Source organism: Pseudophryne corroboree, chromosome 12, assembly GCF_028390025.1.
Source record: "Pseudophryne corroboree isolate aPseCor3 chromosome 12, aPseCor3.hap2, whole genome shotgun sequence".
NCBI classification, from domain to species: Eukaryota; Metazoa; Chordata; class Amphibia; order Anura; family Myobatrachidae; genus Pseudophryne; species Pseudophryne corroboree.
Window position 1 is genome coordinate 109,182,381 of NC_086455.1, and position 72,089 is coordinate 109,254,469.

Consider the following 72,089-nt stretch of genomic DNA (forward strand, 5'->3'; position numbering starts at 1 on the left):
CTCCACTTTTTGCAGGCTGGGGTGGATGCAGGCCTGAAGTTGGGCTCCATCAAGGTGCAGATTTCGGCATTGTCTATTTTCTTTCAAGGAGAACTGGCTGCCCTCCCAGAGGTTCAGACGTTCGTGAAAGGAGTTTTGCATATCAATCCTCCGTTTGTGCCTCCTGTGGCCCCATGGGATCTGGACGTGGTCTTACAGTTTCTCATGTCTTCCTGGTTTGAGCCTTTGCGTAAGGTTGAGTTGAAGTTTCTCACCTGGAAGGTAGTCATGTTGTTGGCACTGGCTTCTGCCAGGTGGGTGTCTGAGTTGGCGGCCTTATCTCATAAAAGCCCGTACTTGGTCTTTCATTCGGGTAGGGCAGAATTGAGGACTCGTCAACAATTTTTACCAAAGGTGGTCTCCTCGTTTCACATTAATCAACTTATTGTGGTACCGGTGGCCAGGGATGCTGGGACAGTTCCAAGGTCTCTGGATGTAGTGAGGGCGTTGAAGATCTACGTCGCCCGTACGGCGGTTGCCAGGAAAACTGAGGCACTGTTTGTCCTGTACGCTTCCAACAAGATTGGTCATCCTACTTCAAAACAAACTATTGCACGCTGGATTTGTAGTACGATTCAGCAGGCTCATTCTTCGGCCGGATTACCGGTGCCGAAGTCGGTGAAAGCCCATTCTACCAGGAAGGTGGGCTCGTCTTGGGCGGCTGCCCGGGGCGTCTCGGCTTTACAGCTCTGCCGAGCAGCTACTTGGTCGGGTGCAAACACTTTTGCCAAGTTCTATAAGTTTGATACCCTGGCTGATGAGGACCTTGCGTTTGCTCAGTCGGTGCTGCAGAGTCGTCCGCACTCTCCCGCCCGGTCTGGAGCTTTGGTATAAACCCCATGGTCCTTTTGGAGTCCCCAGCATCCTCTAGGACGTAAGAGAAAATAGGATTTTGGTACTTACCGGTAAATCCTTTTCTCCTAGTCCGTAGAGGATGCTGGGCGCCCATCCCAGTGCGGACTGTTTCTTGCAGTGTTCTCTTGTCGGTTCACTTAGTTTATACATGGGTTGTGTATTTCTGGTTTCAGCTTGTTGCTGTTGTTTTTTCATACTGTTATCTGGTTAACTGTTACTCCGGTTGTACGGTATGGTTGTGGTGTGGGCTGGTATGTTTGTAGTCCTTAGTTTACACAAAAACCCTTTCCTCGAAATGTCCGTCTCTCCTGGGCACAGTTCCTATAACTGAGGTCTGGAGGAGGGGCATAGAGGGAGGAGCCAGTTCACACCCAGTCTTAAGTCTTTTCAGTGTGCCCAAGCTCCTGCGGATCCCGTCTATACCCTATGGTCCTTTTGGAGTCCCCAGCATCCTCTACGGACTAGGAGAAAAGGATTTACCGGTAAGTACCAAAATCTTATTTTTTTGTGGTAGAACTACAAGTCCCAGCAAGCCTCATAATTTACACAATGAAGCCCTGCACCGATCTCACTGATCCGGACAGACTTCATTGTGTTTTGTCTGGCAGTGTTTTACTAATCACTCCCGTAAAACACTGCCCGACAATACGAACCACATCGACATTGGAAAATACGAAAATAGAAAACTCGGCAGTTTAGTAAATTACCAAAAATTGATTAATAAAGTTGCAGTACAATATGGCCGATGAAAATCGAGATTACACTCCCATCAAATCGGCCCAAACACAAATTTTTGTAAATATACCCCAAGATCTAGATAAGAAAACAATTTCAACTTTTTATTTATTTATTCAAGCAGATGTTAGGATTAGGTTAAATAACTTTAAAGAGGTTAAATAATAACTTTAACTTTTTAAAATAATGTTGCTTTTTTTAATCTTACTAGGGCACTTGGGACTAAGATATGCCTATTGTAGAACCATATAGCATTACTATGAAATCTCTCTTTGAGAATCTATTTCTTTTTGGTCCATTTGCCAAATGGACCCCTATGTCTTTTGCAGAGAAGAGCAGGTAGAGAGCTAATCCAGCACAGAATAACTCAAACTCTGCAACACAGAAAATAAATATTGAAATGGAAATAGAGTGGCAGTATAATCAAAATGAATATATGACCAGGCTCTAATTAATGAACAGGCCAAAATGGCCTGGAACTAGAATGAGTTGTTGGGGAAAATCACCTTATCATATTATTTCATATGTACTGTTGTACACTACCAGTGGCGAAACTAGTGACTGGTGGGCCCAGGGGTGACAGTATGGTTTGGGCCCCCAGCTGTAAAACAGGGCCTCTTTGCACTCCTAAGGCATACTGTACACCTCACCTTCATAAACTAGGCAGCATCAATTAACCGCATATACAGTACTACAGACAGCTCCAGTGACATCTGTATACTACAGAGAGCATCAGTGACGCCCATATAATACTGTACAGACAGCATGAGTGACACCAGTTTACTGCAGACAGAATCAGTAATGCTGTACACTGCATAGAGCATTACTGACCCCCGTACAATGCAGGGAGCATCACTGACTCGCATATGCTACAGAGAGCATCTGTGACCGCTGTATACCGCAGACAGCAAATATTTGATACCAATTTCCCATTATTAGTTAATACCAGGTCTAAGATTGCATTGTACCTAGTTGGTTCCTTTATTAACTGAACTAAGTAATTATCATTTAGCGTGTTTAAAAACAAATTGCACCTAGCAGTATCACATTTATTTATTTTCTAGTTTATCTCAGGATAGTTAAAGTCTCCCATCACTACTATGTCTCCTACTCCTGTTGCTCTTTCAATTTGATTCAGTAACAATTTCTCATCAAACACATTAATACCAGGCTGTCTGTAGCATAACCCCAATAATAACTTCTTTATTCCTTTACCCCCGCATGCAACTTCTACCCATAACGTCTCAATAGTATTTACAGTCCCTTCTTGAATATCTTCCTGTATAACAGGTTTTAGAAATGGCTTTACGTAAAGACATACCCCTCCTGGTATGCAGTTTTATATTCCCATCGGTGGATTGCTCTGGCTCTTGAACTCTGATCCCCAAGTCCCCCGTACCTCCTGAAAGTTGTCCCCAGTACCTCCTGACAGGTGTCACCAGTACCTCCTGACAGGTGTCCGAGTATCTCCTAAAAGGTGTCCCCTGTACCTCCTGAAAGGTGGGACTCTGTAGTGTTTTATCCCATTGTAAGCTAAGAAATCTATTTCCAGGAACTGGAGATATCTGCAGTCAAGCAAGCTACCCTCCCACTGGAAATGATGAATATTAAGCCAACTCCATAAATAGTATTTAAAGTCCCTTCTTGAATATCTTCCCGTATAACAGGTTTTAGAAATGGCTTTACGTAAAGACATACCCCTCCACCCCGCTTATTTAGTCTGTCTCTCCTGTACAGCATGTAACCCTCTAGATTGACTGTCCAATCGTGAGATTCGTCCCACCACGTTTCAGTAATGCCTATAATATCATATTCCTTGCTTGCTGCGAGGATTTCTAGTTCCCCCTTTTTTACCTGTAAGGCTTCTAGCATTTACATATATACAATTGAGATATGTATTTCCCCTTATGGTAGGGACATCATAATTCTTATGCAGCAAAGATGACCCGTAATCGTCATTGTTACTGTTGTTCTAAAACCCTTTTTAGTTCCCATGTTACTACCCTTGCCGTCTGCTCTATTCCTCCCCCCTCCTCCTCCCCTGTTTTGTTCACTAATGCCACCCCTGCTATTCTTACTGAACGACCCGTGATTTCTTGCTAAACCCTTCCCCCAGGCTCGCTAGCTACTTTTAGCAGCCGTGCAAACACATAGGCCCTCATTCCGAGTTGTTCGCTCGGTATTTTTCATCGCATCGCAGTGAAAATCCGCTTAGTACGCATGCGCAATGTTCGCACTGCGACTGCGCCAAGTAACTTTACTATGATGAAAGTATTTTTACTCACGGCTTTTTCTTCGCTCCGGCGATCGTAATGTGATTGACAGGAAATGGGTGTTACTGGGCGGAAACACGGCGTTTCAGGGGCGTGTGGATGAAAACGCTACCGTTTCCGGAAAAAACGCAGGAGTGGCCGGGGAAACGGTGGGAGTGCCTGGGCGAACGCTGGGTGTGTTTGTGACGTCAACCAGGAACGACAAGCACTGAAATGATCGCACAGGCAGAGTAAGTCTGGAGCTACTCTGAAACTGCTAAGTAGTTAGTAATCGCAATATTGCGAATACATCGGTCGCAATTTTAAGAAGCTAAGATTCACTCCCAGTAGGCGGCGGCTTAGCGTGTGTAACTCTGCTAAATTCGCCTTGCGACCGATCAACTCGGAATGAGGGCCATAGTCACCGCCCATGGGGGAGTGTATTTTCACTTTGTAAATGTGTGAACGCCTTTGCAGCCGAGCGCAACAAAAACATTTTGTGCAGTTTCAGAGTAGCTCAGCCCTTTTCGATCAATTCAGTCTTTTTGGTGCCTGAAATGACGTCAGACACCTAGGGCAGGTGGACGCCTGGACACTCCTGCGTTTTCCCAAACACTCCCAGAAAACAGTCATTTGACGCCCTCTTTATGTCAATCACCTTGCGTTCGGTGGTGCGAATGGATTCTTCACTAAGTCCATTGCCCAGCACCGATCCTCTTTGTACCCATACGACGCGCCTGCGCATTGCGGTGCATATGCATGTGCAGTTTTGCAGTTTCTTTACCTGATCGCTGCGCTGCGAAAATCGGCACGAGCGATCAACTCAGAATGACTCCCACAGGCCAGAAACTAAAGCAAAGGACATCTAAGGTAATATTCTCTGAAATATTACCAGTGCCACGCACTAGCCCAGGGAGGCAGAGGGAGATCAGGGAGGTAAATGTGTGGCTTAGAGACTGGTGTAGGAAGGAGGGGTTTGTGTTCCTGGAACACTGGGCGGAATTGGTCAGGCGCCATCTTTTTTGTTGTGATGGATTGCACCTGAATGAGGAGGTGGCTGCGGTGCTGGGGGGAAGGATGGTTAGAAGCTTGGAGGAGCATTTAAACTAGGAGCCTGGGGGGAGGGTTCAGCTAGAAACTATGGGTCATGCAGTGAGAATAGTAAGGATTGTGGTAGTGAGCTAAATGAGGGGAAGGAAAGAGCAACCGGCAAGGGCAAAAGCAAGGGTATTTACTTGGGTTCTAAAAAGGGTATTACCAAAGGTATTGCCAAAACATTAACTAACAACAATTATGTGTCATCATTAATAATAATAATAATAATAATAATAATAATTTTATTTATATAGCGCTCTTTCTCCAATAGGACCCAAGGCGCTTAACAGATACATAGCATAATATAGTACAGAAAATAATGAAGTACGTTTTCATAAAATACAGAAGCATGAAGATACTAAAAGGGACATTATGGAAATGCTTGAGTAAACAGAAAAGTCTTGAGTCTACTTTTGAAGGATTCTATAGTTGGGGCCTCTCGCACTGTGCGGGGAAGTGAGTTCCATAGAGTCGGAGCCGCATGACTAAAAGCATTACAGCATATAGAAACTGATGTACGCAGCATACGGGAAAATACTTATGTCGGGGCGGAGAATTTAGAAGGAAACAATGGGTTGATCAAAGAGAAGAGTAAGGTGGGCAGTATTAAATATGATGGAGGTGGAGAGGGAGGGAGAAGGACAGTCAGTAGGAGTAACTCTAGGGAGGCACTAGTAAACCATGATAGGATACCTTTAAAAAAATAAACAGACAAGAGAAACACTAAACTAAAATGTATGCTTGCAAACGCAAGAAGCCTAGCAGGTAAAATGAGGGAATTGGAATTGTTACCATCAAAGGCTGAGTATGATATTATAGGTATTATGGAAACATGGTGGGACAACTTTCACGACTGGGTTGCAAACTTGGAGGGGTATTCTTTTTTTCAGGAGGGACAGGGCAAACAAAAGAGGAGGAGGTGTATGTCTTTATGTTCAACCATTATTATAAAAGAAGGGGCGCTGTGTTAAATTTAATGTTTGCAAACACCTGTAAAAAGAAATAATTAATGAAATGTTTACCGCACTTCGTGTGCTAGTGCAGAAGTCCATTAGTGGGTTCCGTTAATTAGCCGGTGTTGTGTCCTGCACTGCAGCGGTGGTCAGAGGCTGACTCACTATCTTTTGCTGACACTGCCTACCTTGAAGCGGCGTCTTCAGTCTTTAGGTCTTTCTCTGTCCGTCTGGTTCCTGCACGCTGTTTCTCGGTTCTCACACCCATTTGCGCAGGCTGAGTGACGTGTTCGGATACCGGACTCTCCTACAGCAGGAAAGTCCGGTATCCGAACACGGCACTCAGTCCGCGCCGACGGGTATTAGCATACATGAGGAAGAACAACTCTTGCAGCAAATTGAAAAGGCTGCGGCACTGGGGGACATCCTAGTGATTGGGGATTTTAATTATCCTGATATAAATTGGAGTAACAATTCATGTGTTAAAGCTAGGGGCAACAGGTTCTTAAATACTTTAAAGGATCATTACTTGTCCCCATTTGTCGAGGACCCCACTAGAAGTAAAACTACACTGGATCTAGTAATTACTAATAATGTGGACATTATAGTATATAAAACACTAAAGTTGAAGACAGTACACAAAAATAACCTCCAAGCGCTAAAGTCTCAAATAATAGTTATGCACTCTTGATTTTGAATTAGGATTTTATTATTATTTTAAAAGTTTTTATCGTATATGTACAGAAATTCATTTATTGTATAAATATGAAAATATATATAGATTAAAAAAACGTGAGTCCTAATACCGGTATACTACACATAAAAAAACAATACAACATTAAACATATAATATTGGTGATGTGCCTTGGCAAATTATTCACCTTAAAAGGCAACACCTTATTTTATACCAATTGGATATGTCCCTTATGAGGTATAGGGTATTTAACGTTTGATCTTAAAAGTCTTTATGGGAATCTGGAAAGTTCAGAAAAAAAGGTCCATAGTTCTTCCAAATCTTTTTTAGCCACAAAGTTAGAGTTTGACTTTAGCAAGTTGATTCCTCCTCTCAAAATAAAACTTACTTGTAAGTCCGTTTGTTCAAGGGAGCCAGAGCAATCTGAGTCTGCCGGCAGACGTGTGGAGGTGCTCTCAGATCGACTAGTTTCGCCTGACTGCGCAGGCTTCATCAGGATAACTGAATGCACCATATCCTTTTGCTTTTAAAGGCTCCCTCCGGCAATTTGTTGCCACGGAGACGGATTGATACTTCCGCCCTCCGTCTGGATCTTACTTCCGCCCTTCTCGCCGTCTATGCACTTCCGCCCTTTCTCCTTAGTATTTCCGTCTTAGGCTCTTAACAGTCACGGTTCTGACGTATGGGCATTTCCGCCCTCCATCTATGTTATAGCACTTCCGCCCTTTCTGTTATGGTAATCTCCCACTGATCGCGTCACTTCCGTCTTCCGGCTAACGGTGCCGTGTTTATCACGTCGCTATGGTAATCACATCTATTAGCTGTCACCAGCTAATTGTATCCAGAGGACGGGCGCTTTATTTGTATCTTCACTTAGTGGTTTACATAACCTTCCCATGTACATCCTCATTGTTTGGCCTGCCCATTATAGTGATTTTCAAAAAAACTCTCTATATACATGGGGGTCTGCTTTGTGATAATTCATTCATTTCGCAGACTCGTAGAGAGAGTAGTATATATTATAAAATAATAAAATTATATTAAAAATTAAAAATTACATATAACACAGACAGTCACAAACATACATAGAGACAGTGATTTGATAAAGTAAAATAAAATTTAATTTAAACTGTTAATAACTAAATACTCATAAATAATAATAGTAATAAGAGACAGTAAAAATAGAAGAATGATAATATTATTTGATATTTTGCTACAATTGTTTTCTAATATTTATCTTTTTTTTTTTTTTTAATGGTGGTACTACTATATTAGTAGAAAAGAATGGTATAGTTCAACTTCCTTTCAAAAATGGACAGAGATCCCATTCCACATTAAGTCCTTCGGGTATTAATGTTCCCAGATGAAAAATTGTTCTTGCTTCTTCTTTTAATAGTAAATTATTCCAATTTCCCCCTCTCCATGGCCTTTCCACTCTTTTTATGCCTATGAATTTCAATACAGAAGGATCACTGTTATGTCTTTTTGTAAAGTGTTCTGGAACACTGTGGTTTTCCTTATTGTTTTTTATGTTATTTAAATGTTCATTAATTCTTATTTGTAGATTCCGATACGTCTTTCCTACGTATTGTAACCCACATGGGCATATAAGTAAATAAATTACCCCTTTTGAATTACAGGTAATTTTTTCATTTATTTTATATTCTTTGCCTGTTGTATTCGATGTATATTGATGAACCGGTTTCGTTGATGCATTCTTAGTTTTTTTTACATGCCATACAGTTATTGCAATTTTAGAAGCCAGGATCTGATTCTCCTAACCATGTTCCTTTTCCCTTTATTTCTTTCTTAGAAATTCCCTTCACAATTTTGTTTTTAATTGTCGGAGCTCTTCTAAAGATGATCCTTGGTTTTTTGGGCAAAATATCTTCAAGCTCTTTATCAGCTTTTAAAATGTGCCAGTGTTTATAGATACTTCTTTCCAAGAAATTTCGTTGACTTGAATAATTAGTTAGGAACAGGGGTTCTTCTTTAAAGTCCTTATTTTTTTCTTTATAGCAGAGAAGATCCTTTCTATTTATTTTGTCCACTTCTTTCTTATTCTTCTCCAAATCGAATCTTTCATAATTCTTTTCTTCGAATTGTTTTATCAGTGTCTTGGTTTGTACTTCATAATCTTCCTTCCTCGAGCAATTTCTTCTTATACGCTTCATCTGTCCTTTTGGAATACTTGACAGCCATTGTGGATGGTGGTTACTCTCAAAGTTCAGATAACTATTGCACTCCACGTCTTTGGTAAAGGTTCTGGTCTCTATTTTGTTGTCCTTTATGAAAATGGTTAAATCTAGGAAATTAACACTAGAGTTGCTCATTTATTTTGTAAATTCCAAATTGAACCTATTGTTATTAATCTGTTCAAAGAAGTTCTCTAGATCAGTGGTGGTTCCATTCCAGATGAGAATAACATCGTCAATATATCTGGCCCACAGGACGATTTTATTTAGATATATATTATTCTTCCATATATGTTCATTTTCCCACTGAGCGAGAAAAAGATTTGCATAGGAAGGTGCAAAGTTCGTACCCATGGCAGTTCCCTGGGTTTGGCTATAGTACTCATCTATATATTGGAAAAAATTGTGATTTAAAATGAAGTGTATTCCTTCCAAGATAAAATCGATTTGTTCTTTTTTCAAACTGGATTCCTTTGTCATTATCTTTCGTACATTTTCCATCCCCTGATCGTGTTGTATTGAAGTGTACAGTGATTTAATATCACATGTAGCTAATAGATAGGTTTCTTCCCATTTAATTCTATCTAGTATATTTAGAATCTGTGTGGTGTCTTTAATGTAACTTTTTTGATTTGTTACAAGTGGTTTAAGAAAGACGTCTATATAGCAGGACAAATGTGATGTTAGTGATTGAATTCCTGCTATTATTGGCCTTCCAGGGGGGTTATTTCGATCCTTATGGATTTTTGGAAGATGGTAAAAGTAGGCCATCATTGGATAATCTGGGTAGATAAATTTAAATTCTTCTTTTGTCAGGATTCCTTTCTCTAGTGCTCTCTTAAGAATTTTTTCTAGTTCTTTTTTAAAAACGTCTGTGGGATCTTTTTGTAAAACATGATAAGTAGTTGCATCACTTAGAAGTCTTCTTGATTCTCCATCATATTGGTCTTTGTCCATGAGGACTATACCACCTCCCTTATCCGCTTGTTTAATCACGATGTTTTCATTTTTTTGGAGTGTTTTAAGTGCCTCATTTTCCTTTTTAGTTAGATTCCATTTTCCTTTTTGTTTAATACTGTCAGGAATCCTTCTGATATCATCTTCTACCATTCTTTGGAATGTAGTGAGGTAATGACCTTTTAGGTATGTAGGATAGAACGTGGACTTTTCCTTTAGACTTGAATGTTTGAACTCATCCATTTTTATTTCTTTTTCATTTTCATTATCTTTTTCTTTCCGCTTAAAGAACTTTTTTAGTACAATTTTTCTGATGAATTTTTCAAGATCGACAAAAGTATTAAATTTGTCCAATGTATTCGTTGGTGAGAATTTTAGGCCTTTTTCTAGTAGTGATTTTTCGAAGGTACTTAGTTTATATTTGCTTAGATTGAAGATTACTTGCGTTGAGGCTTCTTCATGGTTTTTTTCAATTTTTTCTTTTGGCCTGTTCTTTGTTCCACCTCGCTTTCCCCTTCTGTTGTATTTGAGGTTCTTTTTCGTCTTCTTCTTTTCCTCATCTCTAGGTCTGGTGATCTCTTTGGTATTGCTCCTAGGTTTGAGGAGGAGTTGTTTCTCTGTGCTAGTTCTAAAAAAGCATCCAGAAAGGCTTCTGTATCTTCTATTTCCCCTTCATTCTCTTCAATTGAGTGTTTCTCTTCTCTTGCAGGGTTGTTTTTACCCCAATTGTTTAATCTTGCCATTAGGGTTCGTGCCGAGACATCAAGTGCTTCTTGGTAGTCTTCTTTTCCCCAATTGTAGCTTCTTTTCAAGGTCTCTGCCGAGGGATACTTTGCCTTCTTAAATCTATCGGGGACCTCATATGTGGATTCTTATCGTCTAAGTTTCCGATGGGGCTCTTCTCCTTTCCAATAGCTTGTATAATTATCTGGCCTTTGTCCTCTGATCGGTGAGGGTCTCATTCTTTTTTCTTGATATTCATGATGTCTGTTATTCTCAAACGTAGAATTTCTACTTCTATATCCATAGTACTCATTCTCTCTTCGATGGGGATCGGGATAAGTCCTATTTCTATCATTATCCTTACGTTGATTTTTGATATCTTTACCTTGTATGGTATAATTCCTTTCTTGATTTATATTTCGTTGATGGATCAGATGGTAATCATTTTTTGGCCAATTTTCTATTCTGGTCGTTTGTTTTTCTATTTTCTATTTTCCAGTTTCTAAAATCCCCCTTATAATCTTCCAAATCTCTAGCAAGTTTTTTTCATTTTTGTTCAATTACTTCATGCTCTATTTTTAAAAGTTTATTCTTAGTGAGGGTTTCTAGGTTCTGGAAATCCGTTAATTTTTCTAGGGGTTTGAATCTAAGGCAAAGTATCCCTCGGCAGAGACCTTGAAAAGAAGCTACAATTGGGGGAAAAAAGACTACCAAGAAGCACTTGATGTCTCGGCACGAACCCTAATGGCAAGATTAAACAATTGGGGTAAAAACAACCCTGCAAGAGAAGAGAAACACTCAATTGAAGAGAATGAAGGGGAAATAGAAGATACAGAAGCCTTTCTGGATGCTTTTTTAGAACTAGCACAGAGAAACAACTCCTCCTCAAACCTAGGAGCAATACCAAAGAGATCACCAGACCTAGAGATGAGGAAAAGAAGAAGACGAAAAAGAACCTCAAATACAACAGAAGGGGAAAGCGAGGTGGAACAAAGAACAGGCCAAAAGAAAAAATTGAAAAAAACCATGAAGAAGCCTCAACGCAAGTAATCTTCAATCTAAGCAAATATAAACTAAGTACCTTCGAAAAATCACTACTAGAAAAAGGCCTAAAATTCTCACCAACGAATACATTGGACAAATTTAATACTTTTGTCGATCTTGAAAAATTCATCAGAAAAATTGTACTAAAAAAGTTCTTTAAGCGGAAAGAAAAAGAGAATGAAAATGAAAAAGAAATAAAAATGGATGAGTTCAAACATTCAAGTCTAAAGGAAAAGTCCACGTTCTATCCTACATACCTAAAAGGTCATTACCTCACTACATTCCAAAGAATGGTAGAAGATGATATCAGAAGGATTCCTGACAGTATTAAACAAAAAGGAAAATGGAATCTAACTAAAAAGGAAAATGAGGCACTTAAAACACTCCAAAAAAATGAAAACATCGTGATTAAACAAGCGGATAAGGGAGGTGGTATAGTCCTCATGGACAAAGACCAATATGATGGAGAATCAAGAAGACTTCTAAGTGATGCAACTACTTATCATGTTTTACAAAAAGATCCCACAGACGTTTTTTAAAAAGAACTAGAAAAAATTCTTAAGAGAGCACTAGAGAAAGGAATCCTGACAAAAGAAGAATTTAAATTTATCTACCCAGATTATCCAATGATGGCCTACTTTTACCATCTTCCAAAAATCCATAAGGATCGAAATAACCCCCCTGGAAGGCCAATAATAGCAGGAATTCAATCACTAACATCACATTTGTCCTGCTATATAGACGTCTTTCTTAAACCACTTGTAACAAATCAAAAAAGTTACATTAAAGACACCACACAGATTCTAAATATACTAGATAGAATTAAATGGGAAGAAACCTATCTATTAGCTACATGTGATATTAAATCACTGTACACTTCAATACAACATGATCAGGGGATGGAAAATGTACGAAAGATAATGACAAAGGAATCCAGTTTGAAAAAAGAACAAATCGATTTTATCTTGGAAGGAATACACTTCATTTTAAATCACAATTTTTTCCAATATATAGATGAGTACTATATCCAAACCCAGGGAACTGCCATGGGTACGAACTTTGCACCTTCCTATGCAAATCTTTTTCTCGCTCAGTGGGAAAATGAACATATATGGAAGAATAATATATATCTAAATAAAATCGTCCTGTGGGCCAGATATATTGACGATGTTATTCTCATCTGGAATGGAACCACCACTGATCTAGAGAACTTCTTTGAACAGATTAATAACAATAGGTTCAATTTGGAATTTACAAAATAAATGAGCAACTCTAGTGTTAATTTCCTAGATTTAACCATTTTCATAAAGGACAACAAAATAGAGACCAGAACCTTTACCAAAGACGTGGAGTGCAATAGTTATCTGAACTTTGAGAGTAACCACCATCCACAATGGCTGTCAAGTATTCCAAAAGGACAGATGAAGCGTATAAGAAGAAATTGCTCGAGGAAGGAAGATTATGAAGTACAAACCAAGACACTGATAAAACAATTCGAAGAAAAGAATTACGAAAGATTTGATTTGGAGAAGAATAAGAAAGAAGTGGACAAAATAAATAGAAAGGATCTTCACTGCTATAAAGAAAAAAATTAGGACTTTAAAGAAGAACCCCTGTTCCTAACTAATTATTCAAGTCAACCAAATTTCTTGGAAAGAAGTATCTATAAACACTGGCACATTTTAAAAGCTGATAAAGAGCTTGAAGATATTTTGCCCAAAAAACCAAGGATCATCTTTAGAAGAGCTCCGACAATTAAAAACAAAATTGTGAAGGGAATTTCTAAGAAAGAAATAAAGGGAAAAGGAACATGGTTAGGAGAATCAGATCCTGGCTTCTATAATTGCAATAACTGTATGGCATGTAAAAAAACTAAGAATGCATCAACAAAACCGGTTCGTCAATATACATCGAATACAACAGGCAAAGAATATAAAATAAATGAAAAAATTACCTGTAATTCAAAAGGGGTAATTTATTTACTTATATGCCCATGTGGGTTACAACAATACGTAGGAAAGACGTATCGGAATCTACAAATAAGAATTAATGAACATTTAAATAACATAAAAAACAATAAGGAAAACCACAGTGTTCCAGAACACTTTACAAAAATACATAACAGTGATCCTTCTGTATTGAAATTCATAGGCATAAAAAGAGTGGAAAGGCCATGGAGAGGGGGAAATTGGAATAATTTACTATTAAAAGAAGAAGCGAGAACAATTTTTAATCTGGGAACATTAATACCCGAAGGACTTAATGTGGAATGGGATCTCTGTCCATTTTTGAAAGGAAGTTGAACTATACCATTCTTTTCTACTAATATAGTAGTACCACCATTAAAAATAATAAATAAATAAATAAATAAATAAAATGATAAATATTAGAAAACAATTGTAGCAAAATATCAAATAATATTATCATTCTTCTATTTTTACTGTCTCTTATTACTATTATTATTTATGAGTATTTAGTTATTAACAGTTTAAATTAAATTTTATTTTACTTTATCAAATCACTGTCTCTATGTATGTTTGTGACTGTCTGTGTTATATGTAATTTTTAATATAATTTTATTATTTTATAATATATACTACTCTCTCTACGAGTCTGCGAAATGAATGAATTATCACAAAGCAGACCCCCATGTATATAGAGAGTTTTTTTGAAAATCACTATAATGGGCAGGCCAAACAATGAGGATGTACATGGGAAGGTTATGTAAACCACTAAGTGAAGATACAAATAAAGCGCCCGTCCTCTGGATACAATTAGCTGGTGACAGCTAATAGATGTGATTACCATGGCGACGTGATAAACACGGCACCGTTAGCCGGAAGATGGAAGTGACGCGATCAGTGGGAGATTACCATAACAGAAAGGGCGGAAGTGCTATAACATAGATGGAGGGCGGAAATGCCCATACGTCAGAACCCTGACTGTTAAGAGCCTAAGACGGAAATACTAAGGAGAAAGGGCGGAAGTGCATAGACGGCAAGAAGGGCGGAAGTAAGATCCAGACAGAGGGCGGAAGTATCAATCCGTCTCCGTGGCAACAAATTGCCGGAGGGAGCCTTTAAAAGCAAAAGGATATGGTGCATTCAGTTATCCTGATGAAGCCTGCGCAGTCAGGCGAAACTAGTCGATCTGAGAGCACCTCCACACGTCTGCCGGCAGACTCAGATTGCTCTGGCTCCCTTGAACAAACGGACTTACAAGTAAGTTTTATTTTGAGAGGAGGAATCAACTTGCTAAAGTCAAACTCTAACTTTGTGGCTAAAAAAGATTTGGAAGAACTATGGACCTTTTTTTCTGAACTTTCCAGATTCCCATAAAGACTTTTAAGATCAAACGTTAAATACCCTATACCTCATAAGGGACATATCCAATTGGTATAAAATAAGGTGTTGCCTTTTAAGGTGAATAATTTGCCAAGGCACATCACCAATATTTTATGTTTAATGTTGTATTGTTTTTTTATGTGTAGTATACCGGTATTAGGACTCACGTTTTTTTAATCTATATATATTTTCATATTTATACAATAAATGAATTTCTGTACATATACGATAAAAACTTTTAAAATAATAATAAAATCCTAATTCAAAATCAAGAGTGCATAACTATTATTTGAGACTTTAGCGCTTGGAGGTTATTTTTGTGTACTGTATTGTTGTTGGGAAACGTGGATTCCCCCCTCTTTTCTTACCCCCATAGCAGCTTGGACATCAAATAGCGTAAAGCGCAGTCCTTTCATTTTGTTTTGTTGACTAAAGTTGAAGAGACTTTGGGTAACAGTGATCACTATATGATCACTTTTGTCTTCAGTTTCAAGAAACATAGCTATAGGGGATCAATCAAAACATTTAACTTTAGGAAGGCTAACTTCAGTATGCTGAGATGTGCACTAAACGACATAGACTTCAAAGTTTTGTTTCATAGCAAGAACACTTCAGAAATGTGGGATGTTTTAAAAGGGTTGCTAGATAGCAATATTCACAAAATTATTCCCATGGGCAGTAAAGCAGGAGTACCAAACTCAAACTGATGTAGCTTAATAAGAAGGTCAAGGAAGGAATGGATAAAAAGAAACATGCTTCAAAGCATTTAAATCTAATGGAAAGGAGGAGTCATTCCAGTACTACAAGGAATGCAATAAAAGATGCAAAAAAGCAATAAGAGCAACTAAAATTGAAAACAAAAAGCAAATTGCTATAGAGAGTAAAACCAATCCTAAAAAGTTTTTTAAATACATAAACAGTAAAAGGTTAAAAAAGGAGAACATAGGTCCAATAAAAGATGAATTTGGAGTATTGATAAATGATGACGAAATAAAAGCAGAAATAATCTTTTTCATCAGTGTTCACCAGAGAACTGACAGTGGGAGTAGTGCATAATGATAGTGATAGCAATGATTTGTGGCTAGATTCTTGTTTAAGTGAAGAAGTAGTCCGGGAGAGACTAAGCAAAATTAAGATTAATAAATCACCTGGCCCTGATGGACTTCACCCAAGGGTTCTTATGGAGCTTAGGTCACAACTAGCAAGACCCCTATACTTGATTTTCAATAGTTCAATTAGATCAGGCATGGTACCGAAGGATTGGCGTATAGCTGAGGTAGTGCCATTATTTAAAAAGGGATCTTAAAATCATCCAGGTAACTACAGACCGGTTAGTTTGACATCTATAGTGGGGAAAATATTGGAAGGAATTTTAATGGATAGCATACAGGAGTATCTGCAGACTACTAAGATTATTAGCAAGAATCAGCATGGGTTTGTGAGGAACAGATCATGCCAAACTAACTTAGTTAGCTTCTATGAGGAAGTGAGCGACAATCTTGACCAGGGAAAAGCAGTGGATGTGGTCTACTTAGATTTTGCAAAAGCCTTCGATACAGTGCCTCACAGGAGACTGATCATCAAATTAAAGGAGATTGGCCTAGGAAAAATCTGTTTGTATATTGATAAGTAACTGGCTGGATTACAGGGTACATCGAGTAGTGGTCAACGGGATGTCCTAATGCTGGGCACCAGTAGTCAGCGGAGTACCACAAGGGTCCGTACTCAGGCCACTACAATTCAACATATTTATCAATGACCTAGAAATAGGCCTGGAAAGCACAGTGTCAATCTTTGAAGATGATACTAAACTGTGTAGGGTAATTAATTCGGAAATAGATGTGGAGTCTCTACAGAATGACTTATCTAAACTTGAAATCTGGGTGTCTAAATGGAGAATAAGATTCAATATAGAAAAATGTAAAGTTATGCATTTTGGGACTAAAAACAAACTTGCATCCTACATATAAAATGGGGAAAGTATAGGGGTAGCAGTATTGGAAAAAGATTTGGGTGTACTCATTGATAATAGGCTTAATAACCGCATACAATGTCAGAGCGCAGTAAAGAAGGCAAGTAAGGTGCTAGCATGCATAAAACGGGGAATTGAGACAAGGGATGAGAGTGTAATCCTGCCGCTGTACAAATCATTGGTACGTCCGCATCTGGAATATTGTGTTCAATTTTGGGCACCACATTATAAAAAAAGATATCGGTGAACTCGAAAGGGTTCAAAGGCGAGCTACTAAATTGATTAAAGGGCTAGAGGGACTGGATTATGAGGAAAGGCTTTCTAGGTTGAATATGTGTACACTGGAAAAGAGGCATCTAAGCGGAGACATTATTAATATCTTCAAATATGTAAAGGGACATTACAAAGAGTTATCAGAGGAATTGTTTATTAAAAGAACTCTGTATAGGACACGAGGGCACTCGCTGAGGCTAGAGGAGAGAAAATTCCATACGCAGCGTAGGAAGGGGTTCTTCACTGTTAGGGCAATAAGGAATTGGAATTCCCTGCCAGTGAATGTGGTAATGGCAAACTCTGTAAATGCATTTAAAAATGGATTGGATAAATTTCTCATTGAAAAAGATATCCAAGGTTATAGCATTTAAAATACTGACATTGATAATCTGGGAGAAACATGATTTATGGTTGTTAACTAGACATAAAACATTACTTCAGCACAAAGCCGGCCCTAGGCATAGGCAAACTAGGCAATTGCCTAGGGCATCTGGTATGCCTAGGGGCATAAGCAGCTCCTGCTGATTAAAATGATATGTGGCATGCCTATATTCTGTGTGTAGCATTTCGTATGCAGATACAGCCACAGTCACACACAGTATATAGGCATGCCGCATATCATTTTAATCAGGAGAAGCTGCTTGTGTATCCTAGCCACATAGCAATGCAAATAAGATGCATTTTCATCAAAACTAGGCACCCAACATTATCAGAGCTACCAGTTGACTCGCGCCAGGCATCTCCTGCTGCATGGTGTATGGAGGCAAGATTTATTAGTATACATCTGTATCCAAGCAGAGGCAGAGGTCACAGTGTTAGCGGCCATGTGAGTGCTGTGTGTGTGTGAGTGGGTTGGTTGTGCAATAGTGTTCACCATATGTGTAAGGGTCATTATGCGTTTCATGTGTATAAATGCATTAATAATGTGCAGCAAATGTGTAAAGGGCATTATGTGTGTCATTATGTGTATAAGGGCATTAATAATGTGTGACATATGTGTAAGGGCACTATGTGTGTCATTATGTGTATAAGTGCACTAATAATGTGTGACATATGTGTAAGGGGCATTATGTGTGTCATTATGTGTATAAGGGCATTAATAATGTGCGGCATATGTGTAAGGGACATTATGTGTGTCATTATGTGTATAAGGGCACTAATAATGTGTGGCTTATGTGTATAAGGGCATTCATAAGGGTTGGCATAATGTGTAAGGCGCATTATGTTTATAAGGATATTAATAATGTGTGTCATGGTATCCAGACTCCAGGTCGACAACAAAAAGGTCGACACACCTTAGGTCGACGCCAATTGGTCGACACGCCTTAGGTTGACATGGACAAAAGGTCAACGGGAACAAGGTCGACATGGAAAAAGGTCGACATGAGTTTTTCACAATTTTTTTCTTTTTTGGAACCTTTTCATACTTAACGATCCACGTGGACTACTATTGGAACGGTAATCTGTGCCGATCGAAGTGAAGGCACCATGCCTGAAGCATGGCAAGCGAAGCGAGCCATGCGAGGAGACGCAGTGCACTAATTGGGGTTCCCGGTCACTCTACGAAGAAAACGACACCAAAAAAACATAAAAAACTCATGTCGACCTTTTCCATGTCGACCTTGTTCCTGTCGACCTTTTGTCCATGTCGACCTAAGGTGTGTCAACCAATTGGCGTCAACCTAAAGTGTGTTGACCATTTTGTTGTCGACCTGGAGTCCCAGACCCTGTGTCATATGTGTAAGGGGCATTACTGTGTGGTATTATGTGTATAAATGCATTATTAATGTGTGGCATTATGTGTATAAGGTGCTCTACTGTGTGGCGTAACATATAGAAAGGGTACTACTGTGTGGTCTAATGTGAATAAAGAGCAATATGGTGTGGTGTAATGTGAATAAGGAGCAATTCAGTATGATGTTATGTGAATAAGGGGTACTACTGAGAGGAGTAACGCATATAAGGTAAAGTGGTACTACTGTGTGATGTAACATGAATAAGGGACACTATTGCATGATAAATTGCGAACAAAGTTGCACTACTGTGTGGCATAATTTGAATTGGGGCTACTATTGTGTGGCCATGCCCCTTCCCAGCAAGAACACATACCTTTTTGGGCTGTGCGCCGAATGTGCACACTGTTCTTATTTAAATTACAGGGGGTAGGAAAACCAAAATAAGGACGGCTATGGGTGAGGGGTGATGGTGCCGGGAAAGGGGTGCAGGGTCAGAGGCGGAACTAGCATTGGTGCTAGGGGGCACCAGCCAAAATCTTGCCTAGGGCATCATATTGGGTAGGGCCGGCTCTGCTTCAGCAGGAACATTATAATGAACTCAGCTTAATACAGAATACAGATTGAACACAATGGGCATTTTGCCTCTATTCAACCTCATTTATTATGTTACTATGTTACTATATTGCCGCATATAGCATCAATAAGAAATGATAAAAATATAGGGGAAATTCAATTGCCAGCCACTTATTCACCCGGCCGAATTCCCGCAACACTCACCGTACTTTACGGTGGTGGGATCTCGCTCAAAAGTGAGCACTTTTGAGTGAAAGGGGTGCAAATCAGGCCAGGAGAAGGGTGCAAATCAAGCTGATGTTGGTGGCATTTAAATGCCACAGCAACGGCAATCCGCACCAACAATTGAATTCCCTCAACAGACTATAAAAATGTTTATTGCCAGGACATAGGCTCCAAAAAAAGTGTCACGGTGAAGAGATAAAAGTAGTGCATGCAAATTCATCAGACTGCATGCACCCATACAGGTTGATAGCAAAAAAAACAACAAAAAAAAACGTGGTACAGTACTGTAGCCCATGGATTACACTTTTTTAAGATGGCGTTAGCTACCGGGGGCCAAACTCATAAACCTTTGCATTGCATATCATGGTAAATTTCATTATTTATATGGGAGCTGTTTTTGCAATCGAAAATAGTGGACCACAGCAGAGACCCAGTACATACATTATTATTTTGATAAAAATAGTATTTTGATAATAGATGAGCGGGTTCGGTTCGTCGAGATCCGAGCCCCCCCGAACTTCACGTGTTTTACACGGGTCCGAGGCAGCCTCGGATCTTCCCGCCTTGCTCGGTTAACCAGAACGAGGCCAAACGTCATCATCCCACTGTCGGATTCTCGCGAGATTCGTATTCCATATAAAGAACTGCGCGTCGCCGCCATTTTCACTCGTGCATTGTAGATTGAGCGGAGAGGACGTGGCTATGTTCTCTGCCTGAAAAGCTCAATATCTGTGCTCAGTGTGCTGCATTGTGGTGACCACCAGTATATTATAGTAGTACAGTACAGTAGGCCATTGCTGTATCTTGCAGCTCCGTGTCATACTCAGTTCTAGTATCCTGATCAGTGCTCAATATCTGCTGCATTGTTGTGTGATGAGTATATACTATATAGTAGTATAGTGCAGCATTTTGGTGACCACCAGTATATAGTAGTACAGTACAGTACAGTAGGCCATTGCTGTATCTTGTAGCTCTGTGTCACTGCAAGTATCCATATCTGTGCTGTATTGCTGTGAGCAGTATATAGTAGTACAGTGCAGCATTTTGGTGACCACCAGTATATAGTAGTACAGTACAGTAGGCCATTGCTGTATCTTGCAGCTCTGTGTCACTTCATGTATCCATATCTGTGCTGCATTGTTGTGAGCAGTATATAGTAGTACAATGTAGCATTTTGGTGACCACCAGTATATAGTAGTACAGTACAGTAGGCCATTGCTGTATCTTGCAGCTCTGTGTCACTTCTAGCATCCATATCTGTGCTGCATTGTTTTGAGCAGTATATAGTAGTACAGTACAGTAGGCCATTGTTATTGATATAATAATATTACTGGCATATAATTCCACACATTAAAAAATGGAGAACAAAAATGTGGAGGGTAAAATAGGGAAAGATCAAGATCCACTTCCACCTAGTGCTGAAGCTGCTGCCACTAGTCATGGCAGAGATGGTGAAATGCCATCAACGTCGTCTGCCAAGGCTGATGCCCAATGTCATAGTAGAGAGCATGTAAAATCCAAAAAGCCAAAGTTCAGTAAAATGATGACCCAGAAATCTAAATTAAAATTGTCTGAGGAGAAGCGTAAACTTGCCAATATGCCATTTACGACACGGAGTGGCAAGGAACGGCTGAGGCCCTGGCCTATGTTCATGGCTAGTGGTTCAGCTTCACATGAGGATGGAAGCACTCATCCTCCCGCTAGAAAAATGAAAAGAGTTAAGCTGGCAAGAGCACAGCAAAGAACTGTGCGTTCTTCTAAATCACAAATCCCCAAGGAGAGTCCAATTGTGTCGGTTGCGATGCCTGACCTTCCCGACACTGGACGGGAAAAGGTGGCTTCTTCCACCATTTGCATGCCCCCTGCAAGTGCTGGAAGGAGCACCCACAGTCCAGGTCCTGATATTCAAATTGAAGATGTCACTGTTGAAGTACACCAGGATGAGGATATGGGTGTTGCTGGCGCTAAGGAGGAAATTGACAAGGAGGAATCTGATGGAGAGGTGGTTTGTTTAAGTCAGGCTCCCGGGGAGACACCTGTTGTCCGTGGGATGAATAAGGCCATTGACATGCCTGGTCAAAATACAAAAAAAATCACCTCTTCGGTGTGGAATTATTTCAACAGAAATGCGGGCAACTGGTGTCAAGCCGTGTGTTGCCTTTGTCAAGCTGTAATAAGTAGGGGTAAGGACGTTAACCACCTAGAAACATCCTCCCTTATACGTCACCTGGAGCGCATTCATCAGAAGTCATTGACAAGTTCAAAAACTTTGGGTGACAGCGGAAGCAGTCCACTGACACTAAGGGGGTCATTCCGAGTTGTTCGCTCTGTATTTTTTTCTCGCAACGGAGCGATTAGTCGCTAATGCGCATGCGCAATGTCCGCAGTGCGACTGCGCCAAGTAAATTTGCTATGCAGTTAGGAATTTTACTCACGGCATTACGAGGTTTTTTCTTCGTTCTGGTGATCGTAATGTGATTGACAGGAAGTGGGTGTTTCTGGGCGGAAACAGGCCGTTTTATGGGTGTGTGCGAAAAAACACTACCGTTTCTGGGAAAAACGCGGGAGTGGCTGGAGAAACGGAGGAGTGTCTGGGCGAACGCTGGGTGTGTTTGTGACGTCAAACCAGGAACGACAAGCACTGAACTGATCGCAGATGCCGAGTAAGTCTGGAGCTACTCAGAAACTGCTAAGAGGTGTGTGGTCGCAATTTAGAGAATCTTTCATTCGCAATTTTAAGAAGCTAAGATTCACTCCCAGTAGGCGGCGGCTTAGCGTGTGTAAAGCTGCTAAAAGCAGCTTGCGTGCGAACAACTCGGAATGACCCCCTAAATACCTTCTTCCTCTTGTACCCAAGCTCCTAGTGCAAACCACACCACCAACTCCCTCAGTGTCAATTTCCTCCTTAGACAGGAATGCCAATAGTCCTGCAGGCCATGTCACTGGCAAGTCTGACGAGTCCTCTCCTGACCGGGATTCCTCCGATGGATCCTTGAGTGTAACGCCTACTGCTGCTGGCGCTGCTGTTGTTGCTGCTGGGAGTCGATCATCATCCCAGAGGGGAAGTCGGAAGACCACTTGTACTACTTCCAGTAAGCAATTGACTGTCCAACAGTCCTTTGCGAGGAAGATGAAATATCACAGCAGTCATCCTTTTGCAAAGCGGATAACTCAGGCCTTGGCAGCTGTGTTGGTGTTAGACGTGCGTCCGGTATCCGGCGTTAGTTCACAGGGACTTAGAGAATTTCTTGAGGGAGTGTGTCCCCGGTACCAAATGCCATCTAGGTTCCACTTATCTAGGCAGGCAATACCGAGAATGTACACAGACGTCAGAAAAAGAGTCACCAGTGTCCTAAAAAATGCAGTTGTACCCAATGTCCACTTAACCACTGACATGTGGACAAGTGGAGCAGGGCAATCTAAGGACAATATGACTGTGACAGCCCACTGGGTAGAAGTATTGCCTCCCGCAGCAACATCAGCAGCGGCGGCACCAGTAGCAGCATCTCGCAAACGCCAACTCGTTCCTAGGCAGGCTACGCTTTGTATCACCGCTTTCCATAAGAGGCACACAGCTGACAACCTCTTATGGAAATTCAGGAACATCATCGTAGATTGGCATACCCCAATTGGACTCTCCTGGGGAATTGTGATATCGGACAACACCACCAATATTGTGCGTGCATTACATGTGGGCAAATCCCAGCACGTCCCATGTTTTGCACATACAATGAATTTGGTGGTGCAGAATTTTTTTTAAAAAAACAACAGGGGTGTGCAAGAGATGCTGTTGGTGGCCAAAAGAATTGCGGGCCACTTTCGGCATTCAGCCACCGCATGCCGAAGACTGGAGCACCAGCAAACACTCCTGAACCTGCCCTGCCATCAGCTGAAGCAAGAGGTGGTAACGAGGTGGAATTCAACCCTCTATATGCTTCAGAGGATGGAGGAGCAGCAAAAGGCCATTCAAGCCTATACATCTGCCTACGATATAGGCAAAGGAGGGGGAATGCACCTGACTCAAGCGCAGTGGAGAATGATTTCAACGTTGTGCAAGGTTCTGCAACCCTTTGAACTTGCCACACATGGAGTCAGTTCAGACACTGCCAGCCTGAGTCAGGTCATTCCCCTCATCAGGCTTTTGCAGAAGCAGCTGGAGAGATTGAAGGAGGAGCTAAAATGGAGCGATTCCGCTAGGCATGTGAGACTTGTGGATGGAGCCCTTCATTCGCTTAACCAGGATTCACGGGTGGTCAATCTGTTGAAATCAGAGCACTACATTTTGGCCACCGTGCTCGATCCTAGGTTTTTAGCCTACATTGTATCTCTCTTTCCGGCAGACACAAGTCTGCACATGTTCAAAGACCTGCTGATGAGACACTTGTCAAGTCAAGCGGAATGTGACCCGCCAACAGCTCCTCCTTCATTTTCTACCGCCACTGGAGCTGCCAGGAAAAGGATCAGATTTCCAAAACCACCCGCTGGCGGTGATTCAGGGCAGTCAGGAGCGAAAACTGACATCTGGTCCGGACTGAAGGACCTGCCAACGATTACTGACATGTTGTCTACTGTCACTGCATATGATTCTGTCACCATTGAAAGAATGGTGGAGGATTATATGAGTAACAGCATCCAAGTAGGCATGTCAGACAGTCCGTATGTATACTGGCAGGAAAAAGAGGCAATTTGGAGGCCCTTGCACAAACTGGCTTTATTTTACCTAAGTTGCCCCCCCTCCAGTGTGTACTCCGAAAGAGTGTTTTGTGCAGCCGGTCACCTTGTCAGCAATCGGCGTACGAGGTTACTTCCACAAAATGTGGAGAAGATGATGTTCATCAAAATTAATTATAATCAATTCCTCCGTGGAGACATTTACCAGCAATTGCCTCCAGAAAGTACACAGGGACCTATGATGGTGGATTCCAGTGGGGACAAATTAATACTCTGTAAGGAGAGGGATGTACACAGTGAAAGGGGTGAGGAATCGGAGGATGATGATGAGGTCGACATCTTGCCTCTGTAGAGCCAGTTTGAGCAAGGATAGATTGATTGCTTCTTTTTTTGGTGGGGGCCCAAACCAGCCAGTCATTTCAGCCACAGTCGTGTGGCAGACCCTGTCGCTGAAATGATGGGTTTGTTAAAGTGTGCATGTCCTGTTTATACAACATAAGGGTGGGTGGGAGGGCCCAAGAACAATTCCATCTTCTGTTTTTTTGTATCTTTGCATCATGTGATGTTTGGGGCCAATTTTTTTAAGTGCCATCCTGTCTGCCACTGCAGTGCCACTCCTAGATGGGCCAGGTGTTTGTGCCGCCCACTTGGGTCGCTTAGCTTAGTCATCCAGTGACCTCGATGCAAATTTTAGGACTAAAAATAATATTGTGAGGTGTTCAGAATAGACTGGAAATGAGTGGAAATTATGGTTATTGAGGTTAGTAATACTATAGGATCAAAATTACCCCCAAATTCTATGATTTAATCTGTTTTTGAGGGTTTTTTGAAAATAAAACACCCAAATCCAAAACACACCCGAATCCGACAAAAAAAATGTAAGGGAGGTTTTGCCAAAACGCGTCCGAAACCAAAACACGGCCGCGGAACCGAATCCAAAACCAAAACACAAAACCCGAAAAATTTACGGTGCACATCTCTAATTTTGATAAATATGCCCCCCATTATAATTACAATATGAAAAAAAAAATATATTTTTTGTTTTTCAGGTTGCAACCTGTTAACAGCTTAGGTAGCATGCCTCCAGTTTCTGCACTGAAAGCCAAGCAAAGGAAAGTTTTCTTCACATCCCAGGTGACACTAACAGTGACCGTGCATGTGCACCACACATCCCTGATGTGCAGTAGGTTAGGCTCATGCACGGAATCGGGAGACAGTTGATAGATAGACAGCAAAAAGATAGACAGTTATTAGGTCAACACTATATGGTCAACAGTCTAAAGGTCAACAGGGTCAAAAGCCTGACAGGGTCAACAGGTCGACAGTCAAAAGGTCAACAGGGTCAAAAGTCTGACAGACATAATATCAACAGGATCAAAAGGTCGACAGGGTCGAAACATGTTTTTTAGAGTCTATTTCATGCTTTTACAACTTTTTTTTTTTTCATTTACTATCCATGTCTCAGACTATTAGCTTTAGTAACTTTGCGGTGTGTGAACAACAAATTTTGGGGAAAACTTTTCCTTTTGACCCTGGCTGTCAAACTTTTGACCCTGTTGACCTTTTGACCCTGTCAACCATATGGTTTCGACCTGATGACTGTCTATCTTTTAACGGTCTATCTTTTAACTCTCTAACTTTTATACCACACCCAACGGAATCACGTGCAAACTTAAAAAAGAGCTGGGCATGGCTAGATGATGAAAATTGCAGGAAAATGTAAATAGGGATTAAATGGGGATGCCAAGCACATATTCTCTGTCTGCAGTGACCAGGATGGCCCTGCCCATAGCTAGCAGGGTACCCATGCTGGGATCTGACATGAATTGGAGACCCAAATACTACATAAAGGGTTATCCCAGAATATAGGGATAGCGGATTCTTCACAGGTACAGCCAAGATCACCGGCAAATACTTTCAATATGGTAATCTAAAGAGAAGGTAGCTGTAATCTCCACAAAAAGGAGTAACTATAGCAAGCTGCAGATGGCTAGAGCAGCCTTAGTGGGCAAGACACATCCAACAAAACTTTACTCCTCTCTGAACATTGGGAGGTTTTATATGCGTTAAGCTGGCATTTTGGTAAACCTTAGTTAATGTGGAAGAACAGGTATTGATTTGGTCACACAGTTCAGCTTACCCAATGTGCTGGCCTTGTTTTTCCTGGAAGAATTGACCCAACTCTCGATGCTTTAATGGTGGACAAAATAATAGCAAATTCTGCAGATAAAGGGTCTTATTCAGCATCAGTTGCAGAATTGCAAAATCACAAATCAGGCGATTATCGTCAGACTGCGCATGCGTTGCAAGCACATTGCGCATGCACGAAGGCTAAATTGTATTCACAATTTAGTGAAATGCGATTGCAATTTGACAGGAAGTGACCATTTGTGGGTGTTTAACATGACGTTTGTGGGGAATGGTTGAAAAAATGCAGGCAGCTCATGACCGTTTTCAGGGCATGTATCTGGCGAAGTTGCAGTGGATTGCGACTAAAAACATGGCGCCAGTGTGACTGCATTCTTATTATTCTGATCAGACCTGTGTCAACCGTAATTGTCGACGGTGCTCAATTTTTGCATATTTTACCTTTTGGGGTGGCTTTTCACTTGTGATTTTTAGCAGAAGCAGGATTAAAAAAAATCCCAATTTCTGTCTCAATTGCGATCCAAGCTGAATTAGGCCCTAAACACAAAATACAAAAGTGCAGATGCTGCTGGTCCCCTGCTTTATGTACTGGAGGGATGCGGTTCATTTGTCGGCTGTCGGGATCCCGGCGGTCCGTATACGGACACTGGAATCCCGACAACCGTCAATACCGACATCCGGCATCAGACTATTCCCACTCGTGCCCTAACACCCATAGAGTGGGAATAAATCCTGCGGCGAGCCACCGAGCCTGCAGCATGGAGAGTGCACTGAGCCCGCAAGGGTACTCTTTGCGCTTGGACCGCTGCCGGCATTTACGGTGGGCAGGATGCCACTGTCAGGGTATTGACAGCCGGTATCCCGTCTGCTGGTAAATCATACTGAATCTGTACTGGATAAGACTGAAAAAGAAAGTCAGCCTGCTCCTTATAGACATTTGTTGCTTCCAAATATGCTTCACTGAAAGCTATAAGCAGGGAAACCTTAATACTGACTCAAACTTTTAATTACGTCTTGCTTGTATAGCCCCAAAGTTTCTGGAGAAAACTAATTTTATGGACTCAGATTTGTTAGGGACAGAATTTATTAGCAAAGTCCATACATATATAAGAGCTGCATAACCTTTACAGACTTCTAAGGTCAAAGTCAAGACGCTCACAGGAAGCACTTTGAGCAGGTGAGTCATACAAGCAGAGGCTACACAAAATACCAGAGAACAGGTCATCTGGCACCTAGCTGGTTGGAAGGAAAATCTGGTAATGGATGAGAGCAAATTACAATCTATCATTTGCTCCCAAACACTACAAAACTGTCAAAAACAGTCGTTCATCCAAGTTGGTTAAATTTGTGTTTAACCAATTTGTATGAACAACAGGTTTTGTTAATTTTCCAGTGTTTGGGAGCAAATGATAGATTGGAATTTGCTCTCATCCATTACCAGATTTTCATTCCAACCAGCTAGGTGCAAGATAATTGTATAGTCTGTACCTATCTTAAGGGGGTAATTCAGACCTGATCGCTGGGCTGCTAACTTTGTTGTCCTGCGTTGGGATTGTCGCCGCCCAAAGGGGGAGTGTAAATTCGCCGTGCAGGTCTGTGTCCGCATGTGTACACCGAGCTGCAAAAATCCAGTGTGTGCAGTCTCTGCGCAACTCAGGACTTACTCCTCCAGTTCGATGAGAACAGGCTGATCGGGTCCAGAGCTAAGATCACACACCCTCCCTGAAAACGTTTGGGAACTCCTGCATTTTTCCAGATACTCCATCCTGTCGCTGACCGGCAATGCCAATTTTTGTTGGACGACATGCATATGCATGCGCAGTCTATCCATGATTGCCCGCTGAGCAAAAACGCACAGCAGCAATCAGGTCTGAATCATCCCCTAAGACCACTGAGCTTGGAGTAACAGAAAATCCAATTGGAGCACTTCAGCTATAGGTAGATCAATCAGTAAGTATATACTCTTTTGTTTAACTCGAAAATCAATGGTCCCAAACTAACTCTGATAAATGATTGTTAAAACTATTTGATATGGCCTTATATCAGGGACGTGCAGGCAGGGGAGGCACTGCCTCCCCTCTCATTAATGATCAAAATAATACAAAGTAGATACTTATGACACATATTTTGTGCCATAAGTACCTTCTTTATATTAGTCTAATCATTTTGTTCTATTAAAATAGTTTGGGAGGCACTGATAGCAAGTGCCTCCAATTGACAATGGGAACAGGGATAAAGCGGGAGTCAGGGCAAAGCACTCGGCTGTAAAAGCCCATTCAAAAAAAGTTGAGAAAGCGGAACTTAAACAAGTGCCTCACTGCTGACAGGAATGGGTTTCCAGCCCAAATCAAAGCACGCCCCTGTCAGTGAGGCACATGTTATTGGACAGCAGATCCAGTGCTGGATCCGCTGTCCAATCACCCATATGCGGCGTGGGGAAGAGTCAACGGGACCCAGGGGATGGCAGAGTGAGTCACCCGCCAGGCAGTAGAGGATGTGCGGCGGCTGCGGCCAACGCTCTTCCCTCTCCTTCAGCCTCCCAGCCAGCGGCAGCAATACCTGCTGTCTCCTGGACGTGGGTCCAATCACACATATGTGACATGGGGAAGCGGCAATGGGACCCGTCAGGTGGCAGAGTGAGTCACCAGCCAGACAGCAGAGGATGTGTGGCGGCAGCTGGCGCTCTTCCCTCTCCTTCATCCTCCTCAGCCATCCCAGCCAGAGGCAGCAGCACCTGCTCCCTCCTGGACTGGGGTCACTGCATAGGACAAGTCTGCCCAGGACCCAGATGAGAGAGGAGGCAGCAGGGCTGGACGTGTACTGCCTGCAGGCTGTGTAAGTGCAGCAGTGCCATTTAATTCACTGCACGTTACTGATTTTATGTACTTAAAGAAGTGTGCTTTATTTGGAACTGTCAGTCTTTTAATAATTTGCTCCAAGCGCTGTCTTCTATTGTGTCCTGTCATTTGCAATATATAAAATGCACAGAGGTTTATTACTAGACAGCAGCTGGAATATATTGATTTATAAGCATACTGATTATATTTATTATTTTATTATATTTACGAGCGCCATTGTTTTTTTTTTAACATTTTTATCCACACACGTGTGCCTCCCCAGCCACTGATCTCACCGCACATCACTGCTTAATATGGGAAATGCCAACATTTGCAAAAAATCTTATTACAAAGATGCTACAAAATATGTATAGATGACATAACACATGTACATGTACTACATGCACAAACAATGGTGGTCATTCCGAGTTGTTCGCTCGCTGCCGTTTTTAGCAGAATAGCGATCAGGCTAAAAATGGGCGATTCTGCGCATGCGTAAGTATTTTCACACAAAACTATGCAATTTTACACAGGGCCGAGCAACGCTTTTCAGTCGCTCTGCTGATCGGTGAGTGATTGACAGGAAGTGGGTGTTTCTGGGCGGAAACTGAGCATTTTCTGGAGTGTGCTAAAAAACGCAGGCGTGTCAGGCAAAAACGCAGGAGTGGCTGGGGAAACGGGGGAGTGGCTGGCCGAACGCAGGGCATGTTTGTGACGTCAAACCAGGAACTAAACGGACTGAGGTGAACGCAATCTAGGAGTAGGTCTGGAGCTACTCAGAAACTGTAGGGAAATATTTAATAGCAGAACTGCTAACCTTTTGTTCGCAATTCTGCTAAACTAAGATACACTCCCAGAGGGTGGCAGCCTAGCGTGTGCAATGCTGCTAAAAGCAGCTAGCGAGCGAACAACTCGGAATGAGGGCCAATATATCTTGCTCAATGGTTGGCTGGTTGGGTTGGGTGGTGGGTGGGACCTGAACTGTAGCCATCTCCTTGTGATGGGTCCTGGATATTTTCTGAAAATAAGAGCTGCAGGCCAATATTACTAGAATTCCGCAAAATTATAGTCAAATTGACGTGATTTTTCAAGTCCTCACTTATGTGGCAACATCAAATATAAAATGCTTTAGTGGTCGGAAATGCTTTCCACGCTATGTGAAACAAGATGCACTGAGGAGCAGGTCCCACAATATGTGTATTGTGGTATTGTCTATCTGGACCAAATTTAAAAACTTTGAGGCAATTATTGGAGCTGAAGGTATTGACCTAGGATGACAAACATTAGACAATGAATTCCTACCAAGGTGTAGAACTTTTTTCACACCCAAGCATTTCACTACACCCTATTGAATATTCCCTCTATGATGATAAGCCTAACTATTACAGTTTGTGGCCTGGATGGTAGCCCATTACCTGATAGTAACATCATTTGTCAGACTCCGCCTCTTCACACTCCAATGACTTGTTTTTTTTCCTGATCAATTGTCCCATAGTTCCCCTTATTCTGGGCCATCCATGGATTTATCACCATAACCTTGTTATCGACAAGAAATTAGGTGAAATTATTCACTGGTATCCTTGTTTGTACTGCCACCTGTTTGTCCTTGCTGGTTCAGGTACTTCAACATATTCCAAAAGTTCTTCCTTATCACTACTATAAATTCCTATATGACTTTTCCAAGAGGAAAGCTGATTGTTTGGCCCAATACCCTAGCTATGACTGCACCATTGATCTAATTCATGGGACCTGACTACCTAAGGAAAAACTCAATTGTCAATTCCTGAGACTAATGCAATGGATTAATTTAATAAGGAGACCCTCAGTACAGGCTTTATTAGGCCTTCCAAGTCCCCTGCAGGGTTTTTATTTGTTTCCAAGAAGGATGACAGTCTGTCTTTCAGGACTTTATTAATGATGATTTGTTGTTGTATATCTGGATGATTTCCTAATGTAGTCACGCTCCATTGATCTCCATAACTGCCATGTCAAGCAAGTACTCCAGAAACTTTGTGAACATCATCTCTTCGCTAAATTGGAAAAATGTGAATTTGAAGTTGAAAAGATCTCCTTCCAATGATATGCCATCATATAAGGGGGTTTTTCCAAGTACCCTAGCAAACTCCATGGCATTGTAGATTAAGTTATACCCACCAATTTAAAGGCAATCCAAAGGATCCTATGGTTTTCAAAGTATTATAGGCTATTTATATGCTCCTTTTAGCTTTTGGCTGCCCCATTACTAATTTAACCAAAAAGGGAGCAAATACTATCAACTGGCCGCTTCAAGGCTTGAAAGCCTCTGATACCTTTGAAAAAGCCTTTAAAAAGTGCTGTGAAAATACAGGGGTGCTGGTTCTGTCCTGTATGCTGTAAAAAATACAGGGGTTGTAAAGGTAAACTGGTCCTGTCTTGCATGCTGTAAAATTACAGGGGTGTGTGAAAATAAATGTACACTGGCCCTGTCTTGTATGCTGTAAAAAATACAGGGGTGCTGTGAAAATAAAGGAACACTTGCCCTGTCTTGTATGCTGTAAAAAATACAGGGGTGCTGTGAAAATAAAGGAACACTTGCCCTGCCCTGTAAGCTGTAAAAATAAGAGATGAGCGGGTTTGTTTCCCTGAGAACCGAACCCCCCCCCCCCCCCCCAAAAAAAAAAAAAACTTCATGTCACGAGCCCGGATCCGAGCCCGGCTCGGGGCTTCCCGCCAGACTCGGAAACCTGAATGAGGCAAGATGTCATCATCCCGCTGTCGGATTCTCATGGGTTTTGGACTCCATATAAGGAGCTGCGAGTCGCCACTATTTTCACTCCAGTCCTGGAGAGTGAATCGAGAGGACGTGTCTCTCTCCTCAGGGTCTGTCAGTGTCTGTCTGTGTGGGAAAGTGGTGTGGTGACCTGCTCTGTCTTATGTGTGTCATTCCAGTGCTGTGTTGTGCTGCATCAGTCCAGTGGTGGTGTCTTGGGCTGCATCAGTCCATTCACAGTAGTGGTGACCTCTGCTGCTATATGTTCAGTGCTGCTGTATAAGTCCACTCTAGTGGTGCTGTGTTGTGCTGCATCAGTCCAGTGGTGGTGTCTTGTGCTGCATCAGTCCAGACAGAGTGGTGGTGTCCTCTGCTGCCATATGTCCAGTGCTGCTGTATAAGTCCTGTCCATTGCAGTGGTGCTGTGTTGTCCTGCATCAGTCCAGTGGTGGTGCCCCTGTGCTGCTGTATAAGTCCAGTGTTACTGCCATATAAGTACAGTGGTACTGCCATATAATTCCAGTGATACTGCCGTATATGTTCTGAGGTACTGCCATATAAATCCAGTGGTACTGCCGTATAAATCCAGTCCAGTGATACTGCTGTATATGTCCAGTGATACTGCCGGAAATGTCCAGTGGTACTGCCGTATAAATCCAGTCCAGTGGTACTGCCATATAATTCCAGTGATACTGCCGTATATGTCCAGTGGTACTGCCATATAAGTCCAGTGATACTTCCATATATGTCCAGTGGTACTGCCGTATAATTCCAGTGGTACTGTCGTATAAATCCAGTCCAGTGATACTGCCATATATGTCCAGTAATACTGCCATATATGTCCAATGGTACTACCATATAAATCCAGTACAGTGGTACTGCCGTATAAGTACAGTGGTACTGCCATCTAATTCCAGTGATACTGCCATATATGTCCAGTGGTACTGCCGTATTAATCCAGTGGTACTGCCGTATAAATCCAGTCCAGTGATACTGCTGTATATGTCCAGTGATACTGCCATATATGTCCAGTGGTACTGGCATGTAAATCCAGTGATACTGCCATATAAATCCAGTCCACTGATACTGCCGTATATGTCCACTGATACTGCCACATATGTCCAGTGGTACTGCCATATAAATCCAGTCCAGTGGTACTGCCGTATATGTCCAGTGGTACTGCCGTATAAATACAGTCCAGTGGTACTGCCGTATAAATACAGTCCAGTGGTACTGCCGTATAAATACAGTCCAGTGGTACTGCCATATAATTCCAGTGATATTGCCGTATATGTCCAGTGGTACTGCCATATAAGTCCAGTGGTACTGCCATATAAATCCAGTGATACTTCTGTATATGTCCAGTGGTACTGCCATATAATTCTAGTTGTACTGCCGTATAAATCCTGTCCAGTGGAACTGCCATATAATTCCAGTGATACTGCCATATATGTCCAGTGGTACTGTCGTATAAGTCCAGTTACACTGCCGTATAAGTCCAGTGATACTGCCATATAATTCCAGCGATACGGCTGTATATGTCCAGTGGTACTGCTGTATAAATCCAGTGGTTCTGCCATATAAATCCAGTCCAGTGGTATTGCCGTATAAGTACAGTGGTACTGCCATATAATTCCAGTGATACTGCCGTACATGTCCAGTTGTACTGCCATGTAAATCCAGTGGTACTGCCGTATAAATCCAGTCCAGTGATACTGCAGTATATGTCCAGTGGTACTGCCGTATAAGTCCAGAGATACTGCTGTATAAATCCAGTGATACTGCCGTATATGTCCAGTGGTACTGCCGTATATGTCCAGTGATACTGCCGTATATGTCCAGTGATACTACCGTATATGTCCAGTGGTACTGCCGTATAAGTCCAGTGGTAATTCCGTATGTTAAATACTTACTGTCAATTAAATTAATCATCATGTTGCTGTTTGTTGTTAGGTAAAAGAATGAATTGAACTTAGATTTATAAAAATCAATAATTATTTATTAAAAAGGCCACGCCCGTATACAGGTGGAGAGGGAACATCCTCTCAAGCCTGGGTCAAAATCCTTTAACATCAGATACCCGTAACAAACAATGATTTTTATAACATGCCAGTTACGCCCCATTCTTATAACCCTCCCATATGATTTCACACATCTGGAATACAGTCTTATGCAATATTAGGAAGATTGTCAAGAAAACTACAAGATACTCGTGATCTTCAGCTATGTGTCCATATTAGGAATTAAGCTGGACACTATGAGCTTTTCGGATGTGCGTAGGTGGAATTAATACTGCCAACAAAGTTGTTTTCGTCTTTCAGTGTGTACAAAGTTCAAGATGAATTTGCTGTATCATCTAGCTAGAACCAAAATGGATTCTCTTATGCTTTTATACTGTACTAGTGAATATGAGATCACCTCTGATATTGTGATTATTAGGTGTATGCATAATATACGTACTATCCCGTAGTACATATATATAACTGTTAGGCCTTCAGCAGGTTGTCTCTGTCACAGTATTCGACAGCTCCACCCTTTGATCAGGGACATTATCCATGTGCCCTGTCATCTCAGGAGAATTTCTGGGAACTTATAGTTCGCTAATAATCATTTCATGTAGTATTGCTATTCTGCGTCTGACAGTAGCCTTCTAAATACAATATAGGCTGCACCTGTAGGCAGTGTACATCAAAAGAATGTGGTATGATCACATCGGGGTCGGGGTCGCCAAAGAATAAACCTCATCACAGAATACATCATCACATACAATCACATACAATATACTTAAAAAAAACATTTTCCTAATCCTGAAAATTGAATACTAGGATTTAAACATTTATCTTTTCCAGTCCATATCATAATGCCTTGGTTAAAGTTCTTCTTTTATATCATGGGCCTCCTTTATATACTTGGCAATACACGTATCAGGATCTGTAATGTCTTTGGTCAAATAAGCACAGCAGTGATCTCAAAGTGCTGTTTCCGGAAATCAACAATATCCTCCAATTTCTGGTATTAAAGAATGTAGAACAATGTGGTATCGTAATAGTTCATGTCCAATGTCCTGGAATCATCATAAAGTTCAAATGAAATAAAAAGTCAACTCCCAGTTGATTAATCATACGACTTCATTAGCCATAGGAGAACTTATTAGCCACCTTTACCAATTCGCTCTGGTGGCAGGAACATGTTTCCTGATTACTGAGTCAATTATTCTTTTTTAGGAATAGTTCATCCTGCAAGAAAACTTTTCTCAAGTTATTATGTGTTTTTGTATAAAATTGCTAAATCAATCTTCTTAAATAGCAAACATCTTTAGAATTAATAGGTAACCAATTATATATCATATCCTAAGGACATAGTGACAACTACCATTCCCAGTTATGTATGATATCTTCTTTAGCTTTTGAATCTACTCCTGGTAAAATACATTTACTAACTCATAAACTTTAATGAACATCCTATGTATCCATTACTATTTATTTACCTAACTCATTATATCTAGCACATCTAGAAACATTAGGTTAGTATATTGTAACAATCCTTTCACATTCCCTTAAATCAATCTTTCCTATCTTCATAAGTTAATTTTTTCTGTATTATTGACCTATTTTATTTCCACTAACTGAAATACACCCGATATGTGTAGCTGATATTATCACCAGTGGTTCTTTCTTGAGATACTGTTGTATCTTATACACATGTACCGTGTTTCACTATTATCACAACTCTATATAGTTTTGGTAATCACATCAAATGTAACTTACATAAAGAACTTTGGTCTGCTACTATACAATGCTAGTGTCTATGTATACATATCTAACAATTATAATTATAATTAGCAATACAATTTATATAGCGGCAGTACCCAAAATCTTTCCAACAATTAATGGTATTGCTGGACTGGATACTCTTTGGAATAATATAAATTATTAAATTATCCATGCATTAATCTATACATCTGTCTTCAAGTGGAGTATAATACTCACAACCACGTTTTTCAAAGGGTGTTCGTTACACCAGTTATAAATCCCTCTGGATTTCCGGTTTAGAAAAGAGGAAGGAATGGTCTTATTGAAATAATTCCCATCCACAATAATGGATGAGTACTAATACCTACACCACACGTCTGCTCGCTCTCTCTTCAAAGAAAAATAAATAAATTAAGTCCTAATACTGTTATAAGTAACGTCGCTCCCGTATACTTTCAGAAATGTTAAAAGTTCTGTAGGATATTAGCTTATAAGCACATAGTCTATTATCAATAATCATAATCATCTCTATCTTGATTGAAGGGTTCATTCAAATACAACTCTGTGGTAGTAACAGCAGTAAAAGTCTCTGTATCTCCATACAATTGTTTTTAGTGTTAGGTTCCTTTAAGCTCTGGTCTCTGACCTTTTCATTTCATTGCAAGCTCATGGATCTAGGTGTCCTTCTTCTGCAGCCTTTGCAACGGCTGTATCAGTAGTCAGCGGTACTTGTCCAGGACCATCCTATGCGATCTGTAATGGAACCGAAACATAAGCAACTTCTCACCATAACACCGTCTTCACTCTCTCAGTGATTTGTCCTGTGCCGGACTGTGTGTTTTCGTGTTGGTTAAATATCTTTCCAAGGTTCTTGCAGCTTTTGATATTCTTGTAACTGTTTAAATAATTTGTGTGACACATCTGAACCGTCAAATCATTTTGTAGTTTTGAATCAGTCTCTGGATAATATATCTTTGCTGGATTCCAAAAAGAATAACAAAAAATCATATAGAAGAGAGACTAAGCAGAGGCTTAGGTGTAATTCTACCACTATTGAACCAACGATTGGACCATGCCATGATTCAAATTCTGCCTTTCCTGTCTCTTTTGTACATTAATAATGCTTAATTCTTTAAACCTTCCTTGTCAAATTATGACTTTTTATTCTCAACATTACACATATTAAACACAAAATATTTTTCAAACTCCTATAAACTCTTTCTATCAGTGAAACAATAGATCACACATCTGGCCTTATTTAATCATTTCTCACATAGAGCAGCAAACTCTGTTGCTTTACTTTACTCATTAAAACCTGTTACACATACTCTAGTTCCTTTTTAACATTAATCTATGTTGAATTAAAGCAATGTTGTTTTTAATCAACCCAAACATCTGCAGTAAACATGCTATAGCTTTCTTTATCACCATCACTATCCCTCTCATTATCACATAATTTGTTATTTTGGTCCCATGCCAAAACACAATGGGGGGTCATTCTGAGTTGTTCGCTCGGTAAAAATCTTCGCATCGCAGCGATTTTCCGCTTAATGCGCATGCGCAATGTCCGCACTGCGACTGCGCCAAGTAAATTTGCTATGCAGTTAGGAATTTTACTCACGGCTTTTTCATCGTTCTGGCGATCGTAATGTGATTGACAGGAAATGGGTGTTACTGGGCAGAAACAGGCCGTTTTATGGGCGTGTGGGAAAAAACGCTACCGTTTCCGGAAAAAACGCAGGAGTGGCCGGAGAAACGGGGGAGTGTCTGGGCGAACGCTGGGTGTGTTTGTGACGTCAAACCAGGAACGACAAGCAGTGAAATGATTGCAGATGCCGAGTAAGTGTGGAGCTACTCAGAAACTGCTACGAGGTGTGTAATCGCAATATTGCGAATACATCGTTCGCCATTTTAAGATGCTAAGATTCACTTCCAGTAGGCGGCGGCTTAGCATGAGCAAATCTGCTAAAATCCGCTTGCGAGCGAACAACTCGGAATGACCCCCAATGTACACTTCTCCATTAAACTTCATCCTACCATAGAAAGCTTCTGAATCTATTTCATGCTAGTTATCTTTAGATTTGCATAACTCATGACATTTCCCCTTAAAGTTGGCAGCAACACTTTATTATTAATAATACTAATTCGCTAATTCACCATCCCATTATCTCCTATGGATGCTAGAGAAATTTTTTTTTTTTAAATGCAATTTATAAATGCAATGTAATTCTTTATAATTGTCTTACTCATCCACATTATATTCCTTATACTCCCCACTTTTGGGGGTGAGGAAGACAAGTATGCAGCTGTATCTAAGTTGTGGTGGATCCTGTGAATCAGGCATCAGCAGGAAACACTCTGAGCTGGGCATCGCTGTGCCACCAGAGGAAACCCTACCAGGATAGGTTCTTGGACGGGGGAATCGGGTGACGAGGATCAGTGAAGCAAGTAAAAGGACTGATACGCTGAATAAACCATCTGTGGTGGTGCCTAGGCTATTTTCAGCCTTGGACCCATGTTGCTTCTTTAAGCTAGCCCACCGCAATCTCATTATATGGTGAGAGATTTACATCTATTGCACGGTCACTTTAACTGGTCCAGATTCACCCATGCACTTTATGTATGTAGTATGTCAGTGAGTTTATGTGTCATAATAAACACATTTTTCATGGAACAAATCATTTGTTACAATTTCCCTGTTGGTTCATATATCCCCTATTGAATGAAGGGATACATCTTTAAATCTGAGCGCCAGTGCAAGCTACACTATTGCTATTTTATATCTAAGTTGTATACTGTCAGAGGTAAAATGTACACATCATATAAAATCTACTGCTTAACCTCAGTATTAAACATATTTTTTTTTCTTTTGTTCTTGCTTATACATAAGTGGATGGTTTGGCTCTGACTGTGTATCCATAATGTCTTATTCATGATAAAGTGTAATATTGTATTACCTTCTATAATCTTTTTGGTTATGAACTTGAATGTATGCACATAGCATTTACAAAAAAAAAATTACTGTATCTAGAGATTTATCATCTGGTCATACATATATATCTATCAATAAATGTATACCAAGGCTACACCCTCTGAGGGTTTTAACTATCTTTGGCCTAGCGCCAAATAATAACCTAGGTAGTTAACTATGTCAGCACACCGTTGACTTTTGTCTTGCGACACCTTGTGTCCTGTTCTGCAAGAAAACACAACTGTTTAGTATCTAACACCAATACTTCAAATAATTTATAGCACAAAGGTATATCATCCACATACTGGTTACACCATCTGTAGGTAAAAAGAATGTAGGTTATTTTTGCAAGTACAAAGAAAGATTGTATATAAATCTTTAGCATAATCTAGTCCAATACATTGTGATTTATTCCATCAACATTACATTTTTCTCATTGGGTAGTCTGTGTCCTACCATTACTTACACACAAGGTTAGTAATCATACTACATCAACATACTGTACATTTCTTTGCTTATCTCAAAATATCATTCAGACTGGCCAGTCCACACAAGATCTACGTCTCTCATGCACACTCATTATTTGCTTCCAAGCAAACTTTCCTTGGACTGCATCCATTCTATGGAATGCCTTGCCACATACACGGATTCACTGAAAACTCACTTACTTAACACCGCTCCCATTATCTGTATAATCTTTTTTTATACAATCATATCCCCACACTTTCTGGCTACGGAACCTGGTTCATCACTGCATATTATGCAGTCCATTAAGAACCTTTGCAATCTAATATATCAATGCCTATACTTTGTTATGGATTTTAGCAAGCATATCCTTTACCTCCATTCATAGAAACACAGGGTAAGTGATATATAGATATGCTATGTATCCACTGAATCTGTCCCTACTTTAAACTTCATGGAATCTTTAGAAATACCTCATCCGTGATGTAGTATATTTTACACTGTAACTTACAAATTAGGTTTCTTCCAAATAACTTTGAAGAATTGTCTAAAAGTACGTTAATTAATCGTAGTGATTAATTGCTTGTCGCAATCTTTGATTTACAGCATATACATTACAGAATGCGTGTGCCGCAATAGGGCGTTGTCTTCTTGACTGTCTGCCAGATGCAGATCTGTTAGCTTTAACGCTGACATTGGTAGCTTTATCTACAGACTATCTGTTTAAGATATTAGTTCTTATATTAAAACTAGAGTAGATTGTTTGTATAACAAACATTTAAAATTGCAAATCATTGTCTTCCACAAAATATATTTAGAGTGCTGCTTATTATGATCCATCTTATTAGATGGAAAAAAAATCAAAGCTCACTGAACACTTTTTTTTTTCTTTACTACGATGCTGCAGCTGGAAAGGGAGGGCTGTCACAGCTCCCTACCTCTCCGTGATACACAGCGTTGGAAACTGAAGGCTTATTTTACAGAAAAAAAAACTTTTTTTTTTTTTCCCTTTATAATGCAATACAACACACGGCATCCAGCCATTAATTTGCTGGCAGACCTTCTCACAATATATTGCATTAAAGAATATTTACGTATGAAACCCATATGGGAAACTTTGCTTCATAGGTAAATACTAATATCAGATAAACATCAGATGAACACATATTTCTAACTACAGATCTGCCAAAAGCCATTTGAACACGGACATCAACTCTTTTGTTTCCTCATTTCACCACATATATATAAACCTTATTTCAAAACTTGTAACCATGCCAGTCACAGACAGAAGGTTTCTATTAGACACAGATCTGAGAATATACTTATCGGAACAAACACTGAACTTTTATGTCCCACACACAAGACACCATAAAACACAAAACATACAGATTCGCCAGCGCAAGGGCGTGTTCTTTTGGTACCTGTTGAATACCATAGTTTTATAGTTTCATAAGTTGGACGCCCAAAATTTAAATAAAAAAAATCAGTTTGCAAATTTTAACCGTTTGCAGACTTTAATATCTTGCAGATTTCAACAGTTTTGCCGATTTCAAAATACGCTTAGTATTGGTTGATCAGGCCAATATTATATAGCATACTTGAAATGCACCTCTTAGTCACAGTACTGTGCAAACTCTGTGCATATATGGAATATTTCTTCCATAACATGATATGCACACTTAGGGTTAATCCTCCCTGCTCTTTCATACGTAGAAAAACCCGCCCCCATCTTGAGCAGCAAATAGTTCTAACGCGGTACGTCTACCTATTGAAACCAGCAGTAAATACCCCTATAATCACAAACAATACTCTTCTTTAGAGTTACTCACTTCTGTGCACAATAATAATCAATGTTAAAACACCAGGTTATCAAACAGACTCAGAATATACTTGGGACTTTAGTCCGTAGATTCCGTTATTTACCAGAATCCATATATGATTAAAACAATCAGCAGCTCTTTCTAGCTCAGTATTACAATATAGTTACACTTAATTACATATAATCAACTATAACCTCGGGTAATCACCTTATTTATTTCATTTACCCTTCTTGCACACGTGTAGCTGACTAAAAAAAAAAAAAAAAGGGGGAAGGTGGTCTATGTGCTTTTACTTAATTTGGCCCCTACCTTATCTGACACTCACAGCATTAACTGTGAGCTCAGATTGGAACTCATTCAAACCCCATAAAAAAAAATCCAAGCATTCACTCACAGAATTACTCATAGGGTGATTACTTTACCATATTTACACATCAACAAACAGATCCCTGGGTTATTTTCCTAGTTTAGTCAATCTCTCCACTCCTAATTCTCATATTCTACATATAAAATCACACAGACAGCTGGCAGGTATAGAAACAGCATGTACTGGAATATAGCACATACCATGATATTCTATACTTACCAGTGCCGTAATGACTTGGGATATTCCTTCCATCCTCAGCTGCTGGCTGGCTGGCACACCCCTTTGAGAATTTGATGAAGAGATTGAGATATATAGGTCCAACTCCGAGCCCCTACCTGTTAAATACTTACTGTCAATTAAATTAATCATCATGTTGCTGTTTGTTGTTAGGTAAAAGAATGAATTGAACTTAGATTTATAAAAATCAATAATTATTTATTAAAAAGGCCACGCCCGTATACAGGTTGAGAGGGAACATCCTCTCAAGCCTGGGTCAAAATCCTTTAACATCAGATACCCGTAACAAACAATGATTTTTATAACATACCAGTTACGCCCCATTCTTATAACCCTCCCATATGATTTCACACATCTGGAATACAGTCTTATGCAATATTAGGACGATTGTCAAGAAAACTACAAGATACTCGTGATCTTCAGCTATGTGTCCATATTAGGAATTAAGCTGGACACTATGAGCTTTTCGGATGTGCGTAGGTGGAATTAATACTGCCAACAAAGTTGTTTTCGTCTTTCAGTGTGTACAAAGTTCAAGATGAATTTGCTGTATCATCTAGCTAGAACCAAAATGGATTCTCTTATGCTTTTATACTATACTAGTGAATATGAGATCACCTCTGATATTGTGATTATTAGGTGTATGCATAATATACGTACTATCCCGTAGTACATATATATAACTGTTAGGCCTTCAGCAGGTTGTCTCTGTCACAGTATTCGACACGTATAAATCCAGTCCAGTGGTACTGCCGTATAAGTCCAGTCCAGTGGTGCTGCCATATAAGTTCAGCGGTGCTGTCCTGTGCTTTATATTGTTTACTCCAAAGGGGTTCTTAATATTTAATTCAAATAATTTTAACAGGGATTGCCCTGTGTGGTGTAGAGGTACGCTCTCCTTTGCTGCATTTCGTTATATAACTCCAGAAAAATAATGGAGAACAAAAATTTGGAGGATAAAATAGGGAAAGATCAAGAACCACTTCCTCCTCCTATTGCTGCTGCTGCTGTCGCTGCTGTTGTTGCTGCTGGGAGTCAATCGTCATCCCAGAGGGGAAGTTGGATGACCACTTGTACTACTTCAACTAAGCAAATGACTGTCCAACAGTCCTTTCCGAGGAAGATGAAATATGAAAGCAGTCATCCTATTGCAAAGCAGATAACTGAGGCCTTGACAGCTATGTTGGTGTTAGACATGCATCCGGTATCCACCATTAGTGCATTGGGACTGCAGTGCCACTCCCAGATGGGTCAGCCAGTTGTTTGTGCCGCACACTTGTGTCACTTAGCTTAGTCATACAGCTACCTCATTGCACCTCTTTTACTTCTGTGCATTTTGTGCTGTTTGGGGCCTAGTGTTTTTTTAAGTGCCATCCTGTCTGCTACTGCAGTGCCACTCCTAGATGGGCCAGGTTTTTGTGTCATACACTTGTGTTGCTTAGCTTAGTCATACAACTGCCTCATTGCACCTCTTTTACTTCTTTGCATGATGTGCTTTTTGGGGACTAGTTTTTTAAGTTTCATCATGTCTGACACTGCAGTGCTACTCCTAGATGGGCCAGGTGTTTGTGCCGCACACTTGTGTCGCTTAGCTTAATTATACAGCTACCTCGGTGCAACTTTTAGGCCTAAAAACAATATTGTGAGGTGTGAGGTGTTCAGAATAGACTGGAAATGAGTGGAAATGAATGTTATTAAGGTTAATAATACCACAGGATCAAAATTACACCCAAATTCTGTGATTTTAGCTATTTTTATGTTGTTTTTTTAAATCATTCAGATCCAAAACCAAAACCAGAAAGGGTGGTTTTGGCAAAACCAATCCAGATCCAAAACAAGAGCGGAAACCAGATCCAAAACCAAAACACAAAACATGAAAAGTGCCCACCACACATCTTTAGTAAAAATACAGGGGTGCTGTTGTTAAAATAAAGGTACAGTGGCCCTGTCATGTATGCTTGTATGCTGTAAAAATACAGGGGTGCTGTGAAAATAAAGGTACACTGGCCCTGTCATGTATGCTGTAAAAATACAGGGGTACTGTTGTTAAAATAAAGGTACACTGGCCCTGTCCTGTATGATGTATAAATACAAGGGTGCTGTGAAAATAAAGGTACACTGGCCCTTTCCTGTATGCTGTAAAAATACAGGAGTGCTGTGAAAATAAAGGGGCACGTTGTCCTGTGAAATGGAGAACAACAATTTGGAGGAAAAATAGTAAAATATCAGGAACCACTTCCAGTTCCTAGTACTAGTGCTGAAGCTGATGCTGCCACCAGTCATGACATTGACGATGCAATTCCATCAATGTCATCTGCTAAAGATGATGCCCAATGTCATAGAGGGCATGTAAAATCCAAGAAGCATAAATTAATAACCAAAAAAAAAGAAATTATCTGATGAGAAACGTAAAATTGGCAATATGCCATTCACGACATGAAGTGGCAAGGAAAGGCTAATACCTTGGCCTATGTTCATGACTGGTGGTTCAGCTTCTCATAAAGATGGAAGCCATCCTCCCTCTCGAAAAAAATAAAAAAATTTAAGCTTGTTAAAGCACAATAAATAGAGTCCAAGTGTGTCTGCAGTTGCATTGTCTAGGCCTGACCTTCCAAAGACTGTATGGGGAGAGGAGGCTCCTACCATCAATTGCATGCCCTCCGCAAGTGCTGGGAGCAGCACCCACAGTCCAGTTGCTGATATTGAGATTGATGATGTCACTGCAGAAGTACACCCGGATGAGAAGGATATTAGTGTAGCTGGTGCTGAGGAGGAAGTTGACGATGAGGATTCTGATAGTGATGTGGTTTGTTTGAATAAGGCGCCAGTGGAGACAGTTGTTGGCCATGGGATGAAAAAGCCCATTGTGATGCCTGGGCAAAATACAAAAAAAAAACACCTCTTCAGTGTGAAATTTTTTTCTCCACAAATCCGGACAACAGGTATCAAGCCATGTGTTGCCTTTGTCAATCCATAATAAGTAGGGGTAAAGACATTAACCACCTAGGAACATCCTCCCTTATACGTCATCTGCAGCGCTTTCATCAGAATTCTTTGTCAAGTTCAGAAACTTTGGGTAATAGCGTAAGCAGTTCACTGACATCTAAATCCATTCTTCCTGTTGTATCCAAGCTCCTGCAATCCACACCACCAACTCCCTCAACATCAGTTTCCTCCTCAGTCAGGAACGGAAGTAGTCCTGCAAGCCATGTCACTGGCATGACTGACGAGTCCTCTCCTATCTGGGATTCCTCCGGAGGATCCTTGAGTGGTAGTCTACTGCTGCTGCCGCTGTTGTTGTTGCTGGGACTTGATCATCATCCCAGAGAGGAAGTCGGAAGACCACTTGTACTACTTTAACTAAGCAGTTGACTGTCCAACAGTCCTTTGCAAGGAAGATTAAATATGACAGCAGTCACCCTGTTGCAAAGCAGATTACTGAGGCCATAGCAACTATGCTGATATCTGCCATTAGTGAAGTGGGATTTAGACAGTTGATGGACATAATGTGTCCCCGGTACCAAATCCCGTCTAGATTCTACTTCACTAGGCAAGCAATTCCCGGACTGTACAGGCACATTAAGAAAAGTGTCCCCAGTGTCCTCAAAAATGCAGTTGTACCCACTGTCCACTAAACCACGGACATTTGGACAAGTGGAGCAGGGCAAATTAAGGACTACATGACTGTGACAGCCCATTGGGTAGATGTATTGCTTTCTGCAGCAACAACAGCAGCGGCACCAGCAGCATCTCATAAACGCCAACTCATTCCTAGGCAGGCTACGCTGTGTATCACCGGTTTCCATAAGAGGCACACCGTTGACAACCTCTTACAGAAACTGAGGGACATCATCGCACAATGGCTTACCCCACTTAGTCTCTCCTGGTGATTTGTGATATCTGACATCGCTACCAATATTGTGTGTGCATTACATCTGGGCAAATTCCAGCACGTCCCATACTTTGCACATATAATTAATTTGGTGGTGCAGATTTTTTTTTAAAACAACAAGGGCATGCAGGAGATGCTGTCAGTGGCCCAAAAAATTGCGAGCCACTTTCGACATTAAACGACTGTGTGCAGAAGACTGGAGCGCCAGCAAACACTCTTGAACCTGCCCTGCCATCACCTGAAGCAAGAGGTAGTATCGAGGTGGAATTCAACCCCCTATAAGCTTCAGAGGATGGAGGAGCAGCACCAGGCCATTCAAGCCTATACATCAACCTATGATATAGGCAAAGGAGGGGTAATGCACCTGACTCAAGCGCTGTGTAGAATGATTTCTGTGTTGTGCAAGGTTTTCCAACCCTTCGAACTTGCACCACATGGAGTCAGACACTGCCAGCTTGAGTCAGGTTATTCCCCCATCAGGCTTTCGCAGAAGCAGCTGTAGAAATTGAAGGAGGAGCTAAGATGGAGCGATTCTGCTAAGTATGGGGGACTTGTGGATGGAGCCCTTCATTCGCTTTGCCAGGATTCAAGGGTGGTCAATCTGTTGAAATCCGAGCACTACATTATGGCCACCGTGCTCGATCCTATGTTTAAAGCCTACACTGTATTTCTCTTTCTGGCGGATGCAAGTCTGCAGAGGTGCAAAGACCTGCTGGTGAGAAAATTGTCAGCTCAAGTGGAACGTGACCCGTCAATAGCTCCTCCTTCATTTTCTCCTGCAACTGGGGCTGCAAATAAAAGAATAACATTTCCTAGCCCACCCGCTGGCGGTGATGTATGGCAGTCAGGAGCAAGTGTTGACATCTGGTCCGGACTGAAGGAGCTGCCAACAATTACTCACATGTCTACTGTCACTGCATATGATGCTGTCACCATTGAAAGCATCAGTGACAGCATCCAAGTAGACATGTCAGACAGTCCGTATGTATACTTGCAGGAAAAAGAGGCAATTTGAAGTTGATCCCACCCTCTAAAGTGTGTACTCCAAAAAAGTGTTTAGTGCAGCCGGTAACCTTGTCAGCTATCGGTTTAGGAGGTTACTTCCACAAAATGTGGATAAGATGATGCTCATCAAAATGAATTATAAATTCCTCCAGGAAGACCTTTACCAGCAACTGCCTCCAGAAAGTACACAGGGACCTGTGATGGTGGATTCCAGTGGGGACGAATTAATACTCTGTGAGGATGAGGATGTAAACACTCAAAGGGGTGAGGAATTGGAGGATGAGGACGACACCTTGCCTCTGTAGAGCCAATTTGTGCAAGGAGAGATTATTTGCTTTTTTTTTGGTGGGGGCCCAAACAAACCAATCATTTTAGCCACAGTCGTGTGGCAGACCCTGTCGCTGAAATTATTGGTTTGTTAAAGTGTTCATGTCCTGTTTATACAACATAAGGGTGGCTGGGAGGGCCCAACCACAATTCCATCTTGCACCTCTTTTTGTTCTTTGCATTATGTGCTCTTTGGGCCTAGTTATTAAAACTGCCATCCTGTCTGCCACTGCAGTGCCACTCCTAGATGGGCCAGGTGTTTGTGCCGCACACATATGTCGCTTAGCTTAGTCATCCAGCTATCTCGGTGAAACCTTTTGGCCTAAAAACAATATTGTGAGGTGTGAGGTGTTCAGAATAGGCTGGAAATGAGAGGAAATTAATGGTATTGAGGATAATAATAGTGTTGTAACAACCCCTCCCCCCCCCCCTAAATTATGTGATTTTAGCTGTTTTTATGTTTATTTCATAAAAATCCAGATTCAAAACCAAAACTCGAAAGGTTTGTTTTGGCAAAACCAATACAGATCCAAAATCAAAGCCCAACATGTTTCGGGCGACTGCCCGTCCTCAGGGATCAGCATTTACAAAACACTGACACAAATTTATACGTACACATACACATACCTCCCCTCAGCAGCGGTGATTGCACTCACCTGTCCCATGCCGCCAACGCATCCCGTCGCATCTCGGTGTGAAGCCGGTGCGCCATCTGATGATGTCATCACGCTGCAATGGGACAGGTCAGGCAACCCTCACGTTGCCATAGCAACCTGGGTAAACAAAAATGACATAAACAAGTGAATTACAAAAAAATTATGCTTGATGTCAATTACGTATCAATAATGAAAACAATAATATTGTTACCTAAATAAATCAATGCAAACCCAAAGTCTCTTTAACCCTCGGGGGCCAGAGTATCTAGTTGAAATATCCACTTGCTTTCCAGCTGCAACAGTTTTTTACCTCAGTTACCCCCCCTAATAGACACTGGGACATGGTCAACGATTTTACTTCTTATGCAGGCTATGCTGTGACCGGCATTGGCACAGTGTCTAGCCACAGGTTGATCACTGGATCCACTTAATAAAGATGCACGGATAGCCGTGCGGTGGTTAGCCATACGTTCTCTAAATTGGCTCTCTGTCTTTCCTATATATATAAGGCCACACGGACATGACAATGCATACACCACAAATCTTGTGGTACAGGTCACTGAATGTTTCAAGAATTTTTTTTTACCTGTATATGGATGACAAATATAATTACCAATGAGCATGGATCTGCAAGTAGTGCAGCCTACGCACCGGTAACATCCATTTTTCTTAGTTAGAAAATGTGCTGATTGACTGGCTTTATTTAAATCAGTCACGTCTAATTTAACGAGGCTATCCCTAAGGTTCCTACCTTGTGTGTAAGCTGGCATAATACGTGTGTTCTGTAATGTAGGTAGATCTGAATCACTGGATATAATGGGCCAAATTTTTTTGATCTCTTTCTTAATGTTATCACTTTTAACTGTATAACGTGTGACCCACGGTATTTTTGTATCTATAGATTGTACACTATTTTTTAACTTCAATGATTCTTGTCTAGAGCTACTATCAATGTTTCTTTTATTCGCAATTGTGTAGAATCGTAACCTCTTTGTTGGAATTTAGTGACCATTTGTTCCAATGCCTGCTCAGTGGAATCTATTTCACTGGTGATACGTTTTACATGCAACATCTGCGAAAATGGTAATCCATGCCGTAAGGGGAGAGGATGAAAGCTGTCATTCTTTAAAAAGGTGTTTCTGTCTGTCGGTTTAACATATATTAATTTGTGATAAACTGTCCCCCATCAATACTGATATTAACATCTAGAAAGTGTATATTGGACATACTCATAGTGTAAGTCAATTTCACAATACTCTCAGATGCATTGTGACCATCCAAGATCTCTTTGAGCGTCAACTCATCCCCTCTCCAAATTATGAGGAGATCATCAATAAAACGTAAGTATAACATCAGGGAGCTACACCATCGGGTATCATAAATCAATGAACATTCCAATTCATACATAAATGCGTTGGTGTACGATGGGGCCACATTCAACCCCATCGCACACCCCCGCAGCTGCAAATAGAACCACTTATTAAACAAAAAATAATTTCTAGTAAGTACTAGTGTTAATAACGTAACAAAAAACTGTATTGGCAGTCCCTGATAGTGCGGATTATCAGTCAGTAATGTCACAACTGCCTGCACACCTGCATCATGTGGGATGCAGGTGTACAGGCGTACAGGCTGGTGACATCAGCACTACACATAATAGTGCCCACAATTTGTTCAAGTCGATTTAATAATTCAGTGGTGTCTTTAAGATAGGAAGGTATTTTCTGGATACATGGATTTAACAGTGTATCTAAGTAGGTGGATATGGGCTGATATAAGGAGCCCCTGGCCGATATAATGGGCCTTCCCGGAGGGGCTCTACTAAGATCCTTGTGATTCTTAGGCACAGTGTAGAACATTGGTACAATTGAATGTTCCACACTAAGTGCCTTACCTAAATCCACCGATATCCATCAATTATCCACTGCTTCCTTCAATATTTCATCAATCTCCCTCTTATATACTGTTGTGGTCATAGATTTGAAGGACTACACTGACGAATGTAAATCGGCAATTACAGGATGTTGGTACATATGAATGTTTATGTGATGACCCCACTACAGTATATAAGAGGGAGATTGGTACAATCCCAGTTACTTCCTGATCGGTTTATTGAAAGAGGATATGAACATGAATTGGTCAATGATGCTAGACTTCGAGCAGCATCCAGAGTTAGGGAAGACCTATTGGTGTCCAAGCCCAAAGTTAAGAAGGATAGTCAAACCAGACCTTTCTTCACGCAGTTCAATAGAGAGAACCACCTTATATGCAAAATTCTGGCATTGGGGGATCCTTATAAAAGATCCTATTTTGGGCCCACATCTTCCACCAAGGCCAAACTTGGTATTCCGTAAATCATCCAACCTCAGAAATCAACTCGCCCCAAGTCGTTTACAACTTGATAAGTCCCCGGAAAAGAAATCTCACAATTTCCTGATGACTAAAAAACCAGGATGTTTACCATGTAACAGATGTATATGCTGCAAATTTCTGGATAGATCTAAGTTCAGTTGGAAATTAGACACAGGAAAATGATATACACTAACATAATCAGTGACCTGCAATTCTGAATATGTCATATATAAAATTACCTGTGGGTGTGGCCTTATCTATACTACATTCAAAAATAGTATCAATTCCCTTAGACACCTTGCTCAGAAAGAGGTTTTTCATCATGCACACAGCACTAATGGTGTATAAAAACCTCTTTCTGAGCACGGTGTCTAAGGGAATTGAGACTATTTTTGAATGTAGTATGTTAATATTATTCCTTGGCGCTCTTGGGAACCTGTAAGGCATGGTCTATGTTATTGTGGATGTATTTTTTCTTTTTTGATGTTTATTGTATGGATTTATTTGTTATTTTCTTTTTTCCAATAGTATTGACACATATGCCTTGTCTTGAGAGAGATCTTGTGAGAGGTCGAAACATCGACATCTATGGCAACATATAAACCAAATGAATAAAAAATAACTTTTTAAACGGATTTGTCTATGAGAGAGTGCCCTACTCAACATTGGTGGAAACGTTTAGGACCCTGATTACGTGCCCAGTTAGGAACACCCCACAGGCGTCTGGCTAATTGAGATGTGAGTGCAGGACTTTGGCATATATATATATATATATATACATATATATATATATATGTTCTATAGTAATAAACCAGCTGCGCCTTTAGTATTCAGTTTAAAAACAATATACGTGACAAACTCTTATCCAAAAGTGACAACCAAATTCGCGTACCAGACATAGAATGACGGTCAGCTTGTAAGGGTATCTTTTACAGGTACTCTTCCTTAATAACCTCCTCCTTCCTCACATTTCTCAGAGGTTTTTCAGATCATCACATAGTAGGAGGATGGAAACCATGTATAAATAAAGTGCACTTTCACAATAAAGTGACTTAGTGCTTGCATGCATGGAAAAGTACTTAAGTGCTTTATGTGCAAAAAATATGTGCAAAAAATGGAAGTATTCTAGGTGCCAGTTTAGGGTGATATTAAATTCACCAATAATAGAGAGAATTAGCTCTAGAATATTTGAGGTGCCACTCACACTTCCTTGTAAGAAGTAATGTCTTGGTGGATTCCTCACAACCGTTCCTCAAGCGGAAACCTTAAAACCAAAAAGATCTCCCCAAGGGGAAAAAAGCCTCTGATAGTGTAATATCGTTTAGTTTATATTTTCATTACACACAGCAGGACAAAACACAGTAAAATTAAACTCGTACAATGCTTAAAATATAGATAGGCTTATCTGAATATTATGCAGCATAGCGAAGAGCCAGAGGTCATATGCCCATATAGATATATATATACATCAACATATAGTAGCACTCCTCCCAGTGAATATAGAATATAGAAATGCCGGCGCCCTCTTTATAGGGAAATCCCAACCTGAGGTCTCCAAAATATACAAATGGACTGCCGACGGCACTCATTGCAGTTATCATGAGGCAGGAGACAAAAGGATCACCAACGTTTAAATGTTCTTAATGTGACATTTTCATCAGGGCATGATGAAAATGTTGGACTAAGAACAATTATCCACCTATCACACCAATGGCACATGGTGTGATATCCCGCCACTAATTTCTGCACCGGAGGCATTCAATTAGTGGTGAATACCCAGCTCGTAAGTCTCCACTGATAAAGTCTGTTGAAAAACCAACAAAACTGGGCCCTGCGCAGGCGAAAAAATTAATTGCATCTTAATAGCCAATTTAAAGGAAAATCAAATGACTTCTCATTATTAATATATATCATGACATGTAGCAATAATGAAAATCAACCCAACCAATTCTTAGAAAATGGTATTGACTTTCCAATTAAACAACAGGAAAAACTTAGTTATTGCACAACAATTAAAAAGTAAAAATTATTAATACATACATCTTGAGAACAACTTGTAACTATTCAAGCATAATATAAAAATATTTTTATTTAAATATAATGTAAAACAGTTAGAGAAAGACAATACATTTTGACTGCAGACAATATTATTTTTAAATTCTTTGATTAAAGAAACTCATTATTTTTTATATAGTCCTGGCTTGACGGTACATTGAAGGCAGCAAAAAGTAACTTCATTTTTATCTCTTCTCTTGAGCGCTGAACAATACAGCAGAGTTCTCTTAAGATCTGTCTGCAGAGGGTGTGGTATGGTATGCCGGCGGTCGGGCTCCCGGCGACCAGCATACCGGCGCCGGGAGCCCGACCGCCGGCTTACCGACAGTGTGGCGAGCGCAAATGAGCCCCTTGCGGGCTCGCTGCGCTCGCCACGCTGCGGGCACGGTGGCGTGCTACGCGCGCCACGCTATTTTATTCTCCCTCCAGGGGGGTCGTGGACCCCCACGAGGGAGAATAAGTGTTGGTATGCCGGCTGTCGGGATTTCGGCGCCGGTATACTGTGCGCCGGGATCCCGATAGCCGGCATACTGAAGACCACCCATCTGCAGATGCACATAGATATAATCAGGGGTTAAATTTGGGGGGAACGAGGTGGAACTGAGTTCCACCACCTGTAATAGTAGGGGGAACTAGTTCCACCTTCTCCATGGCACTGCACAGTAATTCCAACAGAAAAGCCTGCATCATCACCTATATCAATAGATGATGTAGGCGACATTAGTGTTACTGATGAGCTGCAGACATCTCCACCTTCCTCAGGTCCTGGTGGCTCCTTCTCCACCTACAGCCCCCCTTTACTGGTACTTACACACATGCTGTGTCTGTCGGACAGCATTTGTCTTCTCCTTAAGTCCCAGTGGCTTTCATTTCTAGCACAGCATATGTGATGTCATGCTATCACCACCATTGAAGTGAAGAAGGACCTTGAAGAGGAGCAGGCTCTGTGCATCTTGAAGACACGATGAGAGGGTGCTGGAGGGACAAGAGAGGTGGGGAAGCTGCTGGAGGGACACAGGCGGTGAGCTGCTGGAGTGACAGAGGCAGAGATGTCTGTAAGGGGCCCTATTGTGGGCATTATGTGTAAGGGGCACTACTATTGTGGGCATTATGTGCAAGGGGCACCACTACTGTGGGCATTCTGTATATAAGTGGCACTACTTCTGTGGGCATTTTGTGTGTAAGCAACACTTCTGTGGGCATTATGGGGGTCATTCCGAGTTGATCGCTAGCTGCCGTTGTTCGCTGCGCAGCGATCAGGCTAAAAATGGGCACTTCTGCGCATGCGTATGGTGCGCAGTGTGCACGCACAACGTACTTTCACAAAAGCCGATGTAGTTTTACACAAGCTCTAGCGACGCTTTTCAGTCGCACTGCTGATCGGTGAGTGATTGACAGGAAGTGGGTGTTTCTGGGTGGTAACTGAGTGTTTTCGGGGAGTGTGTGTAAAAACGCAGGCGTGCCAGATAAAAACGCAGGAGTGGCGGGGGAAACGGGGGAGTGGCTGGCCGAACACAGGGCGTGTTTGTGACATCAGGAATTAAACAGACTGAAGTGATCGCTAACTAGGAGTAAGTCTCGAGCAACTCTGAAACTGCACAATCTTTTTTGTAGCAGCGCTGCGATCCTTTCGTTCTCACTTCTGCTAAGCTAAGATACACTCCCAGAGGGCGGCAGCCTAGCGTTTGCACTGCTGCTAAAAGCAGCTAGCGAGCGATCAACTCGGAATGAGGGCCCATGTGTATAAGCAGCACTACAGTGGTCATTATATGTAAGAGGCACTACATGCAGTGTAATGTAAATAAGATTGTGCTACTATGTGATATAATTTGAATTGGGGGTACTATTGTGTGACCACACTGCTTCTTTGTCCCTTTATAACGTATGGGAAGTAGGGCACTAATGTATAGTTTGCAGGGAAAGGCCAAAAGCCCTAGCAATGGCCCTGGTTCTGCTTTATCTGAGAAAGGGAAGTGGCGCGGTAAATTAGTTCCACCACCTCTCCAGAACCACTTTAAACCCCTGGATATAATAGAGTGATAAGAGACACAAAATAAGCAAATTTATGACAGAACAGAGATGAACATTCAGGCTGCTCTACCCAAGAGACATGTTATTGAAAATCTTTGTTTTGCTGAACTAGGCGGATGAACACATTGGGGGTTATTCTGACCTGATCGCACACTGCTGTTCATCGAAGTGCAGCAATCAGGTCAGAAGTGCGCATACGCCGGTGCCGCAGTGTGCATGCGCCGGTGCCGTAGTGCACTGGCGCATGGCTGACAGCCAACTGCTGTTGTTACCTAATGATCGCCTCTGTCTGATTGACAGGCACAGGCGGTCGCTGAGCAGGAGGGGGCGGCACGGCGGCGGGCGTTTGGCTGTCGTTTTTTGGGCGCCATCTGGCCAATGCAGGTGTGGTTGGACCGTGTAGGGGGCGGGCCGCAGCGGCTGTGTGACGTCACATGCAGCCGCTGCGAGCCGGGCAGCGAAGAGCAGCTTCCAGCAAGCACGCAAAAGCTGCACTGGCCAGGAGCTACTCCTGAAGTGCAAGAGCATCGCCACTGTGCAATGCTTTTGTACTTCTGCGGGGGCAGGGGGGCGGGCCTGACATGCTGGGCGTCCCCCCGCATGACAGTATGCCTGACTGTAGCCCTGCAAAATTTTGCAGGGCTATGATCAGGTCTGAATTAAGCCTATTGCCTTAATTGGCAGTGGTAGTGGTGGCAGAGGAGATGGCACTGTATAATCCACACTCATAACTATCTAAATGTGTTTTGTCCATCATGCTTGCACTAACATTTCACTAACATTTCACACTGCAAGTATGATTTGTTAGAATGATGCCTATCACTATACTATTGGGACAAAGAAAAAGATTTATCAAACTTCTAAAGTGGACAAGTAAAAGTGTTGCCCATAGCAACCAATTTGATTCTAGCTTTTATTTTATAGAGTGCCATAGAAATATTATCTAGAATCTGACTGGTTGCTGCGAGCAACACTTCCACTTTTTCTCCTTAGAAGGACTGATAAATCCCCCCTAAGGGTTGTGGGAAAACTAGTTTTATTATGGGTTGCTCTTAATAGATAGATATTAACCAGGTATCTGTTGCAATCAAGATCTTGAGGGGGATTCAACACAGTTTGAAGCCCTCTTTGCACCTTCCACTCTTTTTGTAAGTAGGATCCACAACTTAGATTGTTCAGTCTGTTGTGGGAAGTGCCATAGCCTTCCTTATTGTTATGACATCAAAGTGATATTGATAAATCTCACCATTAGACCTGCTAAACATCAGCTGACTATACAGAAGGGCAACATAGTCAATGCACCTGCCAAGGTCAGGGATGGCTCTGAATCTGTAAAATAGCCTGAGGTCAAGTGTGAGTTTATGGTCATTGCCCCCGACCCCCCCAACACACACACACACACACACACTCACACCATGTTTGCCTTTCAATGCCTCTTGACCATTATGCTGCTACTGTACATTATGCTGGGACCCAATAAAATTGAGAATGTAAGAACAGAAGAAGACACAAGACAAAGGCCATCCTACGAGGTTACTTGAACACCATAAAATAGGCTAATCAAAGTTAGAGAGTGACTACCAGTATAAGCGTGAATCTGAAGTGCACTCCCATGTCACAAGCAGCTCATAACAGGGTGGACTATATTATAAACACCTACTCAGATATTCATGTCCAAAAAGAACTGGTATCAGGTGGGCATGCCAGAGAAGGAGGAAAAAACAGGACTTGAGAAGTGGGAAGATGTAGGAACATAATTGTGAAGTATGGTGTATGTTCTGTTTCCATAAAATCAATTGACATTAGGCGTATCCTGTGGAAGAACATCCTTCCTATGTGTCTCCAATGCTGCTTAAATTAGCTATAATGTGTTTTGAAAAAATTCTAAAACATTAATGAAGTTATGGGCCTGATTTTGAGTTGGGAGCAAAGCAAAGAGAAAAAAAGCAAGGTTCTTTCCATCTGGAACAAACCATGTGGCAAATACTGTAAGTAATTTAATTGTTTTGTTCATTCAGGATAAATACTGCTGCTGCTGCTAGTACTACTACTACTACTACTACTACTACTACTACTAATAATAATAATAATAATAATTTTATTTATATAGCGCTTTCCTCTCCTGTAGGACTCAAAGTCGCTTTACAGACATCAGTAACATGGTACATGTTACAGGGAATTGGTATTACAGAATATAAAAACCACACAGAAATCGTTCAAACAGAAGAAACCTAGAGAGCACAATAAGCATATTGCATGGTTGATGTAGCGGATGCATTTTGGGTAATTACTTCTAAGGGTTATATATTCCACCCATGACAGGTACAAGATGAGGCAGCCATGGTGGGCACACTACGTAGGATTAACCTGGGTGGAATAGGTTACTAGCAGAAGAGATGACAGAAATTGGGCAGTGCCGTTTACTAACAGCTGTAGGGTCCCACCATAGCAGTCAGATCCATGCATTTTTCAACCTATCCATTAGCATACCAGGTGAGGCAGCCTTGTTGGACATACTATGGAGGTTATACTGTGGGAGGCTGGCCATACAAGGACCTATGGCTTACATGGGAAAACTAACACTTATTTGGAGGCATAGCAGACAGGCAAAACATACAATGGGGTGAAAGTACATGGAAAAAGCATGGAACTACAAATACAGCAAACAGTTAAGCGGATCAGATAAATCTGTGGAGGTACTACCATGTGCTGCTCGATGGAGGTGGCAGAATCAGCAAAAACAGGGCACAGAGTCCAAAATTAAACAGTGGCGACTGGAAGTTTATGTTAAGATAGCCCCTACAGGGCACTGCAAATGTTGCTGCAGCCTCCAGTAAAAGACTGTTGGTGTGTTGGTAGGGGGCGTCGGAGGCTCTGTGGCCCATACATGCTACCAGATGCGGCCCTTGCAAATGTCCCTTTTTAGTGGGGTGACGGGTGTCTGGTGTTAGCTGATAATAGAGACACCCAATAGTAAAGTGGCACTGGGGTAGGGAAGCGGCCGTGCATGGGTTTGGCAATATGATGGCAAGTCCCCTTGCACCCACCACCCAGCGCAGCCATGGGGTATGGCAGCAGATGCACGCAGTAACTGGCAGCAAACAAGTGGTGGCCACATGATGGCTGCAGTCCAGCAAGTGGCCCTGGCTCCTTCCTTGGCTGCCCGCTCCCCTCACCTAGGTTCTCACAATGGGCAGTGCACCTCGATGCTGAACGGTGCATGTCCTGGAGGGGGTGCAGCACTCAGAGTCTGGACTCGAAGAAGAGTGCATGGTGTTGCTGCGATTGGTGGTCAGCGTGTCGGGCATCCCCGGGAAGGCACCATCACGATGTTATGGTCGGTGGGCACTGGCAGTCACAGCTGAAGCAGCATCCTCATGCTGGAAGCGGCAGACAGTTACTGTACAGGGGTTGAGTTGTGGAGTTGGGGACGGGAGCTCTCATACTAGATATGTGTGCAGAACCCCATATTTTGGTTTTAATTTGGTTTTGGCAAAACCACCCTCAAGTTTTAGATTTCTTTAAAAATAAGAACAGCTAACACTATGTAATTATTGGACCTGTTGTTTCTAACATCAATAACATTTATTATCAGTCATTTCCAGTGTGAAATGACACCTTAAATCATATACTGTAAGTATAAAAACAGAAACATAAATAGAAGACAGATTGTGTTGATTCTTCTGAGAGCTTTTGGTAAAAATCGGATAAGGGTCCTGGGGTTGGATGTGAGAAGAGAGGGCGAGTTCTCCATCCATTTATGCCCAGTTCAGGTCTTTGTGCTTTTAGCCTCATAGAAGGCTAATTAGGGTTTTCGGCTGTATGGGTGTGTTAAAAGGTCTTTCTGCCTGATCATTGCTGTCTCACAATGTCTGGGGAAAGATGAGAGACTATGGAGTCTCGGTGATAGAGAAGCCTGCTGTGGAAAACCAGTGAGTTGTGCCTGGTAAACTAATCCTTGTATTTTTTTTTCTTTTTTACTGTTAGGATTATCCTGTGTTTAGTTAGTGCCAGTTGGCAAAGTATTTTATATTGATGTCTATTTCTGTTTCGCTGCACAATAAAACCAGCAGACCTGTGTCATTTGTCAGCTACTGAACATCTATCTATCGCAGGAGATGGTACCTGTTCCCCTGACCCTGTTACTATATATATATATATATATATATATATATAGAGAGAGAGAGAGAGAGAGAGAGAGTCTAGATTTGTACAAAGCGCATACTAATTTGTGGATCAACACGGGTCTTTTTTCTGTATGAAAGGGTCTACCAAGGTCGGAATTACCAGGACTTCGACCATGGTTTTTACCAGGGTCGAAGACTCAGCAATTTGCGACCCGTTTTAACCCTTTCACACAGGAGTAATATTCGGCAAATTACTGGGTAGAACTGATCCACCCAGTAAATTGCATTTCTGTTGTTATGATTCCAGCACTCTGGTCTGAGGAGGTCTTATTGCAAGGACCGGAGCACTGGAACGTAATGCTGGGGAAGGGAGCGGGAATAGAAAATAGCCCCTGGCGCCCTAACTCCGTTGTCTCGCCCGTGCTGTCAGAAATCCCCTGCGAGACTATGGTTGCTTGAGCCCATGGCAGCCGCGTTTGAAGGGCGGATTATGTCTGCCCAACTCCGATGCCCCCTCAGGTCTTAATGGGAGACAAAGGGAAATCCGAGACAGGGTGATAACAAGGGGCCCTCTGACTAAACAACCAGGCCAGGGGCTACAAGCTAACTGACAAAACCTGAAGTATGTGCGGAAAACCCGCCAGGGAAAAGGACAACCAAAATCCACTTGTCCAATACTCCTACCCGGCACCGCCGGATACCAGAGTGGACCTGTGGAAGCGGAACCCTCCGCGAAATGCACCAAAACACAAATAATAAATAATAAAGCGGACAAGCCGCAACACACGGCAAGGCCGCGACTCACGAACACCACTGGATGTTATAAGGTGATTAGTCAGGACTCCAGGAACAAGATGACAAACTTCCGAGTTCAGAACTTCCAATACTGGAATGACCGGATACAGCAAGACAGCAAGGAAACTCCCGAAAAAATACCCTCTTGAGCCTTGGGGCATGAAGATCCTTATCCAGGACCCAGGACCTTTCCTCTGGACCATAACCTCTCCAGTGAACCAGAAAATAGAGCCGGCCCCTGGACAACTTGGAATCGAGAACCTTCTCCACCAGGAACTCCTGTTGTCCCTCTACATCCACTGGAGATCTTCCCTGAGAGATCTTCCGAGGAAATTTATTGGAAGAAATGTATGGCTTCAACAGGGAGCAATGAAACGTATTACCAATCCGAAGAGATTTTGGTAAACGTAACCGGAAAGCAACTGGGTTAACTTTTTTAATGATATGAAATGGTCCAATAAATTTGGGTCCCAACCTAGCTGAAGATTGTCGAAGTCTAATGTTACGAGTCGACAACCATACCCTATCTCCCACCTTAAAATTGCAAGGACGTCGGAGCCGGTCAGAAAATTTTTTCTCTCGAAAGGCCGCTTTTCTGAGAGCAAGGTGCACTTTTTTCCAAATGGCTCTGAGATGGGAGGTTAAGGTTAGCGAGGAAACTGAGGAATGTTGAAAAAAAGAATTAGCTCTGGGGTGAAAACCAAAAACTGAAAAGAATGGAGACACGTTGGTGGAGGAATGACAAGAATTATTGTAAGCAAACTCCGCCAATGGAAGAAACTCGGACCAATCATTCTGGAGTTTAGCTGAATACAAACGCAAATACTGTTTCAATGATTGGTTAACTCGCTCGGTTTGCCCGTTGGACTGTGGGTGGTAACCAGATGTTAATGACAATCTCATCTTTAATGAAGCACAGAAACACTTCCAGAATTGTGCAATGAATTGTGGACCCCGATCAGAAACAATATCAGTGGGCAACCCATGAAGTCTGAAAACATGGCGGAGAAACAACACTGCCAATCCTTGGGCAGATGGCAGTCGGGGAAGGGCAATGAAATGAGCCATCTTGCTAAAACGGTCTACTACCACCCAAATGACTCTGCATCCAGCTGAAAGGGGAAGGTCCACCACAAAATCCATGGAAATATGAGACCATGGCCTGAGAGGGACATTCAAGGGCATAAGTTGTCCGATAGGCAAGGAACGGGGAACCTTATGCTGTGCACAAACCTGACATGAAGAAACAAACTCCTTAACGTCTTTAGAAAGACCAGGCCACCATACTGAGCGGGAGACTAACTCCAATGTCTTAGAGATCCCCGGATGCCCGGAAACTTTGTTATCATGGAACTCAGTCAAAACAGTAGCTCTCAAGAACTCAGGGACGTAAAGACGACCAGCAGGAGTATTTCCAGGAGCTTGGTGTTGAAGCTGTTTTAACTGGGTAAATAAATCTTGTGTGAGGCCTGCCCAAATGACTGAAGATGGAAGTATGGGAGTAACAGGACTGTTATCATGAACCGGAAGAAAACTGCGTGACAGAGCATCTGCCTTGGTATTCTTGGAACCTGGCCTAAAAGTTATAATAAATTTGAAACGAGTAAAGAACAAAGCCCAACGAGCCTGCCGGGCATTCAGCCGCTTAGCTGATTCGATGTATTGCAGATTCTTATGGTCAGTCAATACTGAAATGGTATGTGTTGCTCCCTCCAGCCAATGCCTCCACTCCTCGAAAGCCCATTTTATTGCCAGTAATTCCCGGTTACCAACGTCATAGTTGGATTCAGCGGAGGAGAATTTCCTGGACATAAAGGCACAAGGATGTAGTTCCTGAGACTCTGGATCCTTTTGAGATAGTATAGCCCCTACTCCAACCTCCGAGGCATCAACCTCCACAACGAAGGGCAATCCTGGATTGGGATGTCTAAGGACTGGAGCCGAGACAAAGGCTTGTTTCAAGGCCCGAAAGGACAACTCCGCTTTACGCGACCAGTTGGTAGGATCCGCTCCTTTCTTTGTCAGGGCCACAATGGGAGCAACCAGGTCGGAAAAAGAATGAATGAACCTCCTGTAATAATTCGCAAACCCTAAAAAGCGCTGAATTGCTTTTAAATTGGTGGGTTGCGCCCAACTAAGGATGGCCTGGAGCTTCTTTGGTTCCATGAAAAATCCCCGAGGGGAAATAATGTATCCTAAAAAAGATACCTCCGTGACATGAAACTCGCATTTCTCCAGTTTGGCATATAGATGATTCTCACGTAACTTTTGAAGAACCTGACGCACCTGGGTAACATGTTGTTCAATAGAGTCGGAATAAATCAGGATGTCGTCTAAGTAAACGACCACGAATTTCCCTAGGAAGTCACGGAGCACATCGTTAATGAGGTCCTGGAAAACTGCTGGAGCGTTAGACAAGCCGAACGGCATCACTAGGTACTCGTAGTGACCCGACTGAGTACTGAAGGCTGTCTTCCACTCATCTCCGGACCTGATTCGGATGAGGTTATACGCTCCCCTTAGATCAATTTTGGAAAAAATCACAGCCGAACGCAGCTGATCAAAGAGGACAGAAATCAGCGGCAGAGGATAAGTATTTTTAACTGAGATTTTATTTAGGGCTCTATAGTCAATGCAAGGTCTGAGCGAGCCATCCTTTTTCTCCACAAAGAAGAAGCCTGCACTTAAAGGAGATTTAGATGGCCTAATAAATCCTTTCCCTAGGCTCTCTTTAACATAGTCATTCATGGCCGCAGTTTCTGGCCCGGATAAAGCATATAACCTTCCCTTTGGCAATGCGGCACCAGGAATTAGCTCAATGGCGCAATCATAAGGCCGATGGGGAGGCAGAATGTCTGCATTGCCCTTGGAGAACACATCAGCAAACTCCTGATACTCCACGGGAATGAGTTCAGGAATTGCAGCAGCTATTCTGACAGGAAACGAAATACATCCCTTATCACAGAAAGCACCCCATTGAGAAATCTCCCCTGACCGCCAATCAATGGTGGGATTGTGAAAGGCCAGCCAAGGGTGACCCAGAACCACTGGAACTGCTGGGCAATGGGTAAGGAAGAACTCATTTTTTTCAGAATGAAGAGCTCCTACCGTAAGTAGTACAGGGGGTGTACAGAGGGAAATAACCCCATTGGACAGTGGACTCCCATCTAAGCCATGCATGGTGACACTCCTACCCAAAGATAACTGAGGAATGCCTAAGGCCTTAGCCCAAGTTAAATCCATAAAGTTTCCTGCTGCTCCACTGTCGACAAAAGCCGACACCGAGGAACTGAGGCTGCCAAAGGAAACCTTAGCTGGGACTAAAAGGGAGTTATTCGAGGAGATAAGCTGCAGACCTAGGTGAACCCCCTCACAATTCACCTGGTCAAGGCGTTTCCCGACTTATTCGGACAATTACGAGCAAAATGTCCCTTACCCCCACAGTACAAACAAAGACCAGAGTTTTGCCTTCTGGCTCTCTCTTCAGGAGACAACCGGGAGAGACCCATCTGCATGGGCTCCTCTATGTCCTCAGGGATGGAATATACACACGGAGATGACCTGACCGATGCTCCTTTTTCAGCCTTCCGCTCTCTGAGACGACGATCAATCTTAATAGAAAGCTCCATGAGTTTATCGAGAGTCTCAGGAGCGGGATACTGGAGGAGACTGTCTTTAATAGATTCTGATAAGCCGAGGCGAAACTGAATGCGCAGGGCTGGGTCGTTCCAGCCACAGTCGTTCGACCACCGGCGAAACTCCGTACAATAAACCTCTGCTGGATTCCTACCCTGTCTGAGAGCGCGCAACTGACCTTCAGCAGATGCCTCTCTATCAGGGTCATCATATAACAGTCCTAAAGACCCAAAAAAAGCGTCTACTGACAACAACACCGGATCATCTGCTTGTAAACCAAATGCCCAAGTCTGGGGATCTCCCTGGAGCAAAGAAATAATAAACCCGACCCGCTGAGATTCAATACCCGAGGAGATCGGTCTTAAACGAAAATAAAGTTTACAGGATTCTTTAAAATTAAAAAACTCTTTTCTATCACCAGAAAAACGGTCAGGCAAATGCATTTTTGGTTCAGGAACTACCCTCGGGGAAGTTCGTAAAAGATCTTCCTGCGACTTCACCCGAAGGGAAAGATCCTGAACCATCTGAGTAAGTTCTTGAATCTGACTAAGAGCTGACCAGGATTTGGTCCTAACCCTGCCGGATTCATGAGGCCGACAATTTCTTACAAAACTGAATAAGAAAAAATTAAACTCCGTTTAATTTTAAGTTTTGGTATGTCCGGTAATAATGTTATGATTCCAGCACTCTGGTCTGAGGAGGTCTTATTGCAAGGACCGGAGCACTGGAACGTAATCAGAGCCGGCGCTAACCGCTCAGCAAGGTCCGCAAAGCAGGGAGGCGCCAGGACGGAGAGGCGCCTTCCCCGCTCTGCTACCTTGCTGATGCGCCATGTTGCTGCTGGATGTCGCTGCACCTGTCACACTGTGACAGCCTCAGGCAGCGGCACCGGCAGTATGATCAGATCTCCTCCTGTCCTGTGTGTCACGCCCCCTCCTCTCTCCTCCTTGCTCCTGGTCGCTGCCCATGTCAGGTGGAAGACAGAAGCACAGTGGTGCCTCTCCCCAACTCGTCTCTTCCCTCCCCTCTGTCACTGAATACACAGCAACACAGCAGTCTTAAGCGTCAGATAGGGGACACAGGAAGTCACATGATATACACACGTGACTGTGCACTGTCTGACTCTGGACTCTGGAGGAGCAAGCTGTCGTGTGAAGAGGAACAGCCAGCCAGTGTAGCAGCCTGCAGCCCTAGTAGCCAGCCACAGAGGAGCTGACTGAGGTAAATTATTCTGCTGATAAACAAAGGAGGAGAGGGGGGGGGGATAGTACTATATTCATGTGTGCTGGGGAGGGGGGAGGGGGGGGGAGTACCATATTCATGTGTGCTGAGGAGGGGGGGGGGGGAGTACCATATTCATGTGTGCTGGGGAGGGGGGGGGAAGTACCATGTTCATGTGTGATGGGGGAGTACCATATTCATGGGGGGTGGGGGGAGTACCATATTCATGTGTGCTGGGGAGGGGTACCATATTCATGTGTGCTGGGGGGTGGGGGAGGGGGCAGAAGTGGCATAGTAACAGTGTATGCTGCAATTTGGGTTTTCTGCTTTGATAACCCAGCGGTGGGAGGAAAGAAAAAGGGAAATGTTCACCTGCTCTGGCGGTCGTTCCCCGCTGCTGCATTCTCTGTCCGTTGTAGTGTGTGGGGAGAGGGATGCAGGGTAGCAGCAATAGTGTAGTTGTGCAGACAAAGAGGGTGCAGGGTAGTGGCAGTGTCGTGTGTGGGGTGCAGGGTAGCAGCGGTAGTCTGCGGGGGGGGGGGGGGAATCCAGGATAGCAGCAGTACTGTCATGTGGTTTGTCTGGGAGGAGGGGTGCTGGGTAGCGGCGGTAGTGTAATGTAGTGCGTGTAGGGAGAGAGGGTGCAGGGTAGCAGCGGTAGTGTAATGTAGTGTGTGCGGGGAAAGGGGTTGCAGGGTAGTGGCAGTAGTATAATGTAGTGTGTGTGGGGAGAGGGGAGCTGGGTAGTGGCAGTAGTATAATGTAGGGAGAGAGGGTGCAGGGTAGCAGCGGAAGTGTAATGTAGTGTGTGTAGGGAGAGAGGGTGCAGGGTAGCAGCGGAAGTGTAATGTAGTGTGTAGGGAGAGAGGGTGCAGGGTAGCAGCGGAAGTGTAATGTAGTGTGTGTAGGGAGAGAGGGTGCAGGGTAGCAGCGGTAGTGTAATGTAGTGTGTGCGGGGAAAGGGCGTGCAGGGTAGTGGCAGTAATATAATGTAATGTGTGTAGGGAGAGAGGGTGCAGGGTAGCAGCGGTAGTATAATATAGTGTGTGCGGGGAAAGGAGGAGCAGGGTAGTGGCAGTAGTGTAATGTAGTGTGTGTAGGGAGAGAGGGTGTAGGGTAGCAGCGGAAGTGTAATGTAGTGTGTGTAGGGAGAGAGGGTGCTGGGTAGCAGCGGTAGTGTAATGTAGTGTGTGTAGGGAGAGAGGGTGCAGGGTAGCAGCGGTAGTGTAATGTAGTGTGTGCGGGGAAAGGGGGAGCAGGGTAGTGGCAGTAATATAATGTAATGTGTGTAGGGAGAGAGGGTGCAGGGTAGCAGCGGTAGTATAATCTAGTGTGTGCGGGGAAAGGGGGAGCAGGGTAGTGGCAGTAGTGTAATGTAGTGTGTGTAGGGAGAGAGGGTGTAGGGTAGCAGCGGAAGTGTAATGTAGTGTGTGCGGGGAAAGGGGGTGCAGGGTAGTGGCAGTAGTATAATGTAGTGTGTGAGGGGAGCTGGGTAGCAGCGGTAGTGTAATGTAGTGTGTGAGGGGAGCTGGGTAGCAGCGGAAGTGTAATGTAGTGTGTGTAGGGAGAGAGGGTGCAGGGTAGCAGCGGAAGTGTAATGTAGTGTGTGTAGGGAGAGAGGGTTCAGGGTAGCAGCGGTAGTGTAATGTAGTGTGTGCGGGGAAAGGGGTTGCAGGGTAGTGGCAGTAGTACAATGTAGTGTGTGTGGGGAGAGGGGAGCTGGGTAGTGGCAGTAGTATAATGTAGGGAGAGAGGGTGCAGGGTAGCAGCGGAAGTGTAATGTAGTGTGTGTAGGGAGAGAGGGTGCAGGGTAGCAGCATTAGTGGAATGTAGTGTGTGCGGGGAAAGGGGGTGCAGGGTAGTGGCAGTAATATAATGTAATGTGTGTAGGGAGAGAGGGTGCAGGGTAGCAGCGGTAGTATAATCTAGTGTGTGCGGGGAAAGGGGGAGCAGGGTAGTGGCAGTAGTGTAATGTAGTGTGTGTAGGGAGAGAGGGTGTAGGGTAGCAGCGGAAGTGTAATGTAGTGTGTGCGGGGAAAGGGGGTGCAGGGTAGTGGCAGTAGTATAATGTAGTGTGTGAGGGGAGCTGGGTAGCAGCGGTAGTGTAATGTAGTGTGTGAGGGGAGCTGGGTAGCAGCGGTAGTGTAATGTAGTGCGTGAGGGGAGCTGGGTAGCAGCGGTAGTGTAATGTAGTGTGTGTAGGGAGAGAGGGTGCAGGGTAGCAGCGGAAGTGTAATGTAGTGTGTGTAGGGAGAGAGGGTGCAGGGTAGCAGCGGTAGTGTAATGTAGTGTGTGCGGGGAAAGGGGGTGCAGGGTAGTGGCAGTAATATAATGTATTGTGTGTAGGGAGAGAGGGTGCAGGGTAGCAGCGGTAGTATAATCTAGTGTGTGCGGGGAAAGGGGGAGCAGGGTAGTGGCAGTAGTGTAATGTAGTGTGTGTAGGGAGAGAGGGTGTAGGGTAGCAGCGGAAGTGTAATGTAGTGTGTGCGGGGAAAGGGGGTGCAGGGTAGTGGCAGTAGTATAATGTAGTGTGTGAGGGGAGCTGGGTAGCAGCGGTACTGTCATGTGGTTTGTCTGGGAGGAGGGGTGCTGGGTAGCGGCGGTAGTGTAATGTAGTGCGTGTAGGGAGAGAGGGTGCAGGGTAGCAGCGGTAGTGTAATGTAGTGTGTGCGGGGAAAGGGGTTGCAGGGTAGTGGCAGTAGTATAATGTAGTGTGTGTGGGGAGAGGGGAGCTGGGTAGTGGCAGTAGTATAATGTAGGGAGAGAGGGTGCAGGGTAGCAGCGGAAGTGTAATGTAGTGTGTGTAGGGAGAGAGGGTGCAGGGTAGCAGCGGAAGTGTAATGTAGTGTGTAGGGAGAGAGGGTGCAGGGTAGCAGCGGAAGTGTAATGTAGTGTGTGTAGGGAGAGAGGGTGCAGGGTAGCAGCGGTAGTGTAATGTAGTGTGTGCGGGGAAAGGGCGTGCAGGGTAGTGGCAGTAATATAATGTAATGTGTGTAGGGAGAGAGGGTGCAGGGTAGCAGCGGTAGTATAATATAGTGTGTGCGGGGAAAGGAGGAGCAGGGTAGTGGCAGTAGTGTAATGTAGTGTGTGTAGGGAGAGAGGGTGTAGGGTAGCAGCGGAAGTGTAATGTAGTGTGTGTAGGGAGAGAGGGTGCTGGGTAGCAGCGGTAGTGTAATGTAGTGTGTGTAGGGAGAGAGGGTGCAGGGTAGCAGCGGTAGTGTAATGTAGTGTGTACGGGGAAAGGGGGAGCAGGGTAGTGGCAGTAATATAATGTAATGTAATGTGTGTGGGGAGAGGGGAGCTGGGTAGTGGCAGTAGTATAATGTAGGGAGAGAGGGTGCAGGGTAGCAGCGGAAGTGTAATGTAGTGTGTGTAGGGAGAGAGGGTGCAGGGTAGCAGCGGAAGTGTAATGTAGTGTGTAGGGAGAGAGGGTGCAGGGTAGCAGCGGAAGTGTAATGTAGTGTGTGTAGGGAGAGAGGGTGCAGGGTAGCAGCGGTAGTGTAATGTAGTGTGTGCGGGGAAAGGGCGTGCAGGGTAGTGGCAGTAATATAATGTAATGTGTGTAGGGAGAGAGGGTGCAGGGTAGCAGCGGTAGTATAATCTAGTGTGTGCGGGGAAAGGGGGAGCAGGGTAGTGGCAGTAGTGTAATGTAGTGTGTGTAGGGAGAGAGGGTGTAGGGTAGCAGCGGAAGTGTAATGTAGTGTGTGCGGGGAAAGGGGGTGCAGGGTAGTGGCAGTAGTATAATGTAGTGTGTGAGGGGAGCTGGGTAGCAGCGGTAGTGTAATGTAGTGTGTGAGGGGAGCTGGGTAGCAGCGGAAGTGTAATGTAGTGTGTGTAGGGAGAGAGGGTGCAGGGTAGCAGCGGAAGTGTAATGTAGTGTGTGTAGGGAGAGAGGGTTCAGGGTAGCAGCGGTAGTGTAATGTAGTGTGTGCGGGGAAAGGGGTTGCAGGGTAGTGGCAGTAGTATAATGTAGTGTGTGTGGGGAGAGGGGAGCTGGGTAGTGGCAGTAGTATAATGTAGGGAGAGAGGGTGCAGGGTAGCAGCGGAAGTGTAATGTAGTGTGTGTAGGGAGAGAGGGTGCAGGGTAGCAGCATTAGTGGAATGTAGTGTGTGCGGGGAAAGGGGGTGCAGGGTAGTGGCAGTAATATAATGTAATGTGTGTAGGGAGAGAGGGTGCAGGGTAGCAGCGGTAGTATAATCTAGTGTGTGCGGGGAAAGGGGGAGCAGGGTAGTGGCAGTAGTGTAATGTAGTGTGTGTAGGGAGAGAGGGTGTAGGGTAGCAGCGGAAGTGTAATGTAGTGTGTGCGGGGAAAGGGGGTGCAGGGTAGTGGCAGTAGTATAATGTAGTGTGTGAGGGGAGCTGGGTAGCAGCGGTAGTGTAATGTAGTGTGTGAGGGGAGCTGGGTAGCAGCGGTAGTGTAATGTAGTGCGTGAGGGGAGCTGGGTAGCAGCGGTAGTGTAATGTAGTGTGTGTAGGGAGAGAGGGTGCAGGGTAGCAGCGGAAGTGTAATGTAGTGTGTGTAGGGAGAGAGGGTGCAGGGTAGCAGCGGTAGTGTAATGTAGTGTGTGCGGGGAAAGGGGGTGCAGGGTAGTGGCAGTAATATAATGTATTGTGTGTAGGGAGAGAGGGTGCAGGGTAGCAGCGGTAGTATAATCTAGTGTGTGCGGGGAAAGGGGGAGCAGGGTAGTGGCAGTAGTGTAATGTAGTGTGTGTAGGGAGAGAGGGTGTAGGGTAGCAGCGGAAGTGTAATGTAGTGTGTGCGGGGAAAGGGGGTGCAGGGTAGTGGCAGTAGTATAATGTAGTGTGTGAGGGGAGCTGGGTAGCAGCGGTAGTGTAATGTAGTGTGTGAGGGGAGCTGGGTAGCAGCGGTAGTGTAATGTAGTGTGTGAGGGGAGCTGGGTAGCAGCGGTAGTGTAATGTGGTGTGTGAGGGGAGCTGGGTAGCAGCGGTAGTGTGTGTAGGGAGAGAGGGTGCAGGGTAGCAGCGGTAGTGTAATGTGTGTGATTGGCTGGTACTTTATCACCCTATGGGGGGTATTCAAATAGTGCCAAATTTTCCAACAGCCGGAAAATCAGCGCTTTTTGCCCGTTAAGACTTACTTACATTCGACCTATTCAATTAAAGTACCGATTTTTCGACTGTCAGAAAATTTGGAAATGTCGGTAAACACATGGATTGGCGAATTATTTGCAGATACACGTGTTTTTGTCGAAAACATGTCCGTTTTTGACTATTTTCTGTGGATGCAGATTCGCCTTTTTAAAAAGGCGAATCTGCACCAGTGGAAATGTGGTAAAAAAACGGGTAGCATTGAATAGCTATGTCCGGATTTTTCAGCTAGCCGAAAAATCAGGACATAAATGAATATCCCCCTTTATCTGTCTCCACATTATCACTTTTTAAGGCTTAATAAATTTAGGCCAATGACTATGATGTGGCCATAGGAGGGCGCAAAATTTATAGTTTGCAGGAGGGCGCCGAACACCCTAGCACCGGCCCTGAACGTAATGCTGGGGAAGGGAGCGGGAATAGAAAATAGCCCCTGGCGCCCTAACTCCGTTGTCTCGCCCGTGCTGTCAGAAATCCCCTGCGAGACTATGGTTGCTTGAGCCCATGGCAGCCGCGTTTGAAGGGCGGATTATGTCTGCCCAACTCCGATGCCCCCTCAGGTCTTAATGGGAGACAAAGGGAAATCCGAGACAGGGTGATAACAAGGGGCCCTCTGACTAAACAACCAGGCCAGGGGCTACAAGCTAACTGACAAAACCTGAAGTATGTGCGGAAACCCGCCAGGGAAAAGGACAACCAAAATCCACTTGTCCAATACTCCTACCCGGCACCGCCGGATACCAGAGTGGACCTGTGGAAGCGGAACCCTCCGCGAAATGCACCAAAACACAAATAATAAATAATAAAGCGGACAAGCCGCAACACACGGCAAGGCCGCGACTCACGAACACCACTGGATGTTATAAGGTGATTAGTCAGGACTCCAAGAACAAGATGACAAACTTCCGAGTTCAGAACTTCCAATACTGGAATGACCGGATACAGCAAGACTGGAACAGACTCTCAGCAAACAGAGACAGCATGCAGGAAGCTATTACCGGCGTCTGTGAGAAGCCCTGGGAGTGTATTTAACAAGGAGTCCTCCAATCAGCTGCAAAAAGGCTGATTAGAATAAATGCCGTGCAGCTGCCTTGCTGCCCAGCCAGAGAGCAGGAGAATACATTAACCCTTAAAGCCTAGCAACGGGGAACACGGTCCGCCAGTGGCGTCCCCGTTGCTAGGGTCCGTGCGGCTCAGCGCGCCCGGCGTCCAGCGTTGCCAGGGAGCCGGCGGCTGTTCGCGTACGGCGTCCCTGGTTGCTAGGCGCCGGGCCGCACCGACGAGCGGACCCCGGCGCCTAACATCTGTGTGATAGGGGGGTCTGGCTGAGACCGGCAAAATGACCTGACGCTCAAATACTGGGTAAAAGCCAGGATTTAGGAACTTTTCTGTTGAAAAGTGGTAACATTTTGTGCATTAAATAAAGTTGTGTACATTGTATATCAGAAAGCAAAGGTGTCACTATCACTCTCCAAAAACACTGTATTTTGGAATATTCCGACTCAACCTATGTATGTGTTTGAGTGTATACTGTATATATATATATATATATATATATATATGAAAAAGTGGGGAACAAAGCGCCAGGTGTCCACACAACACTCTAACCAAATTTTTTTATATAATTAAATATTCATCTAGAGGGTAGCTGCTTCAAACAATGTGTGTGTGAGTTACACGAATGTAGAAGTGGAGTCTAGATTTGTACAAAGCGCCTACTACTGCAGAGATAATTATTAAGTGACTTAGTTTCAAAAAAGTGATTTTGGTGAATAAAGTGACTGACAAAAAAGTGCTGAAATGTTCTGAAATAAATTCGGAGGAAACTTAGCTATTTTCCTTTTAAGGGCCCCATACACTAGGGAGATGTATCTCAGCAATGACTTCCATGCAATTTTCCAGCAATCTGGCCGGGAGCTTCCCAGGAGGCCTGCAATTGCGATTTCATACTTGAGTGTATTTTTACATATGATTTATCTCAGGCAATCTAATGTTATTAAACCTATTTCCATGCAATTGAGATAAATCTCACGTGCAGCACATGTGATCTTCAATTGCGATGGGTGACACACGGGAGCGCACAATCGCAAGAAAAGTACATGCAATTTGACCTTTTTCATGCTATCCATCTCAGGAACTCATCACAATTGCATGAAAATGTGCAATATCGCACTAGTGTATGGGGCCCTTTAGTCTTGGGTCATATGACCATTAAAATTCCAAGATATACATAAAAGAGAAAAATAAAAACAAGCATCGTGTGTACTGTAAGAAAGACAATATATATGAGCTTACCTGTCCACAGGTAGCATTCCTAGGTACAGCAAGGTCCCGACGCGTTTCGTCCTTAGCCTGGACTTCATCAAGGGGATATTTCAGCACTTTTTTGTCAAAGTCACTTTATTCACCAAAAAACACTTTTTTAACACTAAGGGAGTCATTCCGAGTTGATTGCTAGCTGCCGTTGTTTGCTGCGTAGCGATCAGTGAAAAAAAGGCTAATCTGCGCATGCACCGCAATGCGCACGCGCATCATACGGGTATGAAGTCCATTGTGGTTTTGCACTGGTTCTAGCGATGATTCCAATCGCACAGCCGAACGCAAGGAAATTTACAGAAGAGGGCGTTCATGGGTGTCAACTGACCGTTTTCTGGGAGAGTTTTGAAAAAAGCAGGCGTGGCCTGGCATTTACTGGGCTGGTATCTGACATCATTACCGTGTCACTCGTCGCAGCAATCATCGCATAGGATAAGTAACTACAGGGCTGGTCTTGTTTTGCACAAAATGTGTTTGCAGGCGCTCTGCTGCACAGGTGTTCGCATTCCTGCAAAGCGAAAATACACTCACCAGTGGGCAGTGACTATGCGTTTGCACGGCTGCTAAAAACTGCTAGCGAGCGATCAACTCGGAATGACCCCCTAAGTCACTTTATAATTATCTCTGCACTAGTAGGCGCTTTGTACAAATGTAGACTCCACTTCTACATTTGTGTGACTCACACACACATTAATTGTTTGAAGCAGCTACTCTAATTAATGGGGAGTGCTTTGATGAATATTTAATTATATTAAAAAAATTGTTTAGAGGGTCAGAGTGTTGTGTGTATATTTATATATATATATATATATATATATATACACAATTGCAGGTGCGGCACTCAGCTAAATAAATAGTCAGCAGACCATAGTAACTGTAACAAC